Below are 72089 nucleotides of genomic sequence, written 5' to 3'. Positions count from 1 at the left end.
CACGACGTTTCGACCATAACGCAAACGGTCATCATCAGGTGTGAAAAACTTCTTTCAAATGTTTCTTACCGTTGGTTTTTCACACCTGATGATGACCGATTGCGTTATGGTCGAAACGTCGTGAGAATTTTTATTGTTTTATATATATTTTATTGTTTCCCTTCAACGTGACTTTACCGAAAGAGCTAAGAATATTCAGATACACTGGCAATAAACACATAAAGTAATGCATCTCATCACAAGGCTTAGAATGTTTTATATTAAAATAATATTGCTTAATTTTAAATCTGAAAAAGAAGACATAACTAGTTTTATAGACTGTTTTTTTCCTCCAAAATATAGTTGAGGTGGCAGAAAATAGAACAAAATTAAAGGGCATCTCCATTGATTACAATGACTTGGGGAAGGTCAAGGGATAACCTATATGAGTCATGATGTTAATAAAGCAATTACACTTGCTGTGCCTCTAAATGTATTGCTGTGATTTATCTGGAATACATATGCATTAAACATATGCACCAATAGCATACGTTAGAAGCAAAACTTATAATTTACATCCCTTTGTTAACTCACTGCTGGATGAATGCCTCCCCACACCACGCCAGGCATGGGGGCTATTTAATCATACTTGACCATTCTGGTCAGTACGAGTTGGTAAAGATGGGGGGGGGGGGGGGGGGCAGGACTGGTTTGGCTGCCACTCGCCACTGATATTAGGCATACCCTGCACCATTGCTCCCCCTACACAAGGCATGCAATGCTTATGGTGCTTATATATTGTTTTACATTTGTTTCATTATTGAAATAAAATGCATTGTCAACAATATAAATATGTGTAAAGAGTTATTTATGTATAAAGTTTATATCAAATACATGTATTGCTAATAATGCCAACAAGACACAAACGGGAAAGCATACATTCAGGAACGACTCACAAACAAGATCAACATAGTGATCTTAGCAACGAGGCCACCCAACAAAACTGAATTGTGATACTCAGATAATCCAATTATCCACGCAACATTTACATATATATTTTTCGTTACGGATTTCAATGTTTCATACTAATGCTATGGCCTATTTTTGATGCTCATGAAATTGTAGAAAATAGGATTTTTTTATTGAAGTTATATTTAAAGTCGCAGTGCCTGCCACTGAGCAAATACATATCGATATCATGGAAAGACTGAAATGTTTTATTTTAAGTTACATATCCGAGATGAAAAATGTGTTGCTTCATATATGAGCTTGATTAATGTTAATGCAAATTCCAAGTAAATTATCATGCTGGAGGCGATATTGTTGTAATTTAAAAGTTAAAAAAATGTAATGTTCTACTTTGTACTGAGAAATAGTCTGGTTTAAAATTAATGAAGCACTTTTATCACGAAGCAATAATAAATATACAGTCAGTCCGGCTTTTTAATTACATATTTGTAAACACTAGAACTTTTTTGTTGAGCACGCAAACATGAACAGAGAAAATGTAATCTCAGTGATCTGCATACATTTGAACAAATTACACAGCATTCACATTTTGTGCAGTTTTTTTACCCATTTAAACAATCAAAAATTGTAATCTCACATCGATGAACTGCACTTGAGAATATAGGGATAATCTGAGAATGTTGCGCCATTTTTTTACAAAAATTTTCGTCGCAGTGATAAGGGTCAGAATTTTGCCTGAGGATTGTTTTCCCTCGTGACGCATCGTATAACTTTGATCCATATTATTCTGGTTTGAATTATTGCCAAAGAAAGTAACTCTTGCAATGGATTTTTACTTTCCACAATCATGTTTTAAATTAAAATAGAACATTTTCTTTGACACCTTTTATACTGGAGTATGGGGTTTCTTCTAAAACTGAAATTCTAAATAGTTAAATTTTGATTTAAAGCTTTCATGACTGCAGTAATTCATATTCTTAGCTCTTTCGGTAAAGTCACGTTGAAGGGAAACAATAAAATAATAAAATATATAAAACAATATTGTTTCTAAATAGTTATTAAAATTTTGAAGACACCCCTTTAGAAGTTTACAAAAAACAAGGGCCTGCCGTGCAATTGCTTGACCCCTTCATTGCTGGAGGAAGGGCCCTCGCAAGGGTTGGCTCCAGAGAGCTCCTCTCAAGGGTATTTGATATTCTGCTCCACACTGGCCAGACGTCTGGGAAGAGATCAGATTACCCACACTTTACCCCACCACACTTGACCTGACGATCGCCCGTGGTGAACCCATTCATACTCCTGGGTGGACAGCGGCGGGGCGGGGGGATTTAATAAACGTGTCCATTGTTTAAAATTTTACATATAATTTCTGTAAAACAAATCTAATATTTAATCTGCTAAATATTTTTCCCATATTTTAATTCAGTTTCATGGAAATTGCAATTACTTGTTTGACAAGATTTATTTGAATGCATACATTTTAAATAGTAAATTAAGACGAAACTATGTTTTAATAAATGAATAATAGCGTATAGATATTCATTTATGAATAATAACTTTGCTGTGCACTGTTACAAAAAATATAAGCAATACCATTTTTCAATAAACTCTTTATTCAGGTCATGCATAGAGGATTACTGATTGACAATCTCTACCGAGCCAGCCAGACGCCCTTACGTCAAACACGCCCTTGGAATTCCACAGCAACAATTTGTTTGTGAATGGAAAGCGTAAATTGCAAACTGTGATCAATGGCAACATCTGAACCTGACCTTTTCAATGTTCCAATTGAAACTGCTTTTGACTGAAACATTACAAATTGCTGTAAACAAATTTTAAAGAAACCAATAGATAATAATATGTTCCTACCCTCCATTTCCATTGTGTTGATTTTTCTATATCATCGAAATATATCCATGAATCTCGGGGGAGATAAATCAGTGAGCATGTGTGACATGCAGGCATGGTGCATTCTGGATACTATCAGTTGTGTGTGTGAGTGCATGTGAGTGTGTATTTTAGACTAACTTTAACCTTGCTTATTTGTCTCTAGAGACAAGAGAAAAAACAAGTTTATCATGCCTGTCAGGACACAAGACGCTCCAGGGGAATGCTTACACAGCGCGGTGTTTGGCAACCGAATCTACAAAAGCAGGTTATAGCGCTGAGGTCAGAGGATGATCCTCTGTGACAGCAGAATAATACTTTATGCTGTTTTGCAATCTTTATAATTGCCAAGAAAATACACTTTTTAACAAGCTTTTGACAAGTGGGAAATTATTATAGTAAAAATACATCTGTCAAAAGTCTATTAACTTTCACCTTAAGGAAAGATGCTGCTGCCTGGGCTACTCACGATGGTGATTTAAACACCAATTTGTTTTGTTTGATTTTGGGCACAATTATAGAAAAACAAGATCCAGAATCAACATATTGATATGGCAACAGTCACACATTTGTGGCTAATAGAGGAAGGGATCTGAGCATTCCACAATTATGTCTTACATGGTTTAACATTTTGGAAAAAAATAAATAACGTTTTGTCTAATTACGAGTGCAGTGCATGCACTTATAACCTCTATCTTACACTATAATAGACACAAATAGTATTGTTAATTTTGGAACTTTATGTGTTAGAAAACACACGTAATTTGTTGAAATCTTAATAATTTGACACATACCACATAAGCAAGTGTAGAAAATATATATTGTCATATTTATTGTCAACTACTAAAAATGGCCAAATTGTAGGAAGTGCCATATTTGTCACGAAGACTCGGCATCACATGACAAATGAAGCGTTGCCTTTTTCCCCCCTTTAGGCAACACAGGGACCCTGCTGTGTGGATATAAAGTAGAATTTCACAAAACTCAACTTGCAATGGCCCCTTGGGGCTTTGACAGACCTGTGTTTAAAGCCACCGTTATCTGAGAACAGCAAGTGAAGGAGACAGCGCATAATTAATAGTATAAATAACATACAAATCATTAAAATAAACTATATTCACAAATGTCTTATGCTATCACAACATCGGTCATTTAATACGTCAGAATAAATAAGGTTTTCGGAATAGAGGATTGAATGTGATGGCAGGAAAGATGGTTGGTCGGGAGTTCAAGTTGTGACATTTGGTGGCTGCGCATATTGCATTAACAATGAGGCTGTGAATTGCTATCTGCTTCCCTCAGCCCACTTTATAGACAAAAGGCTCAGAAAGGAAATGCCTTCCTGTAGCTATTCACACTGTGACAATTGTGCAACGCATGACAAACGGTTCTCGATATTTTGGACGATGACATGACTCAGTGATGGCACATTCTCCGCTGGTTGCAGAGGTTCGCAGTTCGAACCCAGAGGCTACCATGGTTAATACTGTGAGGGTATTGACCGTAACTATGCACCGTCTTCTCCGTAGTAGATATTATATATCCTGTGTCGTTATTTGAAAAATAAAAGTCCCTTCTGTGCTGGCATCAGGTTTTATAAATGACAATAACTCAGATTATTTAATTGGGGGAAAAAAAACACGTAGCTTTGTCACCCCCTGATTATGTATTATTATCATTACTGTTATTGGCTTATTCCACTCGGTTACCCAGGACAGCCTCGCTAAGTCTCCAGACTGCTTGAGGAGGGTCCTGCCAAGTTTTCACAGTCGAGGGCGATGTTGCTGCTCTGTGTATTCCCAATTAAGTATTATGCAGGTAATTTCTCTGCATTGTGATGTTTAGCCAATACCAGTTACATTTTATATGTATACTTTTTTTTGCTAGGGGCAGAAACAATCGAATCTGAAACCCATGCAGAACAGGGGGGAGAACCTACGAACTCTACAAACAAAAATAAACCCAAGTCGAGATTCGAACACTAGCTCTTCTTGCTGTGAGGCAAAATGTTACCACTTCACCACCCTGTCACCCTACTGACAGACTAAGACCAATATGCAGTCTGGTTCTGCATCCACTTCTTAATGCATAGGGACAGCTGCCACTGGGGTCCCATTGGCTAGACCACAGCAAGGCATTTGAATGGTTGAAATGAGATGTGACGTAAAAAGCTTTTAGTTGCTGAAGTATTTAAGCAAGCGCCCTATCCATTCAAATACCATTATTAAATAATTCTAGATTTGAAGCTTTCGTGACTGCAAGGATCCATACTCTTTGGTTCTATTCGGTCAAGTTACGTAGGTAATTTTTAAAATTAAAGTACAGGGTGCTTCAAAAAAATGTGAACACTTCAGCGAATTTGCAACAATACCACAATAAATGTGCTGTCTCCAGGCTCTGGAGACCACCTGGAGAAGATTCTAAATGACATCAATATAATAAATGTACTAAATATATTCTTCAATAAGCTGAGCTATTAACAGCAACTGGGTATACACTTCGATGGTGTGAAAAGGGAATTTTAAGAGCTGCGAAAGTTTGGGGTACCACTACTTGAAAAAATATACTGTACCATTGAAAATTAGTTTAATGTTTGGTTCGATTTAGAATATCTTTCCAATGATTGCTTAATTTGAAACCATCTTCTCGGTTGAAATTGTGTCTGTGTTTGTAAATCTGAATTGCCTCGTGAACATTAAACTAAGTTTCAATGGTACAGTATATTTTTTCAAGTAGCAACACAACAAGAAAATTCAAATTTTCAAATTCAAATTTTTTAATTAAATTTTCTTGTTGTGGTTCTCTCACCTGATGATGATTGCTTGTGTTGCAGTCGAAACGTCGTGATAATTTTATTGTTTTATATTTTTATTATTTTATTGTTTCCCTTCTACGTGACTTTACCGAAATAACCAAGAATATTACACTTCTATTTAATTACAAACGGAATTGCACGTTTTAATTTGCTTGGTTTTTTTTAACGCCCAATCAACGCTCACACTCGGATTTAGTCAACTGAAAGAAATAAACAGGAATTACTCCACTGGTGTGTCTCACACATACGAACATGCGTACACATGATTTTTTAGGCAGCAGTGCTGATAATATTTCTCTTATCATCCTGAGATTTTTGTTCCAAAAAGCTCCTCCCAACCCCCCAATAGGATATACCTTCAGCCGACACGCTTGACCCTGAAAACATATAGACCACTTGACATTTTTCAAAATAACAGAGACATTTTTTCTGTTAAATTGAATAGTCTTCAATTTGACTATCAGGTTTAAACCTTAATATTGTGTTCTTTTTTTTACAATGACGTTAAGTGACCTCCTTGCACTCCAGATTGTCCATTTGGTAAACAGCTCGCGAGGTGATAAAATGTAACACCATCTACAGGTCTGTTACTCTCATCTCTCAACTTCCCCATTGTGAGTCTAGTCATGTCTGCCCTAGTATCTGTCATATTATTTATCACCGAATGGGATGCTGCCATGGTGTAATGGTGAGCGCACTGGACTTACAAACCAGAGGTGTCTGGGTCAATCTCCCGGAATGGCAGTTGAGACAATGGAGAAGTGTCTTCAATCATCGGGCCTCTGTCCACCCAGCAGTATGAATGGGTGCACCACAGTTCGGCAATGGCCAGAGGTTGCATCTGGTGGGGTAAAGTAGGGGGGTGTACTCCTAGCTCTTCCAAGATGTCTGGCCAGCATAGAAGATTAGTCCAAAAGGCCCACTAAATGAGAATCAGAATCGGTATTTATCCTTGATGGATTCCGATGAGCTATGAAGCTCTTTATCACTGCCAGCTGTGGCATGAACAAGTAATAAAAGGGCCACACATTTACCGTTATCGCCAAATAAAATTCAGACGTGGTGGCAATTTCCAAGAAAGGTGGCTGCAGCACAGCCAATTTCATTATAAAAAACAGAAGAGGAATGAGAGAAAAAGAGCTTACGCATCTAATGTAAAATAATATTTATAAAGAAAACGATTTCTCAAAAATTATCATGCAATTGATAAAGTAAAGCCTCCACCCCTCTCATTACCATGCATTTATAAAAGAGATTCAACTGATATACAAGACTGTATTGACCAAAAAGTTTACATAACCATAAATCACTAAGCAACCTAGATCTGTCATTTTAGGGGATAGAACGAAATGTATATTGAACTTCTTTGGCACAGTACGTAGCCAACCGCTGCCAATCGGAGGTTCGGGGGAAGGACAACAAAGTGAACACAAAAAGCAGTTTTAAATAAATTCGTCTTCAATCTAGATCTGTAAACGTATAGCTCCCAATGGCTTCCTTATATCGGAAGTAAGACAGTTCCAGGCGGACGCAGATGCGCATCTGAAAGCGTACGATGCAGTGGCCATCTTCGTTCGATGGTTAGCCAAAATTATTTTAGAGGTGCATCCATTGTGTACGAAGATGCGTGGAATGGACATCACGGTGCTTATTACACTACAAACCAATTGGCTCCCTAGTCGACATACTGATGTCAAGGCTGCGTGCCTCTATCGTCATGCTTGTATCGCATTACCATCAACATGACGTCGTAGTCTCCATGTTGCAGGCTGCATCATTGGCCCGGCTGGTTGGTCCACTGCATATTAATCACGTAATAATATCTTACATTCCCCTTGTCAATCTACTGTTGGATGAAAGCCGTCCCTTAAATGTGGTTATTTGATCGTAACTTCATCATCTGGTCAGTGCCGATTGGTGAAAACAGGACCCAGGACCATTTCAGATATCACTTGCCACTGATGTTCGCCATGGCTGGGAATCAAGCTCAGGTGGCCGGGTTCATAGCCCAGTGTGCGAAACGCTCCACAACTGCTCCACCCCATGGAATATTTATGCTGTTTTTTTAATTACGTACTCGGATTTTATGGGGCGTTGTTAGCCGTGCCTGGGCTAAAACACTTTGGGCGCAACTTCCCGTGCGGAGGTAATAGGCTCCACTGCCTACGCCTAGCGAATACTCTCGTGGTCTACAACCAAATCATCCAGAAATATGTTATCGGTCATCAGAAGCTCAGAGAAGATGAACATGGTAGTGTCGGTTTTGACTACGTACAAGGTATCCAGGAGCCGACGGCTCAGAAATTAATTGCTGAACGTATTGTGAAGCTTCGAGTGTTAAACTCTTTTGCATGTGTGGGTATTCTCCAGGTCCTCCACTTTCCTCTCACATGCGAAACACCAACACATGAATTGACCAAACACAAATTAAACGTCCTCTCCTAAAATACGTTTTAAGACTAAGCGAGGCATTTTCTGCACATGTAAAGAACATATATTTTGCGTATCATTTCAATCCCTCATCTATGTTATGGAATCGCCTATAATGACACCGAATAGCCTGGTGCATAAGTGTACATTGTATAATGAAAATAAGCTTAGGATGGCCAAAAAGACATCTAATTAAATAATATTATATAAGGCCAAGTATATCTGAAAACATCAGCAGATTCTACTGCATAGGCTCTATGGCATGGAATATAAAACATATTCAAGGTTTTATAGCAAAGCAGTGAATACAACTCACAAATAAATCCAACGCCTCTCATTATGGATGGCCATGACGTTGTGTTATAGCGAGCTCAAGGCCACCTGCATATATTACACATCTTGCGAAGATTTTCATGGCACATATTTGTATCTGATACTGAACTTATACTCTGTAACTTCCTTGCCTCTGACGTAAAACATTCGTGGTTGTATTACTCTTCTCATGGTACACGAGAGGGATAAATGGCACGTGTCTATCATGAAATAGTTTGGAGCCATGCTCTGACCATGCACAGCTATGAGAAGAATAAAGTAAAACATATTTTAACAAAATCACGAAACATGTTGTGTTCATAGGTTCCCCCCTCCCCCCCCACACCCACAGATACATGGGGAAAACAGTTTCCACTTTAACACATGCCAGCGGCACTGAAGAAGAAGCTACATCACTGTTCCGGATTGCTCTCAGTCAACATCAGTAATGTCCCCGAGCTCCCAGGCACATTCGGCAGAATTGGTTTCTTTGCCCATGTTGTCGTGGTCGGAAACGGTGCACCTTCAAAGAAGTGACAGCCGCAATAGGCCACAGGTTTTAATCACGGGCACTTTATGTTCGTTGCGGTGTAATTAACTACCAGCCAGGATACTTGGGGCACGGTAATGCTGCCACTGAAGACTCGCCAGTTGACTGCTGCTCCTACCAGTGCACCTTGAGGCGTTAAATTTAACTATTTACCACGGGTGAAAGTGGCCTACAGGCTTCGGAGCTTATAAGAGTTGTAAAACAAGAAACTATTGAGCAGTGACAAAGAGAGGTGTGCCGTCGAAGCAGTTACAAAAAAAACTAAAAAATATATTAAATAATTAAATGGTTTCACTCAGCTCTGAATGTGCACTGCGTGACAGGGCATCCCAAGGCACTTTTTTATGCTCTCAGTTGCTATCGGACAAAGACGATTCATTGTCCTGCTTGCGATGTTGGGCCCTGCACTTGCTGAAATTGGAAGAGATTTTTTTTAAGGGAATGCATTTATCCTGCAGATTATTCCCCTATGCACTATTATAGGATTGCACAATTGCCGACTTAGGAAAAGCTTAAAAAAACAATGTTGCAATGGCTTAGACAAAAAAATATAGGAATCTAACAATAATGAGGCCACATTATGCATACTGCGTAGTAGTAGAGTACCCTAGTGAATACACAAAGCAACTTTAGGACAATTTCTATACATTAATGTCTTCAAGTTTACATTCTTGTGACAAGCCCTCACCCCACTATATTGTGCTGTTTGTAGCAATTGGGAATATTCATTGTTTGTGACAAATTCTCTTGACTGTATTTCCACTACGGCTGAATTTGGCACAAGACAAGGAAATCGGCAGCATATATTCCTGATAATTATGCACTTACTTATATTCAGCAGGACTGACTGTACATCAAATAATCCATTGAACAAAGATGTTGGGGGACATTCATAAGTATATTCGTTTCAGTTTAACTTTCAACACGAACCTGGTAATTGTTCCTTTGCATTGACCGTGTATATGTTTTGTAAGTGTGGAAATAAAATTAGCAAGTTGTCACAGCTTCCTTGCAAATAAACTACACACAGAACAATATGGATCTACACAAAATCATGCACCAGTACATTTTGCTAAAATATTAGCTGCATGTTCTATTTCCCGGTAATCAGCGTGGAACCTATCATTTAATTAATCACGACATAAAATGAAAGCTAAAAAAAGAATGTAGCATAAGATTAAACTAAAATTCACGGGGACATTGTAATCTGCATGTGAAATATGTTAAACGCACAAAATGCTCTGCCTATGCATTGGTAGTGGTTTATTTAAAGCGTCGCTCTTTAAATTACAAAAAGTGCAGATGAAAGGCGACATGTACGTTAAAAATAGAAGATAATGGCAAATGGAAACAGGAACCATTGATGCTCAGACCAATAATTTTCACATAAATGAATAATTAACCGTGTAGTTATTTATTAGGAGTGTCACAATATAAAACACTCGGGCCATCATCCCTCTTGGGTCCATAAAATATGTTACACATTGTGGTGAGGTCAACAGTGGTTGGCCTGTGGATAAACTTGCCCACACCATAAAAATGTGGAATTTTCCACCACTGGCTCAGGGCTAAAAACAGAGATGAGCACTGCCAGAATGTTCATTTGAGCAGAAAATCACTGTCGATTTTTCTGTAACAATAAATAGATACGTGTATTGTTTTAGATACATTAATCCAATCAAATGCAGTTATATATTGTTTTTCATTCTTTTGTTTTACTCAATCGGTTCATGTGACTCTCAACAACCATTAGAGGCCTCTACATTCACTGATGTTAAAATAAAATATCCCTGAATTTCCTTTTCAACATGGCAATTGATTGAGTGCAAGTGGTTGGATGATCACACCCCAATGGGTATTTATATTCATCAGCAACGTCCACAAGTTAGACAAACGACAGTCTACCAAAACTATGAAAATACTGATCTTTTTAAACGTCATTAAAAATGATGTCTCCCTGCAGAAATGCATGGTTTTCAGATTTTGCCATTATCGTCAAGGCATTTCTAACCATGATTTGGGGCATCTCAAAAGGAAGTGGTCCATACATGAAAACAAATTGTGTTCAAAGCAAATAAAGGAACAGTTCACCCCAAAAAAATCTTACTTTATAAATTCCTCCAATTTCCTTAATGAGTTCCACCATTTTATCAGCATTTAAGAAAATCAATATCTACCTTCTATTAAAAAAATATTAACCCTCATGACTCGCCACTAAGTACTTAGGAGAATTCTCGCAGAGGAGAGCTTTCAAGTTCAATCAATCTACATTCCCGTCGACAGGCAATATCCTTGAAAAGAATTGGAAAATCAAGTTAGGCTATGGCATCTGCTGGCTAGTAATGGCACAAGACTAATTTTTTGAAAGAGCGATGGCAGAAGGACTGATTGCTTTATTTTTAAGGTTTAAATTTCAGGAAGAAGCGATATGCTCACCTTTTGTGGCTAAGGGAATAATTGCTTGGCGAGTGGCTTGAAATGACAAGAATCATCCATCAAACTCCTCTCTGTGCAGAAAGTGTTCTGAATATTAAATTTGTCTCTCAGTGTGCCATTCATCCTTGCCAAAATAAATAATTTCTTCCTTTAAAGAGTTATGCATTTCTGAGCTGCGCTATTTATGCTGAGTTTCCACTAAAATCAAAGTTAATGTAAAATTGCAGCATATCTTTAACATTCTTATAATATCATGGCTTATGACTTCGTCGCAAAAATAAATGCTATTTCATATAATCTTTGAAAATTGATGATATTGAAACCTTTGAGGATTTCAGAGTGTAAGTATTTTTTTTCCCAGGTACATATCTCTCACCCCTTTCTCGAGATCAACGTTTCCCCCCCCCCCCCCAATGCCTCCACTCAGTTGAGCAAACATACATGCACGCTGCCTGATCATGCCCAGCAGTTCAGAAGAGATATTCAGCCGTTATTCAATATTTTAAAAGCACATGTTCTGCATTGGTTATTCATACCTGAAGTCTGTGTTCTGGCATTCCGCCTCGAGGACTACGTGTAGCACGGTCAGCCTCAACATACTCTGAGATTGTAAGGAACACCGTTGACCAAAAGTGTAATGTTTGGCTTCAAAAAATGAATACATTTACAGGTATACAAGAAAGGGACACTTCTTCCTGAGGGGAAATGAACAAACATGAATTGAGGACCATTTGCAGAAGACAACTACCCCTCCCCCCCCACGCTAACTACTTCTGGTGTATGTGCTATGATAAAGGTAGAATCAGTAGTATCTATTCCACGCCCTACATACAGTGAGGGAAAAAGTATTTGATCCCCTGCTGATTTTGTACGTTTGCCCACTGATGAAGAAATTATCAGCCTATAATTTTAATGGTAGGTTTATTTGAACAGTGAGAGACAGAATAACAACAATAAAATCCAGAAAAACGCATGTCAAAAATGTTATAAATTGATTTGCATTTTAATGAGGGAAATAAGTATTTGACCCCCTCTCAATCAGAAAGATTTCTGGCTCCCAGGTGTCTTTTATACAGGTAACGAGCTGAGATTAGGAGCACACTCTTAAAGGGAGTGCTCCCAATCTCAGCTTGTTACCTGTATAAAAGACACCTGTCCACAGAAGCAATCAATCAATCAGATTCCAAACTCTCCACCATGGCCAAGACCAAAGAGCTCTCCAAGGATGTCAAGGACAAGATTGTAGACCTACACAAGGCTGGAATGGGCTACAAGACCATTGCCAAGCAGCTTGGTGAGAAGGTGACAACAGTTGGTGCGATTATTCGCAAATGGAAGAAACACAAAATAACTGTCAATCTCGATTTAAAGCTTTCGTGACTGCAAGGATTCATCTTCTTTGGTTCTTTCTGTAAAGTCAAGTAGAATGAGAATAAAATAAAAAAATTGATAAAATAAAATAACACAATAATATTCTCACGACGTTTCGGCCACAACACAAGCGGAGCGGCCTTCATCAGGTGAAGGGGACGAGACTGTCTGGAGGACAGCGCTGGACTCCAGACAGTCTCGTCCCCTTCACCTAATGAAGGCCGCTTGTGTTGTGGCCGAAACGTCGTGAGAATATTATTGTGTTATTTTATTTTATCAATTTATTATTTTATTCTCATCCTACGTGACTTTACCGAAAGAACCAAAGAAGAACTGTCAATCTCCCTCGGCCTGGGTTCCATGCAAGACCTCACCTCGTGGAGTTGCAATGATCATGAGAACGGTGAGGAATCAGCCCAGAACTACACGGGAGGATCTTGTCAATGATCTCAAGGCAGCTGGGACCATAGTCACCAATAAAACAATTGGTAACACACTACGCCGTGAAGGACTGAAATCCTGCAGCGCCTGCAAGGTCCCCCTGCTCAAAAAAGCACATATACATGCCCGTCTGAAGTTTGCCAATGAGCATCTGAATGATTCAGAGGACAACTGGGTGAAAGTGTTGTGGTAAGACGAGACCAAAATGGAGCTCTTTGGCATCAACTCAACTCACCGTGTTTGGAGGAGGAGGAATGCTGCCTATGACCCCAAGAACACCATCCCCACCGTCAAGCATGGTGGTGGAAATATTATGCTCTGGGGGTCTTTTTCTGCTAAGAGGACAGGACAACTTCACGGCATCAAAGGGACGATGGACGGGGCCATGTACCGTCAAATCTTGGGTGAGAACCTCCTTCCCTCAGCCAGGGCATTGAAAATAGGTCGTGGATGGGTATTCCAGCATGACAATGACCCAAAGCACACGGCCAAGGCAAAAAAGGAGTGGCTCAAGAAGAAGCACATTAAGGTCCTGGAGTGGCCTAGCCAGTCTCCAGATCTTAATCCCATAGAAAATCTGTGGAGGGAGCTGAAGGTTCGAGTTGCCAAATGTCAGCCTCGAAACCTTAATGACTTGGAGAAGATCTGCAAAGAGGAGTGGGACAAAATCCCTCCTGAGATGTGTGGAAACCTGGTGGCCAACAAGAAACGTCTGACCTCTGTGATTGCCAACAAGGGTTTTGCCACCAAGTACTAAGTCATGTTTTGCAGAGGGGTCAAATACTTATTTCCCTGGTTAAAATGCAAATCAATTTATAACATTTTTGACATGCGTTTTTCTGGATTTTCTTGTTGTTATTCTGTCTCTCACTGTTCATATAAACCTACCATTAACATTATAGACTGATCATTTCTTTGTCAGTGGGCAAACGTACAAAATCAACAGGGAATAAAATACGTTTTTCCTTCACTGTACAATGAAGTCAGTAGCATCTACTACACACCCTACATACAGTAGAGTCAGAAGTATCTACTATACACCATAAATACAATAGTCAGTAGTGTCTACAACACACTCTACATACAATAGTCAGTAGTATCTACTACACACCCTACTTACAATAGTCAGTAGTATCTACTACACACCCTACATACAATAGAGTCAGTAGTATCTACTACACACCCTACATACAATAGAGTTAGTAGTGTCTACTGCACACCCTACATACAATGGTCAGTAGTATCTACTACACACCCTACATACAATAGAGTCAGTAGTGTCTACTACACATCCTACATACAATAGTCAGAAGTATCTACTACACACCCTATATAAAATATAGTCAGTAGTATCTACTACACACCCTACATACAATATAGTCAGTAGTATCTACTACACACACTACATAAAATAGAGTCAGTAGTATCTACTACACACCCTACATACAATAGTCAGTAGCATCTACTACACACCCCACATACAATAGAGTCAGTAGTATCTACTACACACCCTACACACAATAGAGTCAGTAGTATTATTACACACCCTACATACAATAGAGTCAGCAGTATCTACTACACATCCTACATACAATAGTCAGTTGTGTCTACTACACACACTACATACAATAGTCAGTAGTATCTACTACACATCCTACGTACAATAGTCAGTAGTATCTACTACACACCCTACATGTAATAGAGTCAGTAGTATCTCCTACACACCCTCCACACAATAGTCAGTAGTATCTACTACACATCCTACATACAATAGAGTCAGTAGTATCTACTACACACCCTACATACAATAGTCAGTAGTATCTACTACACACCCTACATACAATAGTCAGAAGTGTCTACACACACCCTACATACAATAGTCAGTAGTATCTACTACACACCCTACATACAATAGTTAGGAGTGTCTACCACACCCCCTACATACAATAGTCAGGAGTGTCTACTACACACCCAACATACAATAGTCAGTAGTGTCTACTACACATCCTACACACAATAGTCAGTAGTATCTACTACACATCCTACATACAATAGAATCAGTACTATCTACTACACACCCTACATATAATAGAGTCAGTAGTATCTACTACTAATTGAGTCAGTAATATCTACTACACACCCTACATACAATAGAGTCAGTAATATATACTACACACCCTACATACAATAGAGTCAGTAGTATCTACTACACACCCTACATACAATATAGTTAGTAGTATCTAATACACACCCTACATACAATAGTCAGTAGTATCTAGTACACACCATACATACAATAGTCAGGAGTGTCTACTACACACCCTACATACAATTGAGTCAGTAGTATCTACTACACACCCTACATATAATAGAGTCAGTAGTATCTACTACTAATTGAGTCAGTAATATCTACTACACACCCTACATACAATAGAGTCAGTAATATATATTACACACCCTACATACAATAGAGTCAGTAGTATCTACTACACACCCTACATACAATAGAGTTAGTAGTATCTACTACACACTTTACATACACTAGTCAGTAGTATCTACTACACACCCTACATACAATAGAGTCAGTAGTATTTACTACACACCCTACATACAATAGAGTCAGTAGTATCTACTACACACCCTACATACAATAGAGTCAGTAGTATCTACTACATACCTTACATATACTAGTCAGTAGTATCTACGACACACCCTACATACAACAGAGTCAGTAATATATACTACACATCCTACATACAATAGAGTCAGTAGTATCTACTACACATCCTACATCACTAGTATCTACTACACACCCTACATGTAATAGTCAGTAGTATCTCCTACACACCCTACACAAATAGTCAGTAGTATCTACTACACACCCTACACAAATAGTCAGTAGTATCTACTACACACACAACATACAGTACAATGAAGTCAGTAGTATCTACTGCACACCCTACATACAATAGAGTCAGCAGTATCTACTACACATCCTACATACAATAGAGTCAGTAATATATACTACACACCCTACATACAAAATAGTCAGTAGTATCTACGACACACACGAGATACAATACAGGCAGCAGTATCTACTACACACCCTACGTACAAGTCAGTAGTAGCTTCTACACACCCTACGTACAATAGTCATTAGTATCTACTACACACCCTACATACAATAGAGATAGTAGTATCTACTACACACCCTACACACAATAGTCAGTAGTATCTACTACACATCCTACATACGATAGAGTTAGTAGTATCTACTACATATCATAGATACAATAAAGTCAGTAGTATCTACTACACACCCTACATACAATTGAGTCAGTAGCATCTACTACACACCCTACATACAATAGAGTCAGTAATATATACTACACACCCTACATACAATAGAATCAGTAGTATCTACTACACACCCTACATACAATAGAGTTAGTAGTATCTACTACACACCTTACATACACTAGTCAGTAGTATCTACTACACACCCTACATACAATATAGTCAGTAGTATCTACTACACACCCTACATACAATAGAGTCAGTAGTATCTACTACTAATTGAGTCAGTAATATCTACTACACACCCTACATACAATAGAGTCAGTAATATATACTACACACCCTACATATATCAGAATCAGTAGTATCTACTACACACCCTACATACAATAGAGTCAGTAGTATCTACTAATAATTGAGTCAGTAATATCTACTACACACCCTACATACAATAGAGTCAGTAATATATACTACACACCCTACATAGAATAGAGTCAGTAGTATCTAATACAGACCCTACGTTCAATAGTCAGTAGTAGCTACTACACATCCTACATACAATAGTCATTAGTATCTACTACACACCCTACATACAATAGAGATAGAAGTATCTGCTACACACCCTACACACAATAGTCAGTAGTATCTACTACACATCCTACATACAATAGAGTCAGTAGTATCTACTACACACCGTACATACAATAGACTTAGTAGTATCTACTACACACCTTACATACACTAGTCAGTAGTATCTACTACACACCCTACATACAATAGAGTCAGTAGTATCTACTACACACCCTACATACAATAGAGTCACTAGTATCTACTGCACACCCTACATACAATAGTCAGTAGTATCTACTACACACCCTACATACAGTAGAATCAGTAGTATCTACTACACACCCTACATACAATAGAGTCAGTAGTATCTACTACTAATTGAGTCAGTAATATCTACTACACACCCTACATACAATAGAGTCAGTAATATATACTACACACCCTACATGCAATAGAGTCAGTAGTATCTACTACACACCCTACATACAATAGAGTTAGTAGTATCTACTACACACCTTACATACACTAGTCAGTAGTATCTACTACACACCCTACATACAATAGAGTCAGTAGAATCTACTACACACCCTACATACAATAGAGTCAGTAGTATCTACTACACACCCTACATACAATAGAGTCAGTAGTATCTACTACATACCTTACATACACTAGTTAGTAGTATCTACGACACACCCTACATACAACAGAGTCAATAATATATACTACACACCCTACATACTATAGAGTCAGTAGTATCTACTAAACACTCTACATACAATAGAGTCAGTAGTATCTACTACACACCTTACATACACTAGTCAGTAGTATCTACTACACACCCTACATACAATAGAGTCAGTATAATCTACTACACACCCTACATACAATAGAGTTAGTAGTATCTACTACACACCTTACATACACTAGTCAGTAGTATCTACTGCACACCCTACATACAACAGTCAGTAATATATACTACACACCCTACATACAATAGAGTCAGTAGTATCTACTACACACCCTACATACAATCGTTGGAAGTATCTGCACACATGGGGGGGGGGGGGGGACATCAGTGGGGGCAACAGGCGAGGGACGAAGCGCCGAGAAACCCTCCACAGGAGATAGAATAAGTTAGTAGGCCGCCGAAGTTCTAGAAATAAAAAAAGTTTTAAAACTACTTTTTAACATACATAATTTTAGGTATATAATACTTTTTAAAATATCATTACCAATCTAAGCATTCCTTAACTTTCCCCTTCAAATAATCTAATTCTGGACAGATGCATAAAAACTGTAATTCTAAGTGTATTTGGAAAAACACTTTTATCAATAACATTGCTCTCATGCTGACATTCATTTTTATTGCAGCGCTATTAATGGTAATGTTTAGCCCTCAAGGAACACAATTACTTCAACAAATCATTTGTTGTGCAACACATATGGAGTTTCCCAAGAGCAAAAAAAAATTAATTAAGCTCAATTTGACATGTATACCATTTTTTAATAATTTGCTTCTGATGTGTTGATGTGTCGTTTGATGTATGTCACTGCCTTCAAATAAAGAGCAATGAATATCCACACCTCAACACCCCCCCTCCCCGCCACTTGCCACTAGCAATTCAATTATTTGTTGTAATTCAGAGTTGAAATTCAAGTTTCATTTATTAGGTATAGCCCTGTGAGCCATACGGCTCTTAAGTCGAGTGCAACCGCAACAAACTAAATTTGAACACAGAACATCTTAAAGCGACGACGCATTACAGAAACATCCTGGAATAAACCAGCAAATATTCGACACAAAAAAACTTATTAAAACGCTGTGTGCAAAAATCAATGTGGTGCAAGCCAACAACAACAATCATAAGACAATTTAGATTAACCATATATTTTCGAATCACCAAAATAAAGCTATAAAAACAATGTAACAACAGTAATCATAGGAACTGTGATTTTAAATTTAACAATAAACGATATACATTCGTAGCGTCTTTTAATCTGGTTTAGAGAAGTGAGGCACCTTGACAAAGGGGTTTACATGTCAAGCATGAGAATTTAGCATTGGAGAATATATAGAGTTTATATATTGGAGAATATATAGAGTTATTTTGATAACATTGAGGTAAATTTTGATTTAAAGCTTTCGTGACTGCAGTAATTCATATTCTTAGTTATTTCGGTAAAGTCACGTTGAAGGGACTTTACCGAAAGAACTAAGATTATAACATTGAGGTAGTTTATACTTTAGTTTTTATTGCTTTACTATATGGTATTCATTATATAGTGTAGTGTATACCCAGTTACTGTTAATAGCTCAGCTTATTGAAGAATATATTGAGTACATTTATTATATTGATGTCATTTAGACTTAGGTTTTTTCACATCGGTTTACTATATGATAGTCGAGTTGTTGCAGCCCCTTTGGCGTACATGTACTAGGTGCCTCTGTGGATGTGTAGGCTTTGACTTTAACATAGCTATTTCTATGACAAGTCACAAGCTAATCCCTCAGTTATTTCAATTCTAAATTCTCCTGTTTGATTTATACTAGGTGCCTCTGTGGATGTGTAGGCTTTGACTTTAACATAGCCATTTCTGTGACCAGTCACAAGCTAATCACTCAGCTATTTCAATGCTAAATTCTCCTGTTTGATTTGTACTAGGTGCCTCTGTGGATGTGTAGGCTTTGACTTTACCATAGCTATTTCTATTACCAGTCACAAGCTAATCCCTCAGTTATTTCAATGCTAAATTCTCCTGTTTGATTTGTACTAGGTGCCTCTGTGGATGTGTAGGCTTTGACTTTAACATAGTCATTTCTGTGACCAGTCACAAGCTAATCACTCAGCTTTTTCAATGCTAAATTATCCTGTTTGATTTGTACTAGGTGCCTCTGTGGATGTGTAAGCTTTGACTTTAACATAGCTATTTCTATGACCAGTCACAAGCTAATCACTCAGCTATTTCAATGCTAAATTCTCCTGTTTGATATTTAAACCCCTTTGTCAAGGTGCCTCACTTCTCTAAACCAGCTTAAAAAACGCTACGAATCTTAACAACGTTCATTGAAGCTCTGTCGTCCCGACAGGTCTGTTCCTTTCACCTGAAGAAGGCCACTTGTGTTGTGGCCGAAACGTCGTGAGAATTTATTGTTATTTTATTTATTATTTTATTCTCATTCTACTTGACTTTACCGAAAGAACCAAAGAACATGAATCCTTGCAGTACCTTTGTGTTTCTTCCATTTGCGAATAATCGCACCAACTGTTGTCACCTTCTCACCAAGCTGCTTGGCAATGGTCTTGTAGCCCATTCCAGCCTTGTGTAGGTCTACAATCTTGTCCTTGACATCCTTGGAGAGCTCTTTGGTCTTGGCCATGGTGGAGAGTTTGGAATCTGATTGATTGATTGCTTATGTGGACAGGTGCCTTTATACAGGTAACAAGCTGAGATTAGGACCACTCCCTTTAAGAGTGTGCTCCTAATCTCAGCTCATTACCTGTATAAAAGACACCTGGGAGCCAGAAATATTTCTGATTGCGAGGGGGTCAAATACTTATTTCCCTCATTAAAATGCAAATAAATTTATAACATTTTTGACATGTGTTTTTCTGGATTTTTTTGTTGTTATTCTGTCTCTCACTGTTTAAATAAACCTACCATTAAAATTATAGACTGATTATTTCTTTGTCAGTGGGCAAACGTACAAAATCAGCAGGGGATCAAATACTTTTTTTTCCTTCACTGTATGATGTGTGAGTGAGTCAGCAGCAGCGTGAGTGAGTGTACGATGTGTGAGTCAGCCAGCACACGATGAGTGAACCTGTGTATGATGAGTGAATGGGTCAGCGGTTGTGCGAGTGTTTGATGTGTGAGTGAGTAAGCGCATGATGAGCGAGTCAGTGCATGGTGTTGAGTCAGTGCATGGTGTGAGTGAGTCAGTGTATGATGTGAGTGAGTCAGTGTATGGTGTGTGAGTGAGTAAGCGCATGATGAGCGAGTCAGTGCATGATGTGTGAGTGAGTCAGTGCATGATGCGTGAGTGAGTAAGCGCATGATGAGCGAGTCAGTGCATGATGTGTGAGTGAGTCAGTGCATGATGTGTGAGTGAGTCAGTGTATGATGTGTGAGTGAGTCAGTGCATGGTGTGAGTGAGTCAGTGTATGATGTGCGAGTGAGTCAGTGCATGATGTGTGAGTGAGTCAGTGTATGATGTGTGAGTGAGTCAGTGCATGGTGTGAGTGAGTCAGTGCATGATGTGTGAGTGAGTCAGTGCATGGTGTGAGTGAGTCAGTGCATGATGTGTGAGTGAGTCAGTGTATGATGTGTGAGTGAGTCAGTGCATGATGTGTGAGTGAGTCAGTGCATGATGTGTGAGTGAGTCAGTGTATGATGTGTGAGTGAGTCAGTGCATGATGTGTGAGTGAGTCAGTGCATGGTGTGAGTGAGTCAGTGTATGATGTGTGAGTGAGTCAGTGTATGATGTGTGAGTGAGTCAGTGTATGATGTGTGAGTGAGTCAGTGCATGATGTGTGAGTGAGTCAGTGCATGTTGTGAGTGAGTCAGTGTATGATGTGAGTGAGTCAGTGTATGATGTGTGAGAAAGTCAGTGTATGATGTGTGAGTGAGTCAGTGCATGATGTGTGAGTAAGTCAGTGCATGGTGTGAGTGAGTCAGTGTATGATGTGTGAGTGAGTCAGTGTATGATGTGTGAGTGAGTCAGTGTATGATGTGTGAGTGAGTCAGTGCATGATGTGTGAGTGAGTCAGTGCATGTTGTGAGTGAGTCAGTGTATGATGTGAGGGAGTCAGTGTATGATGTGTGAGAAAGTCAGTGTATGATGTGTGAGTGAGTCAGTGCATGATGTGTGAGTGAGTCAGTGCATGGTGTGAGTGAGTCAGTGTATGATGTGTGAGTGAGTCAGTGCATGGTGTGAGTGAGTCAGTGTATGATGTGTGTGTGAGTCAGTGCATGGTGTGAGTCAGTGTGTGATGTGTGAGTGAGTCAGTGTATGATGTGTGAGTGAGTCAGTGTATGATGTGTGAGTGAGTCAGTGTATGATGTGTGAGTGAGTCAGTGCATGATGTGTGAGTGCGTCAGTGCATGATGTGTGAGTGAGTCAGTGCATGGTGTGAGTGAGTCAGTGTATGATGTGTGAGTGAGTCAGTGCATGGTGTGAGTGAGTCAGTGTATGATGTGTGTGTGAGTCAGTGCATGGTGTGAGTCAGTGTGTGATGTGTGAGTGAGTCAGTGTATGATGTGTGAGTGAGTCAGTGTATGATGTGTGAGTGAGTCAGTATATGATGTGTGAGTGAGTCAGTGCATGATGTGTGAGTGAGTCAGTGCATGATGCGTGAGTGAGTAAGCGCATGATGAGCGAGTCAGTGCATGATGTGTGAGTGAGTCAGTGCATGATGTGTGAGTGAGTCAGTGTATGATGTGTGAGTGAGTCAGTGCATGGTGTGAGTGAGTCAGTGTATGATGTGCGAGTGAGTCAGTGCATGATGTGTGAGTGAGTCAGTGTATGATGTGTGAGTGAGTCAGTGCATGGTGTGAGTGAGTCAGTGCATGATGTGTGAGTGAGTCAGTGCATGGTGTGAGTGAGTCAGTGCATGATGTGTGAGTGAGTCAGTGTATGATGTGTGAGTGAGTCAGTGCATGATGTGTGAGTGAGTCAGTGCATGATGTGTGAGTGAGTCAGTGTATGATGTGTGAGTGAGTCAGTGCATGATGTGTGAGTGAGTCAGTGCATGGTGTGAGTGAGTCAGTGTATGATGTGTGAGTGAGTCAGTGTATGATGTGTGAGTGAGTCAGTGTATGATGTGTGAGTGAGTCAGTGCATGATGTGTGAGTGAGTCAGTGCATGTTGTGAGTGAGTCAGTGTATGATGTGAGTGAGTCAGTGTATGATGTGTGAGAAAGTCAGTGTATGATGTGTGAGTGAGTCAGTGCATGATGTGTGAGTGAGTCAGTGCATGGTGTGAGTGAGTCAGTGTATGATGTGTGAGTGAGTCAGTGTATGATGTGTGAGTGAGTCAGTGTATGATGTGTGAGTGAGTCAGTGCATGATGTGTGAGTGAGTCAGTGCATGTTGTGAGTGAGTCAGTGTATGATGTGAGTGAGTCAGTGTATGATGTGTGAGAAAGTCAGTGTATGATGTGTGAGTGAGTCAGTGCATGATGTGTGAGTGAGTCAGTGCATGGTGTGAGTGAGTCAGTGTATGATGTGTGAGTGAGTCAGTGCATGGTGTGAGTGAGTCAGTGTATGATGTGTGTGTGAGTCAGTGCATGGTGTGAGTCAGTGTGTGATGTGTGAGTGAGTCAGTGTATGATGTGTGAGTGAGTCAGTGTATGATGTGTGAGTGAGTCAGTGTATGATGTGTGAGTGAGTCAGTGTATGATGTGTGAGTGAGTCAGTGCATGATGTGTGAGTGAGTCAGTGCATGATGTGTGAGTGAGTCAGTGCATGGTGTGAGTGAGTCAGTGTATGATGTGTGAGTGAGTCAGTGCATGGTGTGAGTGAGTCAGTGTATGATGTGTGTGTGAGTCAGTGCATGGTGTGAGTCAGTGTGTGATGTGTGAGTGAGTCAGTGTATGATGTGTGAGTGAGTCAGTGTATGATGTGTGAGTGAGTCAGTATATGATGTGTGAGTGAGTCAGTGTATGATGTGTGAGTGAGTCAGTGCATGATGTGTGAGTGAGTCAGTGCATGTTGTGTGAGTGAGTCAGTGCATGTTGTGTGAGTGAGTCAGTGCATGTTGTGTGAGTGAGTCAGTGTATGATGTGTGAGTGAGTCAGTGTATGATGTGTGAGTGAGTCAGTGTATGATGTGTGAGTGAGTCAGTGTATGATGTGTGAGTGAGTCAGTGTATGATGTGTGAGTGAGTCAGTGTATGATGTGTGAGTGAGTCAGTGTATGATGTGTGAGTGAGTCAGTGTATGATGTGTGAGTGAGTCAGTGTATGATGTGTGAGTGAGTCAGTGTATGATGTGTGAGTGAGTCAGTGCATGATGTGTGAGTGAGTCAGTGTATGATGTGTGAGTGAGTCAGTGTATGATGTGTGAGTGAGTCAGTGTATGATGTGTGAGTGAGTCAGTGTATGATGTGTGAGTGAGTCAGTGTATGATGTGTGAGTGAGTCAGTGTATGATGTGTGAGTGAGTCAGTGTATGATGTGTGAGTGAGTCAGTGTATGATGTGTGAGTGAGTCAGTGTATGATGTGTGAGTGAGTCAGTGTATGATGTGTGAGTGAGTCAGTGTATGATGTGTGAGTGAGTCAGTGTATGATGTGTGAGTGAGTCAGTGTATGATGTGTGAGAAAGTCAGTGTCGGCTCCCTCTGCTCGTGCCGTCGCCCCCCCCCCCCCCCCTCCGGCTCCGTCACCCCCCCCCCCCAGCTCCATCGGCCCCCCCTAGCTCCGTCGCCCCCCCCCCCGGCCCCGTCAGCCCCCTCGCCTCCATCGGCTCCGAACCGTCGGCTCCCTCGGCCCCCCCACAAACGGCCCCCGCCAGCCGCTGCTGGGAGCACCCCGGGATCGTGCGCGCCTCAGGCGGCCATCTTGCTCGTTTTGATTAAAGAATAAGTTTTCCCCTTTTTTCTGGCAACAAAACAGTTGTGTTAAGATGTTAAAACACCAAACTGAAACCTTTTGCAAGGAATCATGTCTGCATTAACCACATATTCTCGTGGTGAAAATACAAAAAAGAAAACATGCTCTGACATTATATGCATTGCGTTTTAAACTGATTAGTCCACACCAGGGACATCTTTCTTTAGAGCCTAGTCTCAAACAGTGTTAGACAAGAGGACTAGGCTCTAAAGAAAGCTGTCTCTAGTGTGGACCAATCAGTTTCAAAGACAATGCATATATTATTAGAGCATGTTTTTTGTTTGTATTTCACCACAAGTATATGTGGTTAATGCAGACATGATTCTTCATTGGGTCTTTCGGTAAAGACACGTAGATAGAAAAAATAGTAAAATATCACGACCTTTAGATCGCAACACAAGCAATCGTCATCAGGTGATGCCAATTGCTTATGTTTTTATATCTACATAGCTTTACCGAAAGACCCAAAGAATATGAATTCCTGCAATCACGAAAGCTTTAAGTCAATATTCAGACATGATTCCTTGCAAAAGGTTTCAGTTTGGTGTTTTAACATCTTACCACCTGTTTTGTTGCCAGAAAAAAGGGGAAAACCTATTCTTATATTTTGATACTGGCAAAAGAGGTCCCATGATGTCGGTTCAAGAATCATGTATTTTTTTTTCTTCTTTGGTTCTTTCGGTAAAGTCACGTAGAATGAGAATAAAATAATAAATTGATAAAATAAAATAACACAATAATATTCTCACGACGTTTTGGCCGCTTGTCATCACCTGATGAAGGCCGCTTGTGTTGTGGCCGAAACGTCGTGAGAATATTATTGTGTTATTTTATTTTATCAATTTATTATTGTATTCTCATTCTACGTGACTTTACCGAAAGAACCAAAGAAGATTAATCCTTGCAGTCACGAAAGCTTTAAATCGAAATGTATTTTTTTTTTATATAATGTGGTGAATGTAGCAGCCTCTAGCAATTGCAGGGGTCACGTGAACCCATTACATGAAACATATGACCATCAGCCATGGTCTATCCACTGTTATATGAGACCCATACCCACATGGTCTTGCAATGCCGCAAACCATTTTACGTTATGCACTAGAGCCGTAAAATGTCTTGTCAGTGCCCATATTTCCGATCCATATGTCATCGCAGGTAATGTGCGCTGATTGAAAACGTCACACGTCAAGCACATTAGGTTGTTAATTTTCATGATCAAATTAAACGTTGTGAGACAGAGGTCACGTGATGGGATCTCAGATGTAGCTCTGTAATATCAGGTTTCACGGAGGATTCTCTAACGCAACGGGATGCACTGCCTGGCGAGAGATCCAAGTTGATTATTTGTATCGTGACATGACACCCAATAGCACCGATGGGATAACATTGGTTAGATATGACTAACCTTATATATTTTTGAAAGTATACATTTGGCACGTTGGGGACTGACAGGAGTGTCAGCGACATTCCCTATTGGCGAAATCGTGCAGAGTTGCCATGTTTAGCAACGGGGCTACTTCACTGCCACACGAAATATCCTAATCCAGCTATGACTAATACCTCAGTCATCACTCTCTCCCAACAAATATATCAATCTTAGAATCCAATATCGTGAGCTTAGAGAATTGATATCAATCTGTGAATCGATGAAGCATGGTTCCCCTACTATACACCATCTTTAAAGTACTATAATCGTCAGTCATACCATGCTATCGTTTGCTTTCTGATAACTGTTGTCATTGCAAATAGAGTATAGTAATTAGCTTCAAATGTTCTGCCATTTTCCTTTTAAACATTCATTCTTATTATCCACTTCCCAAGAGATAAAGGAGAAAAATGTTGTAATAAGCGCTTCACAAACAACGCCTTTTTTTCCGTGAACCAAATGTAAAAAAGAGTTTAAAAAAAAAACAATTGGCACAGTTATAATTCTCAAATAGAAGTTTATCTATTTTTTTCAGATAAAATCAAGCCAATTTAAAGTGCAAGCGGGTGTTTACTCTATCACCCGAAGCCATTTGCCAACCAAGATGATTTTCATATGCAAAGTGAAATACATATATGCATTCATGCAACAACAATCCCTGCTTTTAATTCACAAGGCTTAGCCCTTGTCTTAAACAATCTATATCTTTTTGCTTAAACGCATGAGCGGCAATTATTTCTGACAGTATAATGCAGCTTCTTCAGGTTTCATTACTTCAAAGGTTTTTTTTTTGTTTATATTCCCCTGGAGCATTGCGCGGGGTCCTCTTCCACCTGTCTCCGACTCTGGCGCCAAGAGGAGCAAAGGCAGAGAGTGTGTGTTGGGCTCAAGCATCCCCTTAGCAGATTGGAAGTGACAAGTGAAACAGCCCATAGTCACCTTGTTTCTAAGTCATCGATGAACAGTGACAGCTTGGCACATTTCCTCGCACCCACTGTGCTGCACATCGCAATCTTTCTTTCTTTTTTACCATCTGAAGCTGAAAACATTAAAGAAGAAGTGGCCGAGACAAAAGAGGGAGAGATGTCACTTGCAGCCAAACAGCCCGAAGCTTTGAATTACTTCAAAAGGGCAAACCGTTCTGCAATCTACCTTATTAATCAAACATCGCCCTCCACCCACGCGCATTCACTGTTGTTGGCTCGTGCGGCAACAATGAAAACAAAGGAGAAAGTGTTTGTTGTGGTGAAACGTAAAATGGCTGCAGGATGTTTCTCTAATTAAATTGAAACGGAACACCGCATGTGAAATCAGAACTCTCTGTTCTGCCAATATATTGTTTTTTTATATATATATGAATCCCCCTGTTCAGTATTGGTTTGGTATTTAATTGTGTCGATATCTTGTTATCATGCAATATCAGATTGACCAATTATGAACCCAGTGAAATGTGATTTTATCTGTCGTAGGGGATGAGCCAGTCGGTCTCCCTGCTTGTAAAAGCGAGATCTGAACAATACTTCAGATCTGACCTAAACATTTCAAGGAATTGAAGTTCTCACCTAGTTAAACAAAATGAACCTGAACTTGAAGCGTCAGCATGAGACGGAGCCAACCATCGTAAATGTATCTATTGATAGAGTCAATTCGATGTGTGAGCGATTTGTTCATACAGTGTGGAGGCCAAACCCGATTTGGCAAGGTGCATGCATGTCTCGGTTCTGTAATACCACGTCAGAACACTGAGCAGTCACGACCGACTATAACAAGTTGATGATCTCAGCCCAATTACAAATGGTTGCTCACACAAACAACTATCATATAAAGTTTGAACTTATTTTATTTTTCATATCTCCGGTTGTGAGAAGTGCAAAATGTTTGGTTTTATTTTGATAAGATGGCATCTCTAAATTAAGGCAAGCGAGTGCTCTTAGCGTGGACTATGATAAGCAAATTCATGAAGATTGAAAAAATGACATTACAAACACTCGTAAAGTACACATTAAGTGCATTTAAAAATGAGCGGTCATTCAATACAGGTACATAACTCATGAGTGTTTATGCAAAATCGCAAATTTACCTCTTGCTTTTCAATTCGTTGCAACTTAAATGTGATGGTCATTTTACCCTTCTTTAACAGCTTCAGCTAAATAACGAAAAAACGAGAGAGCACTTCAATAATTCAGGAAACATTGAATGCATGTGCATTTGTACATGTATTAAATCAGATTAAAATCTGCCTTGTAAAGACCACCAAAATATTAAACTGAGTCAATTTACTTGTCAACTCTATTGTCTAGTATTAGTTTTCATTGGTAGAAAGGTGTATGAAAAACAATGGAAAACGTAGAGTATATTTCACGGAAAGGAATTGCAACATAAACATGAAATTCAATTATTGAGCTTAAATGGTAAAATATAACTTTTTTTCTTTTTACCGTCGGCTGTTAAGGGAACAAAATGTTAGCGGGTGGAAAGGTGACTGGTGAACATATTAAGCCTTTGAGCAAAGAGAATGTAATTTTAAAGCAATTCATGTAAATGAGAAGATGGACCTCAAAGAACAGTCCGCCTCAGGTTTTAAGAGGTGTGCGGAGGTCAACTTTGTTCACAAAAATGTAGGAAAATGTATCCATGAGGTTAAATAATTACTGCATTGTCCCCGAGGCAGTAGCATCATAAGAATGAAAACTGGATTAGAGAATTTCCCCGATGGCCCGGCCACCTGCTTAGGTTGTGAGTTATTGCTTTGTGCAATGAGGCTTGAACCAAGTGGGGTTTTTTTTCTTTCTGCAAAGCATTTAGTCAAGATAAACAGATCTCATGAAATTGCATGAAAAAGGGCTCAAGCTGAATTTATTAAAATTGATACAGTTATTATTATCAATTCATGAACATCATCATTATTAATGGATGTTATAGGCATCTTATTATTTCTGACAAATACATTTTTACATTATTAATTAGGCCGTCACACAGACACGATAATTCTAAATGTAGTAAACCTGATTTATGCGCCAGCTTTTACAAGCAGGGAGGCCTACTGGCTCATCCCCTGCGATGGATTAAAATCTAATTTCACTGGGCTAAATTCCATAAATATCTTTTTAATGGATATAGGTTCACCTACAGTAGGTCAACTCTGTCGAAAATGAACATGGGCACCTGCTAGTCAATGCAGAATTGCGGCTACCATTTTTACATAAAGTACAGGATACAGTGTTGCGGCCATGATGCAATGGTTAACACAGTGGACTTGCAGAGATCACCGGTACGATCTCTAGTCGCGAAAATTTGAAACAATGGGCACGCTTCTTAAATCCCCCCCCCCACGCCAGACTGCAGTAAAAATGGGTAACGACCACAGTTAGTCGATGGGTTGGCCGCATGCAGTGGGGTGAAGTGTGGGTACTCCTACCTCATCCGAGGTGTTCGACCAGCGTAGTAGAAGACGAAGATAAGATACCCTCCAGAGGAGCTCTCTGGAGGCCCATGTGCCAGAAGTGGCGTGAGCCGGTAATCGCAGGGATGCACCTCAACTTCTCACTTATAAAGTATCATCATGGGACCTCCTTTGCCAGTACCAAAATGAGAATAGGTTTTCCCCTTTTTTCTGACAAAACAGGTGTTAAGATCTTAAAACACCAAACTGAAACCTTTTACAAGGAATCGTGTCTACATTAACCACAATACTTGTGGTCAGAATGCAGAGGACGCCAAAAAGCCTTTTGGCGTTCTCTGGTCTAACACCGTTTTGAGACGAAGCTCAAAAGAAAGCTGTCTCTGGTGTGGACCAATCAGTTTCAAAGACAATGCATATATTATCAGAGCATGTTTTTTTTGCATTCTCACCACAAGTATTGTGGTTAATGCAGACATGATTCCTTGTAAAAGGTTTATGTTTAGTGTTTTAACATCTTAACACCTGTTTTGTTGCCAGAAAAAAGGGGAAAACCCATTCTCAATTATAAAGTAGTTTGGCACCAAATATGCAGTTTGATGCTGGTTTACCCTCAATGTGCCCTCGGTTTTTTTTTTCATTATCAGTGTCGGCACCCATGCAGCCCTACAAATCTCCCACTGTTAGCAATTTCCCTGGGTACTTTATGACGATCTGCAGTCATTTGAGTAGAAAAAAATGCTGTCCCCATCTCAAGCACACCCCCATTATCTCCCTCATCCTGTGAAGGACCGGTCCCTTGCACTTAACTCTTCCTCTCTGCAGCCATTTAGCACACCAGGAGTCTATGAGGTCCGGAAGTTAATTCAGAGTGGAGTAAATGAGTCCACGTCTTTTGTGAACCTGATCAGTGTGTAGACAACACCAACGTTTTTTTCCATCCCTATCAGTGCAACCTTAGATTACATTATGTTAATCACGTAAAAAATGCCTTACAATACAAGATAAGGACATCTAACGGTGGTGCTGAGTTCGCAAGGAGTGACCTGCACGGCAGGTGTTTTGCGTGTCTGGGGGCAGCGCATGATTTTTTGCCAGCATGCCAGGCGTGCAACGAGCTCCCCAGAATATTGACACAAGCGCAGGAAGCGTCTTGTCACAATTGGAGGGCGAAGAGAGGCCCACCTCATCACCGGCAAAAATGTGCACATCAGCTCAAAAAAACCCCGGAGAGCTCACATGCCACGGAGACCCAGAGGCTGTAGTAATGCACAGCGATCTTCGCTACTCGGGGTCGGGGGGGGGGGGACCGCACTGCCGAAATCTGATGCCGATCTGGACCAGCTGTTTTGGGCAGCCAAGTCAATCAACTACATCAGTAAGTAGGTCACCCACATCATCGTGTGGTCAAAATAGGGCTTTAAGATGTTGGCGGATTCCAAGAGCATGCAGAATAATTTCCACTTTAAAGAGTTGAAGTTATTCATAAGGACCTATTTTCCTAAATTCCAAAAGTTACACGCAAAGTACATAATCAGGATTATGCATACAAATCATCGCCCCCTACTGGCAGATTAATGCCAGTTCGCAGGCCATGTGCTACATCAGTTGTCACCCCACATGAACAGCTGTTCCTTTCAGATTGTTTTAAATACGATTTGATGTCAAGTGCTCTCAGATGCCCCAGCATATAAGGCGACATCCAAAATCAGACACATGGGTCCTGAAGGTGTTATAGGAAGGGAGCGGGTTGGACTTCTACAGCAAGCCACCTTAGTTGGGGAAATTTACATCTCTCAGCCTGGGAAAAGGGACAAAGAGTAAAACGAGTTCTGTAATCAGAAAGTTGGTGCGCTCCAGCAAGGTCACTGTGAGATTTCCTCATCCTTCTGGGCCACTTGGTGGTGACAAACGAAAACATCACGTTGTCATGTTGTCTTTGTCCACCAGGTGTGCTGCTCTGAGCACGCATGTTCTGCAAGAAGTCTGTGGATCTCATGAGACCCTCTGCTTCCAATATCAAGGTCCAGATCTTTGTCTGGCCTGTCAATCACGGCAACCACAGTTGTATTGTCCCGCCTTAGGACCGCACTCCGGGTGAGCCAAAGCTGGAAAAGCCGCAGCACCCGATTGATTGCTGGCAACTCCAGGACATTTGTAGTGACACATAATGGGTCACTACGGCGCTTAGCGCCATCTATCGACAGAGAGGGGAATAGTGGGTATGGTAGCCCTCTCTGCCAGCAGAGTATATGATGTCATGGAAGAGGATTCTGTGGCTGGCAGAATAGGGGGCAATCGAGGACGTAGTAGCCCTTTTGGCCGGCAGGGGCGCGTGATGGGATGTAGGCCAAAGGTGACAGAGGGGACACGTTATAGGGCCCAAAAACATTCTGGTGAGTTCCAGAAGGGGCGTGGCCAAGGGCGGAGCCAGGCAAGGGACACGTGGAAGGTGACCCAGAACATTCTAGTGGGTTCTGGAAGGGGGCGTGTCCGAGGGCGGAGCGGGGCCGCGCCGAGGGGCATAAACGGGGGGTCCCAGGGCTGCATTGGGGCTATTTGCTGAAATGAAACCTGCCGTGCTACGTCTTCTCTTCGGTCTTCGTGCCCAGCATCATGGGTCAGGCAGTGCGCCGACGGACTTGACCCGTTTGTGTAGTTACCCCGTTGTGGTTTATGCAATTACCCTGTTGTGATTGTAGAATAAATGGTGTTGCCTCCTGAATCTGTGTGTCTCTCAAGTGAACCCACTGCACATTCATACTGCCTTGCTGTCCCAAAGTTGCCTCTGTGGTAGTAGTTACATTGGAGAAACCAAACGACATGCCTCGGACCGCATTCGTGAACACAAAGCAGACCTGAAACACGGTAGGACCAACACCTCGGTCGTGGCAGATCACTGTTATAATTCAGTAGGTTCACATGACATTGACTTCTCCAAGACAGGTTCTTTGCAAGCCATCTGGCTACCATGAGAGATTCGTTCATGAGGCTATCCACATATACAGAGACAATTTCAACCGAGAAGATGGATTCTGGCTTAGCAATCATTGCAAGGATTTGATAAACCATTTCGGGTCTTAAATGATTGATCACGCTTAAGGTGGCTTTCAGACCGCATCCATTATTTTTTGTCTCCCCCCTCCTCTTTTCCGAACCTAGATGGACTCGTCCATCTGAACAAACTGTCAAATCGCTATCCGTGGTGCTAACGTTAAAAAACCGCCACTTTTTTCAAATTTTCGTGTTGTGGTTTTCACACCTGATGATGATTGCTTGTGTTGCAGTCGAAACGTCGTGATAATTTTATTGTTTAATTTTTTTTATTTTATTGTTTCCCTTCTACGTGACTTTACCAAAAGAACCAAGAATAACAAATGAAGTTGTTAACATCACCAGCCATTGTCTATCCACTGCTCGACGAACACCTGCTTATGCTTTCGCAATCCCTCATGGCCCATTGCTGCTAACATCTATCTCCCGCACATGAACCGATCTCATTGCTCCATTTCTGCGGTGCTCGGCCTCTTGTATGATCGTTTAACTTCTTTTGCACCATACGTAGCCAACCGTGCTCATCGGAGGTGTGGGGAATGAACAATTCGCTAGACACAAACATCAGTTCTGAAGAAATTAATTTCAAATTACATTTAAAAGTACGTAGCTCCCAGTGGTTTCCTGATATCGGGAGGAAGAGCGTTCCAGACGACCGCAGAAGTGCATCTGAAAGCGCGTGATGCGATGACCGTCTTTATTCGATGGTTAGCCAAAAGCCGCTGCTGTGAGGATGACCGGAGTTTGCGTGTTGGTTCATGCTCCTTGACGAGATCAACAAGATATTGTGGTTCATTTGTGGCAAGCAGTTGTGTGTAACGAGCGCGACCTTATAATAAAATGAACGCGACCTCTTGGGACACATTCGCTCCCTTGCCTGCAACTCTGTCACCAGTCTTGTCCTTCGGTCATCGACTCATCTTAGGATATGTCCTGTCAGGATGATGTCTGATTTGTGTCTGTTCTCTGAAGGACGTGTTCATTTTCCTGTCTCGGTGTAATTAATTCCAAACCAGCATCTCTCCGTGCTTCTTTGTGCACTTTACAGATTTTGTTCCATATTATTTTTCAGTGACCATGTTTATGATTAATTTGTCAAAGCTGGCCATGTGCACCGATGCTTAAGTACTTAAAAAAAGAGGTAAATGGCCAACTGAACATCTAAATAAATGTACGTGCCTTTAAAAGAAGTATTAATAAAAAATGAAATATATATTTGCATGTCATAAAATTTAACAGGGAATCAACTGAAAATTATCAACAAATCAGATAAAATATAATGAATAGCTATTCTAAGTCGAATGCATTTTAATGAGAATGATGCATTTGTTTACATTTTTACAAATACAGTAGAACCTCGGAGATCGAACTCGAATAAATTGGTGTTCGAACGATATTTCCGAACATTTTTTTGCCCCGGAAACCGAACGAAATTCGGAGGTCGAACGGGGCAATCGCGACTTGAAAGAATCTGTACACGGCTGAGACGCGTGTGGCCAGCGTGCACGACGCTTGCCCCGACAAAGGTTTTACCACCTCCTCCTCCTCACCACCTTCCACTCAACCCATCAACTCTCCTTACTTACTACAGGTAAAGTGAAGGTCAATGTTCATTTATTTCATTTATTCCATGTATTTATTCATTTATTACATTGATTTATTGTGTTTCTTGTTTTTTTGTATGATTTTATGCATGTAATTACTGTAAACTTCGTGTAAAAATGCTTTATAATGAGAGATTTCTTGTGACTGGAACCAATTAATGTCATTTGCATTCATTCTTATGGGGAAAATTAATTCAGTGTTCGGACAAATCGGTGTTCGAATGGCCTTCTGGAACGAATTAAGTTCGATCTCCGGGGTACCACTGTAATTTGATAAAATACTAAAAATGCAATCATTAAAGTAACACATGGAATGTGTTTATAGGATGGTATCATTCATTATTTTAAATAACCCTCAATACAAATGTACCGTACCCCATGCCCCATTGAAAATGTTTTGTTGATCTGCTGCTATGTATGTGTAAAACATGTATTAAACATATTCCAATTGTACAACAACAACAACAAATGACAAGTGAAAACAAAACTAATTCAGAACAACAATAAACATGTAGATTGGCTGAAAATGATTAACAGGTCCATTTTTGTGAGAGCTGCAATCCATCACAAAGCTTGAGAATTATTATCATTACCATCATTCCCCGTGCAACAATAACATCGCCGCATTATGATTAGCCACTTTTAGACAATAACATCATAACATGTGTTATTTGTCGGAGCATGCCGTGATTATTTAATGTAACACATTAGGTGCACCTTAGTGTAACACAAGGTGCAAATGTGCTACTGGCCCTGTTTACTACATGTGTTGCCACGAGACCCAACGTTATAATAGGGCAACATAAACGCCCTTTTCTACGTAAACATTATTCACGCCAAAAGGAAATGCGTTTAATAGATGTTCTATAGAAATATATATATACACAGTGACTTACACGGAATTGAGATTGGGATATAGTTAATACAATAGCGTGGTAGTGAAGCAATTTGTATGTTTCAATTTGTGATATACGGATTCTATGTTAAAACCACATTTATCCATCAATTCTGCATAATGAGCTGTGTCAAGCTGCATAGCCCATATCGATATCCATAATGTGCACAGACACTGGCCCGAAAGTGTGCAGATAACGGTAACTTGCATCCTTTACTCTGCAGATATAGCTTCGTCGTGTGGAGCGGATTAATAAATTGTTTCCACAGTCATCTCGGTGTAGATACGGCTGAAACTGGAATAGAGAAGCAGCATTTACCACAGTTTAATGCGTACATATCCACGGGGGCAATGTGTCATGGAGATGAGCTTTTAAGAAAAGTCTCATTGCAAACATATGGTTCGAATTAATAACGTATGTAACTACAGGTCACACTGGGATAATATTATTGTAATTTTATTCATCCAGGCAGCCATCCATGGTTAAACCATGTGCTCAAGCGAAGTGAGTTGATGGTCTAAGCCGATGGTTGCATAAAACACCACCAAAGGAAACTTGGTTCTGCACAAATTGGCGACATTTCAGCTCTGAGAATTAGAATTGTCAGTTTAATCTAATATAGAGTGGTGGGAAAGAGGTCACTTCAAGGCACTCAGAGATGGCTCTGTGGTATCCGCTTCCGTGGGCTCTTCTATAAAGTGGATGGATGCACATCTCACGACACCAATGGCACAATCATGACACAATTGGGGACAATGACAAAAATGGTAAAGCAATGTTTTAAAATGTAATTGTAGTAATTTTTTAATATTTATTTAAGTAACGTATACAAACAAATAACGCTGCAATTTAAAGTTTTTTGTTCCTAAAGCCTTAGGGTGTTATATTTTTATTGCAAATATTTTAATTGTCTACAATCAAAAATAATATTTCTGCATATGCTGTCAGAAACGTAATTATGCATTAAATTACATGCACGCATTTTAACACCTGCATGACATTTGCACATAATTATAAACAATTAAACATTGGAGGCAATACACTGGTTTGTAATGGACTACTACTAATCCAACAAATGTGTTTGTCCACAAGGCATACAGTTCTAATTAACTTGGATTATTGGAACTTTATTATACAGTACACACAAATTTACCTATATAAATAACTCGGGAAAAGCAATAGTACGTATTTTTTTTCCATGAACTTAGGGTCTCAAGGATAACATTTTTTTGTCTCAGACTATATACCAATGTCTGACCAAAAAATTACGTGAAATTTTTTGTCCACTTACAATTCCAGCTCTGGGATTTTAAAACATCATATTACCCATCACAATAACAATATCAAAGTAGAGTGTGTGCCCTGTACTTTGGATAAATGTGCTTTATAAATCTGGATAAGATAAGGAAAAAATATAAAAGGTCCACTTTAAGGATTTTTCAGAAGTCCCAGAAAAATATTTCCCTCCTCAGTGAGATTTCTGAATAGATTATAATGATTTATCTCATGACCTGATGCAGACAGCAACATTTTAATAAATTGGACTGAAAAGGCTGAAGTTAAATAAATGTACAGAGACGAAATATACACGAAAAAATTAGGGTCTGACTTTTGATGAGTTGGAGTCATGTATTTCGTCTCAAGAAGCAAGACATAAGCTCTGCAAGCAGAGGTAGAATTATTCTGCGTATATGCAACGGTTTGGAAAATCTTGGCAGTGCCCTGGTAGAGAAGAAATGGGGTTGCACTTAACAATTATATATGCAAACCAAGACAAATATCCACAGTATAGCCTTTAATTGGCTGTTGGGGCAAGTGCTGTGCTGTTATCGAGCACCTATGAAGGCCAACACAGCACACCAGAAGGTGGGTGGCCAGCACCGTGCCTGGCCGCCTTTGTCTCCCCTTAAATTAGTACTAAATGAGTACTAGATACACATTTAAGGCTGTGTATGAACATCAAATGAGTACTAGATCTGAGTCAACCTAGAGGAGGCCCAGGACCGGTTCAGATATTCGCCACTGATATTCGTCAAGCGGGAATTTGACTCGGGTCGCCGGGTTTGTTGTGCAGTGCGCAAACCACTACACATGTGCAAACACACATACACGCAGACAAATCCATTGCCTCTCATTAGATTGATGCATCAACATGGCATACATTTTATCTGCTCGAGCATGATAAGGCCACATCTGTTACCTGCCTGTATCAGCCCTATTACACCATATCTGCACACCCATGAGATGAACCTTTCTAGCTGATACAAGCAGTACTTCAATGCAAACAGCACTCGTATGCCAAACTGCACTGGGTATTCGGCATCAGCACTTCAATCCACGTATTAGGACGTTTTGTTTTATGAAATGCATTATCAACGTATTTAACAAATAGTTCGATGTGGTTTTGTGCAATTAATACAGGAACTAATATAACAAAAATGCATATCAAAACCTGGATATCAACTTCGACTCCTTTTCATGAGGGACCTACCTTTTAATGTTCGACTAAATCCATGTTTTCATTAATTTATGCTTTATCCCTCTGCAAAATGTGAGGTCTTTGGCTCAAACTCCTCCTTAGCGTCCAATCTTGTGCTTCATTCTTTACCTTACTGTTCGGATCTCTTTCCTTCAAGTCATCCAGGAATAGGTTTTCTTTTTCTGCCCATTAGCCTCTTCCCCAACATCGTTCCAGAGCCTCCTTCATCAAGCTTTTTTGCCTCTGAGAATGTGCGCATCCCACGTCTGCTGTCTGTTTCCATTGTTATGTTGAGACATTTCTCCTCCTCAAACTGCTCTGGAACTTCCTCGTGCTCATTCTCTCCATCCAACTGATCTCCGTGCCACATCGAAAACCCAAACCTCGAGGCTTGCCAGTCTCGTTATGTCTTCCTAACCTCGGATTGCAAGTTTCTGCAACATTCACACAGACAGACATACATGATAAATTACAAAGGCCAATGTACGTTCTATGTAATTTCACTTCGTATGTTTATTATGTAAAAAAAAGTGTGGGTCTGCAAATTGACTGTTAATACCAAGACAAAAAGCATATGACATCAAAGATGTGCTTATTCTTACACAAAACTGATGTTATCGGTTCGTACTATTTTACGTGCATTCAAGAGGATTACGCCTATATATAGTGCTTGGATGTGTGACCACCACGGATACACGAGGTGCTGTAGGCTGCTACAAGACTATGTTGTGAGCAGCAGAGGGCAGTGCTGTGCTGTACGTCACTGCCCCCTGCCTTCGCCAATTTGCATTGACTATGGTCGAACAACACCGTTGAGCCGCACGTTGTTCTGTTGGGTAGGTTCTCATCCAGCATTGGATTCACACAAACTGGCTGAGCATGTACAAGCTTGCACGTACAGGATAACTCCTCTAGCCTGTGATGATGGGAGGGACCAACGCAATGATTCTTATTATTCACAGGGTTATGTAATAATTTTAATTCGTAACGTGCGCAGTATTCGCTCACTCTAGACGAGATAGAATGACTTGATAGGCGCAAGGAAGAACCACAGACAAGCAGAAAAGCAGCCGCGAGGTGAGCCGGCATCAGAAATTGCCAAAGCTCTGCGATTCTCCCTATATATATAAAAAGGTGTGCTTTGTTGCTCTAGAGCCAGGGGCATCGGTGATCGATGTTCGGTGGCCGCGTTGATGGTAAGAGTGAGCCGCGTGAAGGCTGCCATCTTCCCACTCCACATGTGAAGGCTGCCATCGGCCAATGAGTGAGCGTTCACATGTGGGAGGAAACCAGGGCGCCTGGAGAAAACCCACGCGTGTGAGGGGGAAGCACTCCATCGCAGGCAGACGGAACAGGTGGAGCCCATACCTTTGCTCGACAGCTTTCCAATGGCGAGCCAGGGTATGTGTGTATGTACGTTGAACGTCTTTTCGCACCGTACGTAGCCAACCATGCTAATCGAAGGTGCGGGCACCTCGATGCCGACGGGAAAGCACTTTCACAATATCTGTGCAGTGATCCACCAACCTTCGCCTTCACAAGTGCTGGATTGCAGGCCGCTTGCTTTGGTGCCACTTATCCGCGCAAAAAGAAAATCCACGGATAATCGCCGACCCTTGGAAGAAAATAGGACCGTGTAAAATAGGAATTTTCTCAGACGCAATAGCTCTTGCAAATAGTGGAGACTTCAGGGGTAATATGGTCAGGGGGTAAGAAGAGTCATCCTGGACATAACAATGCACATGATGTACCTTTGACTGTTGTCTACTCAGTTGAGAAGCATTTTTTGTATTATGATCTTTGGCGTTCATTAATTCATGTAATAATGCTTTTTTTGTGGGTCGCTGCGTACTCAACCTCCGCCTGTAATGCCGTCTTTGTCTTCGCATTTCGATTTCCCCCTGGACGTAATGGAATGGGGATGAAGACGCGGCACTGGGACCCCCTGCTGGGAGGAAGAAACAATGTCAGGTTTCTCGTTCCAGCAAAGCGTTGGTGACATTCATTGTAAAAATAAGGAAATAGAATCAGAAAATGCATTTTTACTGGAGTAATCCGATGAGCTAAAAAGCTCTTTTTCACAGATGTTCAGTCAGAACGTTACAGTAACAAAGAAACAAAAAAAACACGATGCAAAGTATCGGAAAGGTAAGTAAATCACTTTAAAGATATGCAAAAATTTTTACGAGACTCTTTTTGTTTATCTTACCAGGTAAAGCCCACTGAGAAATTATTTTTCAGAAGCGACCTGGCGACAAATGATAGCGCGAAAAAAAGGTGCTTATCACGTGGAAATTTATAGCAGCAAAATCACCCAAACAATCGAAACGCATGTTTCTAAAATTGGAGGGAAAACCCGGAGAAAAAAATATCCACATGATCACGGGGAGAAAATGCAACACCCAAATAATAAAGGCGTCAGGGTCGAGATCGAGCCTCTGCTGGCAAAAATACCTGCAATGAAAGAAGCCCAAGATGGCCCCTGAGAGGGTGCTTTACATGCTCTGCCATTCTGGCCAGACAGCTCGGAAGAGATGGGAGTACCCACGGCTTTACCACATCGCACAGGACAACGAACTGTGGTGTTCCGATTTATACTGCTGGGTGTACGTAGTTATCGTCCCATTCATACCGGTCTTTCAAGCTGGCCAGACATCCTGTGCCGTTCATATTCAATGCAAAATGCATTTACATTAACAAAATATGTACAGCATATCGGTTTGTTTTATATACTCACTGTTTAAAAAAAAAACAATTAACCATAAGCTGCATTACTCCTGTACAAGCTTCCACAAAAGTATATGTTGTAAATCAACATCATGGAGAAAAACACACTGCTATTTTTTTGAACCCCGTGATGCATAAAACAATTATACGGCGGGGTAAAAAACATATTTGGTTTCATTCGACGGTACCTTAATGAGTTCATCTGTTCTAGTAAATTGCTTCCTAGGTCTATGACTAATACAACAATTATGAGGTAGCTGAATATGAAAGCATGTTAAGTGTCCTCTTCTTGGTTCTTTCGGTAAAGTCACGTAGGAGGGAAATAATAAAATAATACAAATAAAACATAATAAAATAAAATTCGCACGACGTTTCGGCCACAACACAAGTAGCCTTCCTCAGGTGAAGAAACAGAACTGTCGGGAAGACAGCGTTCCAATGTTAAGTGTGCTGTATATAAACTCAATACATGGCCAAGGTCAGCTGATGAGCCCCATTATTTCCACACCGAGCTTAATCCTAGGGCAATATATATATTCCTGCGTGTACACGTGCGTGCGCAAAACATAGCATTGATATTGGAGTTACTCCTATGGTGTCTGCTGGGGCTGTTCGCTGATGTAGCACATCGTTAGACTGATAGTGAGACTTCTGGAAGGGCATCTCGTACATTGACTGTAATAGCACGATTGGGATGGGGCTGGTAAATAAATGAAACTGAAATTCTGTTAGTGGTTTCATGGATATCTATTGCGCCTGCTTATTAGATGGAACAGAGAATTGCAATTTGTTTGAGCACTAACAATGTGAACCCACTTACTGCGGGCAAAAAAATGCAAATTCAGCAAAAAAATTCAACAAAGCTCAGCTATCTGCTTGCTCAATGTAATTAAAATGTTAATTAGGAACATTTCGAACAAGTTTATAAATAATCTCCACCGACAGCGGTCTGCGCACACCTACCTGCCATGTCCCGTTAGCCTAAGTGTGTTTTGCTTACTCAGCTCCGCTGTCATAAGTCAAATTCTGGCTAATTAATTAAAGGAAAGGTGTGGGGGGTGGAGATGGAGGGGGCGGGGGGGGCAGTGGGGGGGGGGGGGCAGGGAAGGTGAGAGGGCAGTGGTGCGGTGGAGGTGGGATAGGTTACATTCCTTTTCATATTCTTGGTTCTTTCGGTAAAGTCACGTAGATAGAAAACAAAAATACAAATAATAAAATGTTCCGCCATTGGACATCGGGGCTGCCCAACTTGAATTGTTAGGAAGTGCAATTAAGATTATTCAAATTGCCTCTAGTCGTGGAACCAAAATGGGTACCTAATCAAATCTGCATTCAAATGGAAAGGAAAGTAGTTGAATGAACCCGCAAGAACGCTCTGTAGCGCTCTAGCGCAGGCAGGCAACAATAACAATGATATAATCCGAGGATATTCTGACTAATGCCTACTTATAGTGGAGTGGTAGCAATTCACATCCCCACTAGGCATCTTTCCATTCATTACACTCGATGTTTGATATCAAAGAACAACAACATACGCGGTCTTATTTGTTCAATAACAAATTATTTGTTAAATAACAAATAAGCAGACCCCTCATTTGCCAGCGTCATGCTGTGGTACAATTTCATATGCATTGCGACCAAAACCTAACGCATGATAGGAACAATTTGTGCCCGAAATTGACTGACTTAATTGTGACCCTGCACATACCCGTGGGTGCACGCACGCACGCAGGCGTTGCGACTGGCTGCGCTTGTTTATTCCCTTACACTATTCAACGCATCCTCAAAAGGAGAAGCAAAGAGCAACATTCTCGCTTCACCTACGCAGCTCACGAATGCCACCGATGCGTTCGTGAGATTCAACAATTACGCTTCGCAAATGCAGAGCCTCTGCAAAACGGTCGACCAACAAACAAGATAGAAATGCTCCAAAGTTTCTACGTTAATCTGCAAACCAATTCCAAAGTTGTTGGCAGCTCAACCCTAGAGACATTTTATTTTGTTACTCTGGGTAACTCCACATAGTGAGCGGAGGCTGTATTGTTTAGATCCCAGCAGATAGTTGTTTTATTCCACATCTCTTAACATCACGCCCATCACACAGTAATGTTTAATGACTGCAGGGACCTCTTGAAGTATCTCTTGTTATGCGATACCCAATACCAGTATTAAGAACAGCCCTACCCCCCAGTCCCCCTCATAATGCAATGAAGACTGCGTGTTTACAGCGAGAACATCAATCGGAAGCAAATCCCAGCCGTGAGCAAATTTAAAACCCTGCAGTGCGGTTTGGATTTTGTACTCTGCTGCGCTGTGCGCCACGGAGACTGTTTAGCATAAGTCATTACAATATTCATGAGTGACAACTCAGAAGAAGCGTTATTAACCCCTTAATCTTGGCGTGTCATGCGCCGTGAGGTCTGGGCCAGTGTGGAAGAGTAGGCCAAATACCATCTGGAGAGAGGGAGGGGGTTTCTTGAGCTCCTGCTCGTGGCTTCCGGTTGCGAATACATTATTATACACAATGTGCTTGCTACAAATGAATCGCAATGCCTTGCTGACCTCGTCAAGGAGCATAAACCATTACGCAAACGCCGATCATCCTCATGCCGACTCTTGGCTAACCATCGAACAAAGCCGGTCACTGCATCAAACGCTTTCAGATGCGCTTCTGCGGCCGTCTGGAATGCTCTTCCTTCCGATATTAGGAATCCAATAGATCTATGCACTTTAAAATCTAGATTGAAAACTAATTCCTTTAGAACTACTTTTTGTGTTTAGCAGTTGGATATGTATGGTGCGAAAGAAGTTCAACCTACACACATACATACTGCCCATAGACTAAAACTACCCATAGACTCAACACTGCACCTCCGATTAGCATGGTTGGCTACGTACGGTGTGAAAGAAGTTCAACATACATGCATAACAGGGGCCAGGAGTGGCGTAAGAAAGAATTATGTGCACCTTCACCACTAAACTTTTTAATGTTGATTAAGGTTAAAAATGGTAATGTAAAAATTAAGCAAGAGAATTCAGATTCGGAATGATTTTAGAGAAAGACAAAAAAAGCAGCGTGGTGTTTTGTTTGTTATGAAGTATGTAATTTTTTCCCTGAAATATGGACTAAAATATTCATATAGGTTTTTTTTACGATTCAAAAAGTGATCATGTTCCGAAGAAATAAATAAATATTCGTAATGTTTTTTTTAGTCATCACCATCATCAGCCACGATCAATCAACTGCTGGATTAAGGCCTTCCAAAGCCATCACCATGTCTCACGATCCCGCGAGGTGATAATCGACCGATCACCTGAACCTTATATGGGACTATCGTTTTTAATGGAAAAAGAACGTAACATGATAACAAATTTTGATTTAAAGCTTTCGTGACAGCAGGGATTCAAAAGTCACGTAGAAGGGAAAACCACAGCTGTGGTTTTCACACAATCATCATGATGATTGCTTGTGTTGCAGTCGAAACGTCGTGAGGATTTTATCGTTTTATATTTTTATTATTTTATTGTTTCCCTTCTACGTGACTTTACCGAAAGAACCAAGAATATGATAACAAATGTATGTTAATAGCTTCAAAAGGTCAAAGAGTCTCCACTTGTTCGCCATCATTGTCAACACGTGGCCTGGAATCTTCTCCAGGTGGTCTCCAGAGCCTGGAGGCAGCAGCGCATGTCACGTGGTGTTGTTGCAAATTCTCGGAAGTTTGAACATTTTTTTGAAGCACCTTGTATTTGAACATTTCTTGCACAAGGTTATGATGACAGCAACACTTCTTAAACACACACACACGTGTATTACACTTTTTTTCCCACGTCAAGCCAAAATTGTAAGATTTTCCAGCTCACCTGCACTAACATTCTGTTTGAGTTGAATTAAAAATGAACTGAAAAATACGTTGTGTGCTGCCGACTTTAAAAGAAATGCATGGAATATGTATTCACCAGCCAACCAACCAAACGTTGTTAAAAATGTAATGGCATTCTCGTTAACAAGTAGAACGACATTTTGAACACACACAAGTTAAAGGTTAAAGGTGCAGCCCTGCTATTGTTTTCTCACGCCGCTGCTGGCAGAAGGGGTCTCCGCTTGAAGAATCTTTAGAGCAGTGTTCTTCACTGATTTTCAGACGAGGGCCACTTTCGCCAACAGGATATCGGTGCGAGGGCCGCCACACCGCCTGCAAAGAGTGTTGTCACGTGGTGTATGTATTGTCGGGGGCCGCACTAAAGGCCACCAGAGGCCGCCAATGCCCTGCGGCCCTTGTAACGAAGAGCACTGTTTTAGATGGTATTTTGGGCCACTGTTCCACGCCGACCAGACGCCTTGGATGATGTGCGAGTACTCACACTTTACCCCAACGCGCACGACCTGCAGATCACGCAACTGTAAGTCTCCTCAATGATCCTGCTGGGTGGACAGAGGCAGAGGGACTGAATAAACTTGCCCCATTGTTTTACCTTCCACACTGACAGATTGAACACAATCGGCCTTCTCTGGATTGCACGTCCAGTGTGCTTTGGATTACAACGTGGCAGCATCTATTACGAGTCCATATACCAAAAAACACAACTTGAGATGCATATGTGCCAAGTGTGTGCTGTTATTTTGAAAGGGCATGCAGCCAGCCCACTTCCTAATGATTTGCCTGCCTGGAGATGATTGAATGACCTCTCTTGACACTGCTCTCCACATGACAATAGCACGGTGTATATACTTTACTACAAGTATGGCTCCGTTTGTTTACTACTTTGTTCTGCTTAGGATGCGTTGACGTGTAGGGCTGTTGTATGTTTTACAGGCTGCTCGGTTACTTCTGCAGGGAACGAGGCAGAGGGTGAAAGGGGAAGCATCAGCAGTTGAGAAACTTGACAAGTCGGCCGGTAATCCTGATGGACCCTGCCAGAATCTCTGTTGGAGTCATTGCTACAGAAGCAGACACAGTTGTAGATGCCACTTTAAGTCGACTTTAGGCGCAGAAAATAAAACCTAGTGGATTTTTTCATGGTTTGCAATTCTAGACTCCTATATTCCCACCTCTTGGCTTGTTTACTGGCAAAGAATGTAAGAACTGGACTGCGCCTTCAAATATTTGTGGCATTTTCCTTCTGAATGAGACACGTCATAACCAATTTGGTGCCACTTAAAAGCAGCCTTATTCAAATTACTCAATGGGAAAATACATCATAACGTTGGCCCATATTGTGAAACATAGCAGAAGTCTCCTGAAATAGGTCCTGATACTCAGCGATGCTTTAATAACTAAAACATGTTTTTTTTATTTGACCAGGTAAGGCCCACTGAGCTATATAGCTCTTTTTCAGAAGTGACCTGGCCACAAACGATATTTACAGCAGCCAAATATTCTAAACGCATGTTGTTTCTAAATGTGGAGAGAAAAACAGGAGGATCCAGTGAAAAATCCACGGGGATAACATGCAAACTCCAAAGGTAGAGGCGTCAGGGTCGGGATCGAACTCAATACCTCCTGTATAACAGGCGAGGTAGTTAACATCTCGTCACCACGGCGCTTTGCTGGAGGCTAACTGAATGTTATATATCTATAGCCACTTCACGGCGAAACAAAAACCGAAGCAAATAAAATGGCATCGAATTCACTTTTGCACATTTGAATTACAAAAAATTATCTTCGGCATGCACCCCTTGGTCAGGAGAATGGCACACAGCACTCTGAGGTTTCTTAATTAAAAGGCGTTAGTGTTAGACACTCAAAAAGGCTTCCTACGGACTCGTACAACAGTCCTTTGTTACGCAACCACATTCGCATATATATGCGAGAAAGAGACTTCCTAACTTTAAAGTTAATTTGTGCTACCTTTTGTTTTAAGAATCCCACCATCAAGGGCTCCAATTTATGTGCGCACTGGCTGTATTACCTACTCTTTCTTTTGTTTCCTTTATCAAGCCTGGGGGGTTGATAAAAGCATGGCAGACACCAGACTGTAAGGCCAAGTATGATGCATTTATATTGGGGAAACTCCACAATTGCCGGAGGGCTTGAAATAGCATTCCCTCTACAATTTAACTCCTGCCTAAAGCAATACAATCAAGACTTTCCTTTTCTGTTTATCCAAAGCATTTTCACTCTGACTCACTCGTCTGGTTTCGGATGAAGCACAGTCTAGGAGATTGGAAAGACCTGCTTTGAGGATGAGAGAAATAGTAAATGAGTGATGATATTAAACCTTAAAGGTTTGGATTCTTTTTTTTGCAATATAGATGAAGCACGAGGATGGGTGTATATATGTTGAACTTATTTTGCACTATATGTAGCCAACCATGCTAATCGGAGGTGTGGAGGAAGGACAACAAAATAAACACAAAATGCAGCTCTAAAGGAACGAGCTTTCTATCTAGATTTAAAAGTCCACAGATCCAGTGGCTTCCTAATATCGAAAAGGAAGAGCGTTCCAGACGGCCACAGAAGCACATCTGAAAACGCGCGATGCAGTGCCCGACTTTGTTCGATGGCTAGCCAAAAGCCGCTGCGAGGTTGATGCAACAAACAGTGTAGTGGTAGCATAATGGACTCACAATCTAAAGGTCACTGGTTCCGTTTCCCGGGACACAAAAGTTGAATCAATCGTGAAAGTTCTTAATCCTGCCCACCACCACCACCACCCGCCACCTGGGTCCACCCAGCAGTCGGAATGAGTACATCACAGTTGGTCCGTCGCCCGGCCACGTGTGGTGAAGCAAAGTGTGGGTACTCCCACCTCTTCCGTGATGTCTGGATATCGTTAAACAGTTGGCCAAAATACCCTCTAGAGGGGCTATGTCTCCCTCCACTGAAGAACTATTACTCCATATCCATCGCTTGTCCAATATAGTCTAATTAATTGTCAATAGCAATAATAATGAATGGTCAACCATCCTGCATTCAATTAATCGTATGTCCCAGCTCACACTGTGGCTACGATTACTTGTGCAGCCCACGTTCTTTGAATAAACTGTCAAGGCAACAGGGACTCATTAACCATAAAGGTGCACCTCAACAGATGAAGGCATGTGTTAATTGCTCGACATTGTTTTTGCTGAGAATTACAACTACAATGCCTTCTTAATTGTGGTGATCATTTGGATAGCAGTTGGCATGAACTTTTAACATGCAATTGTGTGGGTCTCTATGGACTAATTATGCAGAAACAATGTACTCAACTTAATGCAGACTAACTCGCATTTCATTTTAATCGAATATATAAGTTGTACTTTTTTACCTAATATCCAGAAATCAAACAACAATCTGTTACCTCCCCATTGTCCCAATTAGCATTAAGTGGTTGATGTCCCTGTAGGATAGCCAAAGGGTAGAGCTAAGGTAAGACGTTCGGGTTAAAGTGTAGATTTTTAATTGCTCTATTAAAACTGCTATCGATTCACAGTTCTTCGATTGAAAACAAAGCATTGCAAATAAAGCTCCAGTGAGCACTTCGTATCTGTGAAGCGCAAATGTTGTTTGGATTAACAATGCTATGAATTGGAGGGTCATTTGCACAAATAAGACACTTCATATGCAACATGAAAATTACTGCAAATTTTATTTGCTTTTGAGCCATATTTCTTTGAGCGAGAATTCTAAATTTCCAAGACGTTTTGCCCAGCATGCTCCAGCCAGTGGTATGCAGCATGAATGGGCAATATTACATCTGTCGTAAAAAAAAAAGCATGGGACTCACCTTGAATTTGGCTCAAATTAAAATACTTGAACATTGCCTCTACTGGTCTTGGCAATGCTTCTGTGATGGAAAACTTAGTATTCCCAATACTGCACTTCCCCAGCGATGCATTAACGTTATAGGCTAACACTTGGCAGCCTCTAGACATGGGCAATGGCACATCTCTTAGGGCCCATTTATTGTTAAGCCTAAAAAATGCAGTATAATGTCGTAATTGTTCACTGTTTAACATTGGCTTTGCAGAAAGGCTGCGCTTGTGGAATCCATAACTCGGAAAAGAAGGAACTGCCACTTTCCAGACAATCGTAGATAACGCTGACGTGTCTTTTGAATTATCAATCATTTGTGGGGAGAAAGAACATTTCAATAAGATATTCATACGGAAGTCACGTAGCCGCCACGCTTTTGCTGTATTTGTGTTGCTAGACAATTGCAAACATTGTCATTTTCAGCACGTGTATATAAATGTATATGTATGCAGAAAGGATTAACTTTGAGACAAGTTGTCATATTTGATCAAAGAAAAATTACAGGCCCAAGTATTTGGATAATTTACATTACATTTTAATTATCTGTTGTTATGGATGATCAACTACTGTTAAATTACTCCAGAGAAATTTATGCTTATTGGAATCCAACCCCAACGTGTGTAGGAGATGCTGTATTATAAAATGCATTGTTTTTACTCTCGTTTGTTTAGTCCACACACACTCCATAAGATGCAAATTCACTTCACCGTGTTTCCAAGAGCCACATGCATGTATGTTGAACTTAATTCGCACTCTATGTAATCAACCGTGCTTATCAGAGGTGCAATCGAGTTGCTGTCCCTGCAGTGCAATTCCATATTAGTTGTCAACTCGAGTTGGTCCGCGAATTCTGGCCACAGTCCAAACTCTGGATCGATTTCGCTCCACGGGCTGGCCTTAATTCCTTGTGTCAGAAGTCAGGTCGATCCGAAGCACATCACCAAACTTTTTCCGAATTAATATTATTAAAGGCGGCAGGAACATTTAATAAAATTTCACATTTAAAATTTTCTTTTGGTCAGAAATGCAGCCTTAACTTTTCACGTACATTGTTTTTTTTAAGTGTGTCTTACTCGCTGACCTCGCGACCCACCATGAAGAACCCAAAGGGCTGGAGCCGGAGGATGAATGCGGCCAGGCGCCGTGTAGGTGTACACACCCATGTCCGATATCTCATCTAGACATCGACTAACACCATTTTTGTTTCTTTTACCAGGTAAGCGCCACTGAGCTTTTAGGCTCTTTTTCAGAAGCAATCTGGCCACATATGATAGCTCAACGAAGTGGCTTATCACGTGGAAATTAATAGCAGCCAAATACTCTAATCGCATGTTTTTTCGAAATGTGGAGGGGGAAACCAGGAGGAACGGGAGAAAAATCCACGTGACCACGGGGAGAGAGACATGCAAACTCCAAATATAGAGGTGTCAGGGTCGGAATCAAATCCACAACCTCCTGTATATCAGATACTTGCCCAACTCAAGTTGTAATTTGAATAACAGGCAAAACAATTGAAGCACCACTTTTTTTTACCAACTAAAGTTGTTCTTGAACTCAAGTTCTGGAAGACATCAGGCCAACTCGAGTCATCGCAAGAAAGCTGCCACGTGGAAACAAGGTATTAGACTGTGAAGGCTTTATGACCCTTTGAGACAACACAAATTCCATTGCTTATGGCAATATGTTGATCTAAATGTCAATGTTAAGGTCTGCTAGCCATGAGAGGGATTCAGGAGAAGTTTGTGTAGTTTTGCTATTCCTTCATTGACATAGCAGAGACTACAGTGGTTTCATATATGGTCCATTGTCTGGGTTGCATGGCCACAATCGAGTTTTAATTTTGGAATTATAATTCTTCTGATGAATGTTTCTCCATGAACAATACACACATATGTGATTTTTATTCGCAAACCATAACAACAGATGTCAATGACATCTAAAAGTATATTATCATTTTCTAAAAAGCTGTTGTATAATTTAAAATGAATCCTTTGTTACTACAAATCTTCTCAGGAAACAATTTGACATCACTGTTTTTAAAAAGTGTAAATTGCACCTTGGTATAATCTATTTATCTTCTTGGTTCTTTAGGCAAAGTCACGTAGAATGGGAATACCGAAAGAACCAAGAAGATGAATCCTTGCAGTCACGAAGGCTTTAAATCGAAATATAATCTAATTATTTGTCCAAATTTGTTTATGTCATCAAGTTAATGATACAATCGAAATTGTATCTTTAGCTTTGCTGACAATTCAGTTTTATTCATTCTCATCACAACACTCCATAGCAGAACAAACAATGATTCGCATTTTTCCACTTATGATTTTAACACAACAGGTAACAGTAAATGAGCTTTAAAAAATACGTTTGCAACCACATTTCAGTCGACTATAAGACAACCGACAAGTGTTCTGAATATTTTATTTTCTTAACGATACTTTCGTAATTGTTTTCTGGAGTACTAATTTAAAAGTTTGCAGTATATTCATACACATACCTCCGGGTGTATATATATGAACCTCTGTATCCTCATTATATTATACTAATTTTAATTATAACGATGAACGTATTATTTATTTGATTACGCTTGTTTACTCAGCAAAGGCTCATTGAGTCTCAGGACTATTTTTCAGTCGGGGCAATGCTACTTCGCGTATTCCCAATTGAGTCATTTGTTTTCAATAGTTCTGCTCTGGGATGTTTGTCCAATGCCAATAGCAGTTTGTTTTGCTATGTGAAGAATTTTGAGCACCTGGAGGAAACCCGTGTAAAACGGGTGGCTAGAACATACAAACTCCGAGCAAAAAAGAGGCGGAGATAAAACACAGGCCCTTCTTGCTGTGAAGCAAAAGTGGAAAGTGTTGCACCGCCCTCCCACTCTAAATGTCTCGAAATACAGTTAAAGGCATGAAGCACAGTATATGCCACTGGTTTTTAAGTACATTTGTCAAGGGCGAACATAATAAACCAATATTCGGAAAATGTTCGAAGAATAATCAATATACCATATCACGTGTTCCGTAAACAAATTAGACAAGCTTCTTCAGTTAGCACCAAATTCTATATTTGGTAGAAGGGTGTTGCTGAAGTTTGAGTACTATGCCATAAACCCGAAAACAGCTGAGTTTGATTCCCTGCTACGACTAACATCATGAGTAATCCATATCTGTGACTGGTCCTGGGTCGCCCACTTCACCAACCTGCACTGGCCAGCGTGGTGAAGTATGCATCCAGCAATGGAATAGCAACGGATGATACGTAGTATTGCAGAATCGCTTTGCTTTCCATTCAGATGAAGTTCACGGCAATCAGCACTCTATACGTGTTAAAACAATTAAACATGTATTTCAAAAACTATACAGTAGCTCCCCCTGCTGAGATAAGATTGAACAAACAACTCTATTTATTGTGGAGTATATGGAATAGCATATGCTATGTGCTTCATCCTGAAATCAGATTAATTAAACCGGTATTTCAACAACAAATTGGAGAGCAGCTCTCCCTGCCGAGAGAAGACTGCACACATTATGAATATGCAAACTGTCTTGAGGAAGTATTTCCAGTTAAAGAGGTGAGGGATCAACACAATCACGTGGATTTATTGGAAGAGACGGACGATGTCTGGATTTTCACCTGGTGGGAAGGCAAAGACACAAAATAACCAATCATAGTTTATTTACATTGTTTCCCTTTGTGAATGTTAGTTGAAGTTACATTTTAAAATCCACCCCACCATCTGTATTATGTCCTTTGTTAACTACAGTAACAGAGAAGGCTTCAATTTTAGGGTAAAGATAAATATGAGTAAGGCAAGAGTCAGAAAACAAATTCACTAAACAACTGGATATATTTACTATTTTATATGTAGGCTTTCACGACCAATATAATTATTCATATAATATTTATATTGGGTTAGATCACCATGTAAACTGTCTAAACTAATTATGAACTGGGCATGTGTCAGACACGATTGGAAGCAGAAACAGGATATGTACACTAGCCAGACTGAGATCAAAATGATAGAATAAGGATGCGGACAAGCTGGCAGTCTTGTTGGAAAGCTGATAATGAAAAGCAACATACCATTATGCCTAAAGAAGAACATGTGTAATACGCCATATTATCTGCCATGGTATATGGATCAGAAACATTGACACTAATAATATTTAATAAATAAAAACTGAGCAGTACACAAAGATGCATGAAGAGAGACGCCCCACTGGAAATGTATATTCAGGGAACGGTACACTGCACCAACATCTGGGCTACCTAGGTTAGATTTTTGGCCATGAATAACTTGGGTAGAAAGTAGTTGTAGAACCACTCACGGACCTCCCCCTAGATTGACTCAGCTTCAAATCAGTCCTGCATCTGTGTAAACATCAGCGCAGTGCAAATTAATGTGGCTGGTGTGGGGACAACTACGAACCTCGATGCTAGTTTACACCCGATATGTTTTTTGTACATCTATATATTTCAAAGGGAAATCTGTGAATGTGTCTGTTCGAAATGTTTAGCATACTTCCCGACATGCAACAAACTTGAAATTTGGCATGTGGGTAGCTTCCAGACTGTATACAATGCAAAAAAAGTATAAAAATAGACTTTTGTATTTGGGGGGGAGGGGGGGCGCAATGGGTATATTTTGCACGGCAAGTGAGCGGTGCCGTTACATTTGTGATGTCACTCGCACCCGCATGCGGAGCGTCACGCGGTGTGCCTGCTGACGTCACGCAGTGTGCCTGCAGACGTCACGCAGTGTGCCTGCAGACGTCACGCATCCCCCCACCCTCCGCCTAGGCCGTATATTAATCCAAGACAAGAATACAAGTCTGGAGCGAAGCCGGGTAGTAAAGCTAGTGTTATATATTCATTTATTTTGTATGCTCATTGCATCGTCTTGATGTACGACCTTGCCATTCAGAACTTGCATCAGGTACAGTTGCTTTTTAAATTGTTTCATTACGTTTTGTGCTATAACCAGGTTTTTATTGTGTAGCCGGGGCCCCATCGAAAATGTGCATTTATTGCCCAATGGGTGTTTTACCTTTGCGAAATAAACAACAACACTCACATGCCAGCATTCATAGGTGTTTGATTAGTACGCCAGCGCCCCCCGCTTGTTAAGAGACAGTACAGCATGTCACAACTGCATAGGACATCATAGCTGATCTGCAAAACTCTCTCTCTCTCTCTGTCCCTAATAAAGCTCCCAAAATATGGAGTGAAACGTCGGACACCATGGTCAAACAACACTCGATATAACCCGGTGTTATTCACAAATAAAGCAAAAAAATATTCGTAAGATATACAGCGTATGTAGCGCTGCGAATTTTGCCCTATGACTGTACAATAGTAATGCAAACCCAAAAAATACTTAGTTGTATTAAATGCAGGCTTCCTGTCTAAATCTGTTATTTTACATTTCCTCCATGTGAGCATTATGGCGTTAAGAATTTGTTTAGTTTTTTAGGGGACTTTTTAAACTTCTCAGCAACATGGGCAACATGAATTATGTATCCAGTACAAACAATTTTTAGCTATCTTGTACGTATACAAAAATCTACAATAAAGAATATCTGTAATAAACAATAAAACACCCGAGGTGGCTCAGCAATAAGAGCAATGTGCCTACGCCAATGACCTGCAGAGTTCGAATCCAAGTACACCACCTGAGATTTAAACTGGGTCCTCAAAAGGTCACAAGTCGATAGTCTGTGTTCACTCACCAATGGCCCCACAAAACAAAATAAACTATTATATTACATTTCGTTTTTCACTGATCTGGTAAAATTCATAAATTGATCATTCAAGATATGGGTTTGAATGCCATGCGATTAAATCACTGTATCTGTACATTGGGAGTGCATTTTGTCGTGTATAAAAAGAGCTATGTTAAAATGAATCCCTGGGGCAGCTCTGTGTTGTTCTGCAGGCCGTTCTCTAACAGAGGAGACGCAGTGCTCGAGGAGAGTACAGAACTGATACTTCAGAACGGATACAGTGATGTGATGTCAATAGCACAGCTGAAATAAAGTGTGTATAAATAGAAACACATGTTTTTTTTCTTTTGAATGATCATATTTGGAACCTCAACACGCGTGAAATATCATAATTGTATGGTGTATTTACGGTTTTATTTACGGTTTGTTATAGGCAGACTGCTATTGCTTGTGTACCGGAGGACCTCTAAGCAGTGATTGAGGTTATGGTCATGCACAGCAGGTGGCAGTATTGGGATTAAAAAAATACACGAAATATGCTTGTGAGTTTTAAATACAATGTTTGGAATACTGCATCTTACTTGCATTAACATAGCGCCAGTGAGGAAAATAAGACAGTGATAGATCATCAAAACTGAACGTGTACATCGTAAATGCTAACTTTGTATTTTACTTTTTATTTCAAAATGCAAATTTACCTTTAAACATTCTTTGGGTCTTTCGGTAAAAGTCACGTAGATAGGTTTAACTTAATAAAAAATAAAATAAAAACTACGACGTTTCGATCGCAATACAAGCGGTCATCATCAGTCGTAATTTTTTGTTAATTTTATGTGTATTAATTTGAACCTATCTACGTGACTTTACGGAAAGAGACAAAGAATATGAATTCCTGCAGTCACGAAAGCTTTAAGTCAAGATAGAACTTTAAATGTCTACACGTACAATGAAGAAAGTATTATAATTAGCCCACGTGTAAATATTGTTATCCACGTGAGAAAATGAAGGTGGGCGACTCAACTCCAGTTACATTTTCATAAATGTGGAGTATATACATATTTTTTTAATACGTTGTCTTTTGGCTAACACTGAACTGGCATTAAAAAAAAGATGCAACTTTTGGACTATGTTCACGAAGCAGCCCCTTTTTTCGTTCTCAAAATAAAACTGCCAAAACAGCAGACCAGACCTCTGAGTAATCAAAAGTGCCTTTCCGCTAGTCAGTGATAACACCATGTTCTGAGGACACACACACTGGCCATTAGGAAGTTTACAAAGTTCTTATTAAGAGTCACTACATCATTAGATATCCTAAAATAAAACCGAGTTATCAGCTGCGGAAATGATATTCTTCCGAGTTTGGATAAGGTTTTTGATGATTTTTTTTTGATAATTGAAATCAGCTGCAATCGATTACATGGGGACATAGATGGAGTGATGCTGGCAGGGGTCCAACATCACTCATGGTGGTGACGGGCAAAAACAGAAACGACCCATATTGGCTGTCAGCTGGAAGTTTCCAATTTGCATTTCCAATGAGGCCATTGTCACTTAAGCCAGGAAAACACATGCAATGACAAAGAGATTCTGCCAGAGATGTTTCAAAACACACAAAGACAAAAGACAAAGATCCCCCGTAAAGGCTTAACAGACTTTTAGGGCAAGTGCTGTTAGCGAGCACCTATGAAGGCCGGCACGACACACCACGAGGGGTGAGTGGCCAGCACCACCCACGGCCGCCTTTGTCTCTCGCGTAGCGATGTTTACACACTGCACCAAAGTATTTATTTGAGGCGGAGTCGACCTAGGGGAGGCCCAGAACCGGCTCACATCATCGTCACTGGTGTTGGCCGTGAGCCAGGTTCGTCGCGCTGCGCGCTAACCACTGCACCACTACTCCAAACTTCAAAACACACGCACACAACGCATATACACAAAACTTGTTGTGACTGTGATCCACTCCGAAGTGTTTTTTGAGTCGTACCGCAATGCAGCTGCCAAAATGTGCAACGTTTTGCTCCACGTGCTCGGAACTTCTTCGAGAACTGAATGGTTTCTTAAAGAAACACTGTTACTGAAGAAGCTACCAGCACGCGGAACAAAATCCCAGGCAACATGCCGAGCAACAATAGCACAACCGGGAACCACGTGGGAGAGATGTACATATGCGTCTGTGTGTTTGGAAACTATATTGCCCTGCACTATAAGTGCAAATTAATCGCAACTTTCAGACTTAATATAATGTAATTTATATAGGGTAATACAGTTCTCAAAGCACAGAATTATAACGCTCTCTGTGGAAACATCATAGCGTAGCATTAGGAACCATTCTGAAAAGTGCCGGTACACATATTTGGTGCTTCTGAGGAGTGCTGGTGTGTTGACGAGGCCGCCCCTTTAAACCACTGAGCATAACAGTGGGTATTTTTTTCTGCACCGCCCTCTACTGACAACGTATCTCCCCCTTAGCAGTCGACAACAATTATTATCCGTTGCATTCTCGGTAATTTGGTCATAGGCATATTGTTATATGTGTGCGAACATATACGTGTGCCGTTGATATATGTGTGCTGTGGGGAATTATGTTTGCAATACAATTCCTCACATGCAATTTTTTATAAATTGTATTTGTCTCTGTCATTTTGGAAACCCAGGTCACTCTTTCAAATGAAACGATCTTAGTCTCTTGAGTTCTCACCTGGTTAAACAAACATAAACTTCTGAAACTTGATATATGTTGAGAAAATAATTCAAATTGATTATCCTACCTAGAGCATATGAAGCTGTAGATCATTTCAAGTAGAAAGAAGAGTGTATCAGTAAAACCTTCACGCGTTATAGGTCAAAACACACACACATGGCAATAACAGCTGCTGCATTGGTTGCAACATGTCTCGGTCATTCTATAGCTGCAACTTTCTCTTAAAGCACCCCCCCCCCCCTAATAGAAACGATCTCTGTGTGATGCATAGCACCTTTCCTTGAAAATCCAAACAATGTCTTTGGAATGGGCAAAAGAATACGTGTGGACAGCTGGCGAGTGATGAAGTACCTTCGTTGGGGATGGCAGGCTGGGCCCTTCCTGCCTGCTGGAGTCTCCCTTCTTAGCCAAACGGTTTTGGGGGGGGGGGTTGTGATGCGTCCTTTAGACGGACGTTCTGGTGACCCTGTTTCAACCGATGGCTTTGCTTGGTGGCAGTAGGTCTCAGACCCCTGGCAAAAAAGAGACGAACGCCCAATGATGGATCATTGGAATCTGTCTTCCGCTGTCAATTTTAGGTGACAAGAGGTGATTTTATTGTTATAGACAATATCGCTTCCTAGTTTTGTTCGTATTTTGTGAAGTTTTTGTTCATTGTTTTTTTGTTACGGTCTCAGTAACCGCACGTTTGTCTTCAGTCTCAAACCGTGAGCCTTTAAACATGTTCTAGCGTTCAATTCCTGCAGCCAAGTGTGTATATTTACAATAATTTATATATAATCATCAAACTATTAAGAAATAGTTTTTATGGAGAAAAAAATATATAGATTTCATAATGCTCGAAAACCTTTTTTCTCAGTTCGCATTCACGGTGAAATGGAATGGAATGGTTTTCAATGATGTAATCATGCGTGAGTGTGGCTCTGAGAACACACAATCGCTCAGCCACTGCACCATCCTGGGAAATGTCTCAGGCGCGAGATTTTACTTAAACGTTTCTAGAAACATGTGCGCGTCCCAGATTTATTCCAGCGTTTTCCCTGAACGTTTTCCAAAATAGAATACTGCGAGCGAGTGCAAGGTTAGGGTTTAATGCGGTATGCCCAAAAGTACCCTTTATCTTGATGGAAACCTATCAATACACATTAGCTTTGTTTATTCTATACAGTTTGTTACATTTCCTTATTCACTTGCCCCAAAAACGAAAACTAACAAATTACAGCAGATGTGTACATAAACATCTTCATATTAATAAGAGAAATTTGGTTTTCCTTCACATTAGACACACAAACTAAAATTAGAACTCTTTATGAAGCAGTAATTTGAAGTAAAGCCAAGTTTAAATTGCGTTATTGAAAGCAGATTGCAATCGTAATTTTCCAGTTTTATTTTTTTTCTCTTCTCTTCCAAGATCATTATCATTACAAAAAACCCCATATCTGTCAGGTTTAATTAAACGATACCGTTTGTATGGCTCATGTGTGCTTATGTGGAAAAAAGTGAAGTATATAGAGTATTCACATCTCGTAAGAATGTTGTCAGCCAGCGTGAAGTTACTCGCCAATAGCCAGGAAACACCAGTATTTTATCCGAGATGCTATAAAAGCACATTGGCTGGCAATACTTGATTCTGCTTCTAAAGCATAGCTTGTGTGGAAAAAGTGCCTAAAATGTATTAATCATCTTGTATCAAGGAGGCACTTGAATATGACCCAAAACAGACCAAGCCAAGTCACCTCGTGGCACTTTATATCTTATATAAATGAAATATGAATACATGTGGAATATTCCACTTATTTAAGTAAAACAGTAAATAGCGCTACATACTTAAATAACGTAAGCAAAGTGAACTGTAAATATGTGATATGTACGTTCATTCTAGTACATTAATGGAAATCACAAAACTTAACAAATAATATTTTTGTTAAATAATATACATTTTTTTACTCTTTGGTTCTTTCTGTAAAGTCACGTAGGTATAAAATAAAATGAATCACGACGTTTCGGAAGCAACACAAGCGTCCGTCATCAGATGGAACAGCCGCAGCAAGAAACAAATTTCTATAGTGGGCAGAGTATGGATCCCTGCAGTCACGAAAACTTCAGATATACATTTGTCAATCCACTGCTGGGTGTGTAAAGGCCTCCCCACAAATGTTCATAATGGGGTTGTTTCACTATACTTCACCACACTGGTCAGTGCAGGTTGATGAAGGGTGGGGGGGCTCATAGTGGGTTCAGATATCCCTCGCAATGCCTTAAAGGCCTTCATCCATAAGTGGATTGACACAGAGCTGTGAATAAACAGACGTGAAATATTGAATTTGTATTAATACATAGAATACGTGAAATAATAAATTAATAGACTGATAAAGCCTTTTCCCTGGAAACTGTAGCACAAGGGCAGGCAGGCTCCAGGGACGTTTTGAGTGATTGAAGGTTCCAGCATATGCCCCACACCACTTTTTAGTGCTTTCTCTGGCACTCCGGCTGCCGCTTGGCCTTTACACGTGTCCTGATATCCCCAAGCACATCTTTCCAGAGACATTCCTCTCTCTAAAGTTACAAAGAAGGGTCTATTTATATTGTATGGTAAACAATGTGCTGAAAAGGATATGTCATCTGTTTTAAAAAAAGGTAAAAATTTCTTCCAATTGAAATAAAACTTAAGAACGGTTGAGAACGGTCCGCCTGATGAAAACCGCTTGTGTTGCGATCGAAACTTCGTGCTTTATTTGCTTTTATTTTTTATTTTAATTATTTTTTTCATTTTATTTTAATTTTCTATCTACGTGACTACCGAAAGAACCAAGAATATGAATTCCTGCAGTCACGAAAGTTAAGTCAAAATTTAACGGTTTTACAAATTCGAAAATTACTATGTAATAACACGAATACATTTTTTTATATATACATAGAACACCATACATTTTTCAGGTTAAAGACAACGTCAACTCGTTAAGAGAAGTAAATGGGGACGTGCGCAGCATATGTCACAAGGAGAAATGGTGCCTGATGGAAAAGAAAAGTGATGGAGTGGCAGCCAAGAAATGGAATGTGTCCAAGAGCAAGACCACTGTGGAGTTGGAGCCATGGAATCATCTTGTGTGTAGGTACTTGGGTGGATTGTTACGTTGCTGGATTTAAATACATAAATGGTGGAAGCCTGTGGAGGCCTTCCTTCATCATGCGGTGGACTGATCATAGCTGATAATGACGATGATAACTTTTGATTTCACCTAAAATGTCAATTACCAACAGCAGATTTTCACTGTAAATGTTACAATCAAATGTGGACAAAAATGCTCTGCCAAAGTAATGAGAGGAAACCTACCAATCAACATATTTCCCAAAGATGTACAAATCAGATAATTTGACATTTTATCTGTCGACGTGTAAGGATGACAGGGATCCAATAGAGCTGTCGTTTGCAACACTGCTACGTGACAGAAAGATGTTTAATTCGCTAAATCCCAGCAATCGTGCACAATGGAAAGGGTTGCCCTTGAAATTAGGCCCCGTCAAACAACAATTGGAAAAGAATTGTAATGTCAGTCTCATTTATCGCACCAAATGGCAAAATGCTGGGAAAGCTTAAAATAAAATTGCATGTGACATTGTGAATGTTTGTGTTTTATTATAAATTAAATATAAATGCAATGTGATAAAATGTAAAAAAAATGCTCCAGTGCCTTGCATTTTATCTCACATTAAATATTTTAACTAAAGCAGTGAAATGTTAAAATATTCTACTTCTCAAATAGTCTGTCCATCATATCATAGGCAGTGATCAACCAAATACTGAAAATGTCAATCTACTGTTATATGCGTGTAGAAGATTTAATATAATGTCTGTGCTAACAATGCATCTCAAAATGCTTGACATTAATTGCTTTTGACAGATGTTAAAATTTTGATGAGGTTATGACATACTAACATAACAAAGCAGCGCTTTCTGTCACCTAGTTAAGATGTCCATCAGGCAGCGATCAGATTTATCTGATTAAACCAGCCAAGTGACAATGCCCACAGGACAAACAATACAAACATACATGCCACTGACTTTATTTATGACTAGCTGAAACCCTTTTGAGCCAAACACGTCCTACTTCAAAGATAGACCGAGAAAGATGCTGAGTTTAGATACTGTGCTCAGTTCTTTTTGCCGGTCATATTGTGTCCAGAATTATCCTTTCATCTTATATATTTTGCAGCCCATTTTCAGTCCATTGCTGGATGGAGGTATGCCCCACACCGTGCCGGTCAGACGAGTTGCATGACCATATTTCGCCACGCTGATTATTGTGAGTTATTAAAGGCAGATGCTCAGAATCAGTTCAGATCTCACTCACCGCTGATGTTAGTTGTAGATGGGAATTGAACTCGGATAACCACGTTCATAGAGCATTTAAAACTAAAACTAAAACGAAACTATTTTTGTTTTACCAGCTAAGGCCCACTGAGCTATGTAGCTCTTTTTCAGAAGCGACCTGGCCACAAATGATAGCTCACCAAAGTGGCTCATCATGTGAATATTTATCGCAGCCAAATCCTCTAAATGCACGTTTCTAAATGTGGAGGGAAAATGCGGAGGAACCGGAGAAAAAACCGTGCGACCATGAGGTCGCACGGTTGACGCCTTCTTCAAATACACAGGCGTCAGGATCGGGATTGAACCCACGACCTCCTGTATACCAGGTCAGGGAGTTAACATCTCACCACCATATCACCCTAATCACTGCATCACTGCACAACTCCTTCGTGTTTTTGTTTTTTGTTTGTTGTGGTTGCACCCGATTCAAGAGCCGAATGGCTCACAGGGCTATACCAAATAAATAAACTGAAAACTGAAATCTCACCACTGCTGGGAAGGTTACAATGAGAACATGCAGAAAAAAACATTGATTTGAGCAATTGTAATATTAATGTGCAACTGGTCTTGCCGGGAAAAAAGACGACTCATATATTCCACTACACTAGTTCTATGAATCACGATATAGCAAAAGAGCGCATTGTTTGCCAGGCTGTTTGTTAGACGAAACATTGCAAGCCAAATATCAGATAACTTACATAAGACTAAAAAATGCAGTAATAAAACATTTATGGATATGGATATGCTGAATGCCACGTGACTTTGCACACCATTTCTTCTCACAATTACGCTGCACATGAACATTTTAGGAATAAAAATTGCAATTTGTTGCCGTGAATATTTACAAAAAATTACCTTTGCACGTCTTTTCAGTTAAATACTCTGCCTTCTAACTCACAACCACCACTTATACATTATTCACCATACGTGTCCTTTGTGTGAATCCAGAGAAGATGCATGCAAACATTATGCACAATTTATTTTTCAATACATGTATTAAAGGCATAACAAAAAAATATGAGTGTACTTGTTTTCATAATGGCTGGTTAACCACAAGTTTTTATAAGTGTAGCGTATTTCCACTCAGTCATGCTGAAAGTATGAGAATAATTTTGCTTGTTTATTGTAGAATGCAATTCACTAAATAATAAAAATGTGGGTTTCATTGGTGTAACGTTCACTTGTATTTAATCACATCAACATTTCACAGTATATAAACTAAAAGTAACTTCCTGAAACATCAAAAACACCTGTGCCCTTGTCCATGTGTGACACGCAGCTTGCAAGGTGAAGTAAAGGTGCAGGACTGCAATTACCTATATCACCGCTGGCGGAAAAGCCCCCCCCCCCACTAGAGGGAGCTCTGGAGAGCCCCTCCAGAGGATATTTTGGCCTCCACTTTCACATTGGTCTGATGTCTTCAAACACGAGGAATAACAACAATGATGCCATGGTGAAATGATTAGCGCACTGGACTTGCAATCCTTAAATCCACACTTTAACTCACCATACGCGACCTACCAATAGACTGTGGTGTACCCATTTTTCCATTCTTACTGCTGGGAGGACAGAGATTGGGGTGGGGATGGGATTTAAGAAATTCACACTTCTTTCCACTGCCCCGCCAGGAGATACGACTGGTTACCTCTGGACTACCAGTCCAGCGTACTAACCATTACAACGTGGCAGCACCCCAGAGTCTGAAATATTATTTCGAACATAAAAATAGGTGAATTGTGAAAAGCTGGTTTTCTTTCCATATTTCTTGAACACAATTATTGTTTAAAAAGAAATAAGTTTTGAAAGATGTTTTAATAAACAAAAAATTATCGCCATAAATGTATAATGCTGAAAAGCAAATTGGTGGTATAAAGTTCAATATGGATTGAATGCATCTGTCTACTTGTTGAAGCACTATTTTGCAAGCTGAAACACATGTTCAGGAAATTAAAAAATTCAACAGCATTTTCCACTTTTCATTTCCATTTCTTGTTAATAGGTCTTGTTTATTGATTTGGTGAAGCATATTGCACAAGGAAAATATAAAATTTTCCATATATTTTTTTACTTGCCAAATGTGAAAGTCCAGATCGTATATTTTGCAAATGGTATTGTTTGTTTTTTTCTCCAAAAGTAATTATTACTATAGGATGGTAGCTTTCATGGTTATATGAATGAGCCAAACATCCATTAAGGCAGCCAAAAAGCCAAACATATGCACTCTCATTGTCAATTTCTTCGTCAAGTATGGGCATTTTTTAACTAATGCAAACTCAAGGCCCAGTGGATTATAAGTGGTGACAAGCAAATGTTGCAAGCTGCCAAGCTGACTGTTGTACAACGCCTAGGAAAGTTTGATGGGCTCATTAAGGCAATGACATTATCTACACACTTAACTCTAAGGACTTAGGCAATCAAACAAAACATTGTTGCATGCACTTGTTGCACACTCGAAATGAAGGACGTTGGGCAAGTGCTCCAAATCGAGGGCAAACACATTTTATGTGGTTAATCTGTAGAACGCAGCAGCACGTGTTACACACAGCAATCTTCACTGAGTCGCCATTAACCACGTGAGTGGTGTCCACGTCCGGTTAATCATTCAGTTTTCTCTTAAACCCACTTCTACTCATGATAAACCATCTTTGTCTTTGACAATAACATTTGCACTTCACTATTCGAATATTACTTTAATCCTAAGCTGTATGTCTATCTATACCACCCACTTATATCGGTATCTTACACCCATTACCTGTACTGTATGTGTACAATATAGTGCTGTACTTGTCACCATTGTACAACTTATGACTTTACATGTGTTATAATCTCAATAGCATTGCAAGTAGTCATACTCTGGGTGCATGGGCATGGTTATAGAATAAACAGGATTAGGGTTAGAGAATTCAGAATTACAAATATTAACCACAGTACGTCATCCTTTACAATGTACAGCACTAACCCCCCCCCCCCCCCCCAATTGAATATATCACAAACTAACAATTCGAAGCCAAGCTTGAAGTCTAGAACAAGTCTAGAACAAGTCTATAACGATCAAAAACAACCTTTGGGTCCTTTACCTGTAGAATACAACAGCACGTGGCGTCACACGGCAATCTTCACTGGGTCGCCATTAACCACGTGACTGGTGTCCACGTCCGGCTAATCATTAACCCTGCCAGCCCCCCACAGGCCCAACTCAGTCATCACATGCTGGTGGTGTACACACTGCATTGATGTACAGCATAAAACATAAGGACTTATTAAAAGAGTGGTCCATTCCTAATGTTGCCACACACTCGTAAAACAGTTACCTTGAAAACAGAACTTGTATTGAACAACAAAGCACCCAAAGTAAACTGAGATCACAGGTTCAATGCATTGTAACTGGCCCACATGAAATCAGTTGGAGTAACTTCACATTTATGACAATTCATAATAGTTATGTTACAAAATATACATCAACCACATCTCATATCGTATACACGTGGCAGAATAGCGTATATAATATATGTAATACATCATTTAAGCCATACACAACCGAATGTGAAATAGTACATGAAGCAACCATAGCATTAGAAACAGGAAACATAATAAATAATGAAGGTCCGTTGAGAACAGGGTTGGATCTATATCCACTATTACCTCAAAGAGTAACAACATTACATGCATCTCCAAACGCCAGGACATGCAATCCAACACTGCAGTGATGTGAGGTTTTCTCATATAGAATAAACTGGCCTCTTGCATAACAGCAAATGCCCTCTACTGGATTAGCTGAGGATTAATGGTTTGGAACACCTGGCTGAATTCCGTAATACTCTCCTGTAAAGCATTTCAGTAACAATTCAACAATACAACTATGTAGCCTAAAAGAGCTGGAAACCGCAGTAACCCATTGCCATAGCAGAGAACCCTTTGGCAGAATATTTCCTGTTCCCCTATAAAATCAAGCACCATCTACATTTCCCATAATAAAGGGTTGTTTTGGTTAAATCATACAAATATGAACGTGTCGTTAAACCCGCCAATACCTGCAGCAGCCAATGAATAAGGTTTGTCACGTAAACAAAACATTTACATGCAAATGCTGTTGGTTTCACAGAACACCTAGCATGCTTTTGTTTACATGACAAACCTTTCTAATTGGCTATGTTGAGTGGTGGCAGGTTTAGCGACACGTTTATATTGATGCGATCTAATCCAAAAATACCTCTTATTATGGATAATATTGATCGCGAAAGCCTACCACGTGTTAAACTGACCATCTACATTATGCAGTTCATGTGCGGCTGAATCTGCACAAAAACGCACAAATATTGAGCCATGACCCACGTGATGCAAATGCAGAATGGTTCAAAAATGGCTGGGGTTAGGCTAGTGGCCAAAGATTAAGTAATGTTTCAGCATATATTATGATGAAGATTGTGATCATCATGATGTTAGAGATAATTATGTTAATGCTGATGTTCATGCCATTTTTGAAGATGATGATAGTAATCATGATGCTGATGTTGCTGTTGATGTTACCGCCATCTACTCCTTTTGTTGATTCTGCTACTGATAAGAACGATAATGAATATGATGCAAGGAGAGGTAGTATTCCTGGGAAATCCCCACTGAGTCCTAAGACTCATTTTGGGAGTGTTTGGGATGTAGCAGAAAGCTGTAGTACCCAAAGGACACCCATGAAGAGTGGGGGATAACGTTCCACACAGATAACTAAGAATCCACTTTCTGTCCTGCCTTCTCCTGACCACATCACAGTTTCGTAAATACTCTACGTGAGCCACCAACTAACGTCACCAAAGTGACGGATTGCATGTGTCGTGCTCACAGTGCAACAGGTATCTGCTTCATGCTGAAATTATCTAGGCTAGGCTGAGTACCGGTTCGGATACCACTCACAACGGTGTGCCGTGGCAGATCATCAACATTTTGTGTTCATAGCATATTGCCTGAGCCACTGTGCTCCCCAGATTACAAACACACACATACTAAGATCCCCCGTATAGCCTTAACAGACTCTAGGAGAAAGTGCTGTTCGCGAGCACCTATGAAGGTCGGCATGGCACACACGGGGGTGGGTGGCCACCGCCATGCGTGGCCGCACCAGGTACTTATTTGAGGCTGAGTCGACATAGGGGAGTCCCAGTACCGGTTCTGACAATCGTCACGTGGTGTTGGCCATGACCGGGAATCTAACTTGGGTAGCTGGGTTCGTAGCACAGCGCACTAACTGCTACACTACCGCTCCCCACGCAAACACACACAATCACATAGGCACATTCACGTGGATGTAACGATTCCATGTGTAGCCTTATGGGCTATTGACATGGGGTGAAGGAGGTAGGTGGAGAGCAACATTGTCCGATGAACCCATTGACCTTTGTTCCATTCCTGGCCATAACCAACATCAGTGGTGAATGTCAACTGAACATGGTCTGCCCCCTTCATATCACTAGCATGCACTGACCATTTGGTGAAATATGGTCACATAAGCCACACGACTGACAGGCCGTGTGAATGCCTTGATTCAGCAGTTTTTTTAACAGAGGATTTTTTTTTTGCATTTGTATTACCAAAAGCTTGAGCAGCCTTTGGCTGTCAGCACTCTAGGTATTGCTGGTATCCAATCAGGTGCTCTTCAATATCTTCATGACTTATTTGACTTTGACTCTGATAATGATAAAAACAAAACTTATTGATTTACCATAATTTCCCCTCAATCTTTGTGTGCGCGTGTATATATACACGTGTGCGCGTGTATATATACACGCGCACACAAAATACCCAGGGAGGTGTATATTTATATACACACGCACACACAAAGCCTTTGCTCGGAGGTTCTGAGAGTCATGAGGCGCTGCAAGAATGGGTGGTGGTCGCGGGTTGCTGAGGGATGGAGTCTGCCTCAATGGCCCGTGATCACAAATCGCTCTTTAACTCCATCAAAAAAGTAACCTGCAGCACCATACCTATTACCATCATTAGGGGAAAGAACGGTGATCCAATCTCCGACCCCCAGGAACAGGTTTGCAGATTTGCTGAGCATTTCTTGGAGGTCCTGGGGGAGGGGAAATCCCTCAGCCTGGAAAACAACGTGAAACAAAGTGGGGATGACCCTGCTGAGGCTGCAGTGCCTCAAATATTGGAAGAACAAGTCACCACCTGTGAGTGGCTGGCTGAGGTGCCATCTGTTGAGGAAGTACTGAAGGCGATCCGGAGTCTGAGACCAGGAAAGGCAGCGGGCAGAGATGATCTCCCAAGCTAAATGCTGAGGGAGGGTGGCGTTTGTGCACAGACTGCCCTATATGACATCATAACAACAGTCTGGACCCCTGGATGGGTTCCACAGGATTGGAAGGATGCCCTGGTGGTCCCCCTCTTTAAGAAGGGGGACCACACAGACTGTAACAACTACAGGGGCATCTCACTCCTCAGTGTGCCGGGAAATGTCCTACAAGGATTATTCAACATCGCCTTGCTAGGCACGCTGAGGAGAGGCTTGCGGAGCTCCAATGTGGTTTCAGGAAAGGGCGGTCCTGCGCAGATGCCATACTTTCTGTTCGTCTGCTACAGCAGAGGCGCAGGTAATTCCAACAAGATCTACATCTCTGCTTTATTGACCTGGTAAAGGCCTCTGATACCATCAGTAGGCCTGGGATCTGGGTTGTTCTTCGTGCTTTCGGAGTCCCTGACCCTTTGCTCACGATCATTAAGGACCTTCATGATGGTGAGCAGGCCCGGGTAAAACTATGTGGCCGGGAGTCGGAGCCATACCCTGTACATCTTTGGGTGCAACAGGGATGTCCTATGGCTCCCACATTATTTAACATCTATTTCGACCACATAGTTCGTGAAGCCTTCAATAGCTGTACTGGAGGAATTTTCATCTGGTACAGATACAATGGGAGGCTGATCGATGCCCAGGTGCGGTCAAGGGATGGCTCCCTATTGCTATACCATGTTATGCATGCTGATGATTTGGTAATTGCTGTTCACTCAGAGGAGGAGTTGGAAGCACTGCTGCTGAACCTGGAGCTTGCCACTAAGAGGTGGGGCCTTACCATGAGCCCCACCAAAATTAAGCACCTGCCTGGGTATTTTGTACCATTGGACACTCCGGTTAGAAACATTTAGGCTCGCCTGCCTACAATCCATCCTGGGTTGAACCAGGCTGGATTGTGTAAGCTCACAAATCCTTGAAAGATCTGGACAAAGTCCCATTGGTGAGCTCCTCCGGCAGGAAAGGCTGCATTGGCTGGGTCATGTAGCCCGCACGCCCAGCCACCGCATGTCTAAACAGCTTTTGTTTGGCCGGATCGAGGGGGATAAGTGGGCGCGGCACAGGTTAGAGAAGAGATGGAGTGATGTGGTACAGGAGGATGTGGAGCTGAGTGGACTTGCCAATGACTGGTACCAGTGGTGTCAAGATCGGCCTCTGTGAAGGAGGCTCGTGAAGGACGCTACTGGGCAGTTGTAGGCAGTCACCCTCCAACAACAACCGAAGGCGGAGGAGTGACGCTCACAACAACGAGCGCAGCGCCGGGTGGCTAAAGCACAGCAAGTTGGCACAGTAGGGGGGCACAAGTGGTACATAAGCCACTCATCTCACTCAATGGACCCGTGGCACCTGGCTCTGTCCCGTGACCTTGTGCCAGCAGGCGTTCGATACTTCACATGGCCTCAACATGCACATAGCCTGGCACAAGCATCGTGGTGACATCACCGCCACTTAGTGGCGAATGGCGGTTGTTGTTGCTATGTAGGGAATGATGACACAGTGGCACCATCCAATGTACTTTGAACTCAGCTACCTGAGTTCGATTCCAGCCATGGCAAGATCATTGTCATTTTTATATACCTGTTCTAAGAAACACAACATAGCATGTTTGCCTCTGGTCATTATTGTCCGTAGATTGAGAGCAAGAGGACTGCATAGAGAGCAGTTTGGACTACTGTTAGAAAAGTAACATACAGTACCGAGAAAAAAATACAATCGGGTTTATATTAACCAATTCCATTTTTTTAAACAAAATTAAGTATGAATTAAACAATGACTAATTAAGTTTCAGGGTTTATGAAAAAGTAAGTGAACCCCTGGTTTCGTTAGCTAAATTAAGGGAATAATTAGAATAGGCTCTTTAAATAATTAGTTAGATCTTCAGGGGTGAGTTTGGGAGGCCTCACCCTCTATAAATATCAGAAACTGTGTGAATTTGGTCTTTACCATACAGGTGTTTGAAAACAAGTCATGCCACGATCTAAATAAATCTATCAGAAAAAGAGTTAATGATGCTCATTAGTCCAGAAAGGATTAAAAAAACATTTCTAAGGAATATTAATAGGTTTTTACCCTTTTAGCTGGCACAAAAATTGACACCTTTATACAAGGGATCATGTTTGCAATAACCACAACACAAGCAGTCAAAATGCAAACAAAAAGAGACAACTCTGATAATGATATGCACTGTCCTTGAATTTGATTGGTCCACACCCGAGACGGATTTTCTTAGAGCCTAGTCTCCACTGGTGTTGGACCAGATGACACCATAAGGCGTACAACTCAGAAACAGCGCACTATCAGAGTATTGAGAGCTCGGGGTAAGCCTTTACATTATGAGACCTCATTATCAGAGTTGTTCCTTTTCTTTTTGTTTACATTTTTGACTGCTTGTGTTGTGGTTATTGCAAACATGATACCTTGTATAAAGGTGTCAGTTTTTGTGCCAGCTAAAAGGGTAAAAACCTATTACTATATCTTGTTACTGGCAAAGGAGGTCTCATAACATTTATAAGGATTTGAGGCTCCACCAATCCACTGTCAGACAGATAGTACACAAATGTAGAAAGTTCAAGGCCACAGTTACTCTACCCAGGAGCGGTCGTCGGACCAAAATCTCTCCAAAAACAAACCGGAAAATCATCAAGGAAGTCACAAAGAACCCCAGAGAAACATCCGCAGGCCACTCTCGCATTGGTTATTGTGTGAATGTTCATGACGCAACTATCAGAAAAAGACTGAACAAGAATGGTGTTCATGGAAGGATAGCAAGGGAAAAAAACACTGCTCTCCAGAAAGAACATTGCTGCTCATCTGAAGTTCACCAAAGACCACATAGATGATCTACAAGGCTTCTGGAACAATGTTCTCTGGACAGACTAAACAAGGGTAGAACGTTTTGGTCTCAATGACAAACGTTATGTTTGACAAAAAACAAACACTGCTTTCGAACAGAAGACCCTGATCCCAAACGTCAAGCATGGTGGTGGGAATGTAATGGTTTGGGGCTGCTTTACTGCCTCAGGGCCTGGACGGCTTGCTATTATTGACACAAACATTAATTCTGTATTGTATGAAAATATCTGTCCGTGAGCAGAAGCTGAACCGAAAGTCGGTCTTTCAGCAAGACAATGATCCTAAACATACAAGCAGATCTACAGCAGAATGGCTGCAGAAGAAATTCCGCATTTTACAAAGTCCGGACCTAAACCCTATCGAAATGTTGTGGCAGGACCTGAAGCGAGCTGTCCATTCAAGACAACTGTCAAATGTAACCGAGTCGAAGGAGTTCTGTAAGGAGGAATGGGCCAAAATTCTTCAAATCCGATGTGAGAGACTGACCAGCAGTTACAGGAAACGCTTAGTAGTAGTCATTGCTGCTCAAAGGAGTGTCACCAGTTCCTGAATCTAAAGGTTGACATACTTTTTCACACATCGTTATTAAATGTAGAATCTTTTGAGCAAAGACAAATGTTGAAAGAGTATCATTGTTTATGCCCTTTGTTAATCAGGTTGTCTTTATCTACTATGAGGACTTAGATTAAGATCTAATAACATTTTAGGTTTGAAATACTGCATGTAAAACATGTGAAGATAATTTTTTTCTGTTTGCCTCAGAAAACATTTCTAAGTAATGCATAAAAAAAACTAACATGGATCAGACCCAGAGTGGCTGCTGGCATAAACCACAAACATGCCCGATTGACAATTATTAATATTCAATTTCTAAGGTGCAATAACACCATGAACACCAATTAATTAACTTAATGAAATATTTGTTGTCATGAAGTGAACAATATTTTTGTATAAATATTATCACAAAGTGCCGAAATTTACGTGTTAAGATACTTAAACAGCATAAATCGATTGTCATTTTATACTAAATTCAGGACAATAGGAGCAATCGTATAGGGTACAATTGTCACAACGTTGGGCCAAGTTGAGTTTGAGTTCAAAGCGATACTACAAGAAAGGGATGACACACTTTGCAACACATGCCGTGTCTATGCATGAGTGTGCATCATCACAAAGGGCTCTGTTGAATGAGCTACACTTCCGTATTAGTCACTTCCTGATCGTGTTTATTTAAAAGCAACAGTTTGGTTGAATTTCAATGGATGGCACGTTACCGGCCAGACGCAATACTAATGCTGCATGGGTTTTTTGTTATTCAAGTGTGAGTGATGTTTTATTATTGGTACAATTGGCCGTTTGTTTTAGTGCTGAACAGTCATTCTAATGCAGGAAAAGCATTAATTTTCCCAGAATATGAGCCACTCGATGAATAATGGTTTCTGCTTTCTCTTTAAAATCCGCCAGAATGTACTTTGCACTATCTAATTGAATTTCTGAATGTTCCGTTGAGTAAACTGACCGATTCATGTGTATATGTATATTGCACTTAATTCATACCGTACATAGCTAATCGTGCTTATCGGAGATGCAGCAGAAGGACAAGTAACTAAACACAAAAAGCGGTTATAAATAAGTGCGTTTTCAATCGAGATTTTAAAGTGCATAGCTCCAGTGGCTTCCTAATATCGGATGAGCGTTCCAGACAGCCACAGAAGCGCATCTGAAAGCGCGTGATTCAGTAACTGTCTTTGTTCAATGACCAGCCAAAAACAATACGTACAAGGTATACAAAATGTGAAATAACTACACAAGATATATACTGGTGCCATTAACCTCAAATATTTATTTCATGGTAACTTTGAAGTGTGAAATTTGAGCCATAGCACCGTGATCAGCCAGACAAAAAGCGGCTCTTAAGTATGAATGTCATAGGCTCTTCTACATTTTCTGTGCAGCAGGTGGTACATTTTTAGAATTTTTCTCATGTTAAGGTGGCATTTAAAGTGCAGACACTTGCATACAAGATATCCCAGAACAGTCGTTCGATTTCAAATCCTGACATCTTCATAATTGTCGCTTGGGTAGCAATGGCCGCATACGAAACTGCATTGTTTCACGGCAATATCATTTTCCTTCCAGACGACCTGCACGCATTGCT

The 72089-nt window shown here is 40.6% G+C and overlaps 1 long non-coding RNA gene across 6 annotated transcripts; it reads right to left on the bottom strand.

Moving 5' to 3' along the window:
• Positions 1–31766: 31766 nt before the first annotated feature.
• LOC142924332 (uncharacterized) lies at positions 31767–64822 on the bottom strand. 6 transcript variants are annotated; one of them, XR_012941527.1, is made up of 6 exons: positions 63870–64822; positions 44620–44680; positions 39737–39775; positions 39279–39475; positions 39055–39142; positions 31767–37961 (listed from the first exon to the last, which is right to left on the bottom strand). It is a non-coding gene; the product is annotated as an uncharacterized LOC142924332 (long non-coding RNA). The 6 variants fall into 6 exon arrangements; XR_012941524.1 differs by having other exon boundaries at positions 44620–44677; positions 63870–64820; XR_012941525.1 differs by having other exon boundaries at positions 39385–39475; positions 44620–44677; positions 63870–64814.
• Positions 64823–72089: the final 7267 nt, after the last annotated feature.

The sequence above is a fragment of the Petromyzon marinus genome, chromosome 12 (assembly GCF_048934315.1).
Source record: "Petromyzon marinus isolate PM22_M1 ecotype Great Lakes invasive population chromosome 12, UKy_Petmar_22M1.pri1.0, whole genome shotgun sequence".
Lineage (NCBI taxonomy): Eukaryota > Metazoa > Chordata > Hyperoartia > Petromyzontiformes > Petromyzontidae > Petromyzon > Petromyzon marinus.
Note: the sequence above shows the minus strand (reverse complement) of the source record. Positions and strands in the feature narration are given on the sequence as shown.